Source organism: Hemiscyllium ocellatum, unplaced genomic scaffold (genome assembly GCF_020745735.1).
Source record: "Hemiscyllium ocellatum isolate sHemOce1 unplaced genomic scaffold, sHemOce1.pat.X.cur. scaffold_826_pat_ctg1, whole genome shotgun sequence".
Classification (NCBI taxonomy): Eukaryota; Metazoa; Chordata; class Chondrichthyes; order Orectolobiformes; family Hemiscylliidae; genus Hemiscyllium; species Hemiscyllium ocellatum.
The window spans coordinates 138,631-190,434 of record NW_026869256.1 but is presented as its reverse complement, the minus strand read 5'-3'; the positions used below and the strand labels follow the sequence as shown (position 1 = coordinate 190,434).

Below are 51,804 nucleotides of genomic sequence, written 5' to 3'. Positions count from 1 at the left end.
GAGAGACGGAAGGGGAGTAGAGGGGGGGCGAGAGACAGGGCAGGAAATGGGAGGGCGAGAGAGAGGAGGGTAGGGGACGGGTGCGAGAGAGAGAGGGGGAGGCAAGGGGAGGGCGAGAGAGAGGGGAGGGAAGGGGAGTGCTACAGGACGGGAGGGGAAGGGAGGTCGAGAGGAGGGGAGGGTGAGAGGAGGGGAGGGGGGTGGGAGGGCCGGGAGGTCAAGAGGAGGGAAGGGGGGGGGCGAGAGGGGGGAGGAGGGGCGAGGGCCGGGAGGGCGAGAGAGGGCTAGAGAGGGGAGGGAAGGGGATGGCCGGGAGGGCGAGAGAGGGGAGGGAAGAGGAGTGCCAGGAGGGCGAGAGAGGGGAGGACAGGAGAGGGCCTGCAGGGAGAGAGAGGGGAGGGTCGGGAGTGCGAGAGAGGGGAGGCGAGGGCGAGAGAGGGGAGGGGAGAGCAAGAGTGGGGCGGGGAGGGGAGGGCCGGGAGGCGAGAGTGGGGAGGGGAGGGGAGGGCCGGGAGTGCGAGGGAGGGGAGGGGAGGGAGGGCCGTGAGGGCGTGAAGGGGGGACCGCAAGGAGGGCGAGAGAGGGGATGGGAGGGGAGGGCGAGAGAGAGGAGGGGAGGGCTGGGAGGGCGAGACAGGGGAGGTGAGGGAGGGGAATGCCGGGAGGACGAGCGAGGTGAGGGGAGGGCGTAAGTTGGGAGGGGAGGGCGTAAGATAGGAGGGGAGGGGAGGGCGTAAAATAGGAGGGGAGGGGAGGGCCGGGAGGGTGAGAGAAGGGAGGGGAGGGCCGGGAGGGCGAGAGAGGGGAGGGGAGGGCCGTGAGGGCGAGAGAGGGGAGGGGGGGGCGGGAGGGGTGAGAGACGGGAGGGGAGGGCCGGGAGGGCGACAGAGGGGAGCGAAGGGCCGTGAGGGCGAGAGAGGGGAGGGGAGGGCCGGGAGGGTGAGAGAGGTGAGGGTAGGGCGAGAAAGGGGAGGGGAGGTGAGGGCCAGGAGGGTGAGAGAGAGTAGGGGAGGGCGAAAGAGGGGAGGGGAGGGCCGGGAGGGAGAGAGAGGGGAGGGGAGGGCCGCAAGAGTGAGAGAGGGGAGGGGAGGGGAGGGCCAGGAGGGCGAGAGAGGTGATGGGAGGGCCGGGAGGGCGAGTGAGTGGAGGGTAGGGCCGTGAGGACGATAGATGGGAGGGGAGGGGAGGGCCGTGAGGGCGGGAGAGGGGAGGTGAGGGGAGGGCTGTGAGGGCGATAGATGGGAGGGGAGGGGAGGGCGTGAGGGCGAGAGAGGGGAGGGGAGGGGAGGGGAGGGCCGTGAGGGCGAGAGGAGGGGACCACCAGGAGGGCGAGAGAGGGGAGTGGACGGGAGGGCGACAGAAGGGAGGGGAGGGTGAGAGAGGGGAAGGGAGGGCAGGGACGGGACGGCGAGAGAGCGGAGGGGAGGGCGAGAGAGTGGAGTGGAGGGGAGGGTCGGGTGGGCGAGAGAGGGGACGGCGAGAGACGGAAGGGGAGGGGAGGGGATCGAGAGAGTGGAGTGGAGGGGAGGGTCGGGTGGGCGAGAGAGGGGAGGGTGGGGGGGGCGAGAGAGAGGGGAGGGAAGGGGAGGGCGAGAGAGGGAGGGTAGGGGAGTGCTACAGGACGGGAGGGTGAGAGGAGGGGAGGGTGAGAGGAGGGGAGGGGGTGGGAGGGCCGGGAGGTCAAGAGGAGGGAAGGGGAGGGCGAGAGTCGGGAGGAGAGGGGAGAGCCGGAAGGGCAAGAGAGGGGAGGAGAGGGGAGGGCCGAAGGCGAGAGAGGGAGGGCGGGAAGGGCGAGAGAGGGGAGGGCCGGGAGGGCGAGAGAGGGCTATAGAGAGGAGGGAATGGGATGGCCGGGAGGGCGAGAGAGGGGAGTGTAGGGCGAGATAGGGGAGGTGAGGGGAGGGCCAGGAGGGAGAGAGAGGTAGGGGAGGGAAAGAGGGGAGGGGAGAGCCGTGAGGGCGAGAGCGGGGAGGGGATGGCTGGGAGGGCGAGAGTGGGGAGGGGGAGGACCGCAAGCGTGAGAGAGGGGAGGGGAGGGGAGGGGAGGGCCAGGACGGCGAGAGAGAGTAGGGGAGGTCGAAAGATGGGAGGGGAGGGCCGGGAGGGCGAGAGAGGGGATGGGAGGGCCGGGAGGGCGAGTGAGTGGAGGGTAGGGCCGTGAGGACGATAGATGGGAGGGGAGGGGAGGGCCGTGAGGGCGAGACAGGGGAGGGGAGGGGAGGGCCGGGAGGACGAGAGGAGGGGACCGCCAGGAGGGGGAGAGAGGGGAGGGGAGGAGAGGGCCATGTGGGCGAGACGGGGGAGGGGAGGGGAGGGCTGTGAAAGCGATAGATGGGAGGGGAGGGGAGGTCTGTGAGGGCGAGAGAGGGGAGGGGAGGGGAGGGGAGGGCCGTGAGTGCGAGAGGAGGGGACCGCCAGGAGGGCGAGAGAGGGTGGGGAGGGGATGGCTACAGAAGGGAGGGGAGGGTGAGAGAGGGGAGGGGAGGGCAGGGACGGGAGAGCGAGAGAGGGGAGGGCTGGGCTGGACGGCGAGGGAGCGGAGGGGAGGGAGAGAGAGGGGAGTGGAGGGGAGGGCCGGGATGGTGAGAGAGGGGAGGGAAGGGGAGTGCGAGAGAAGGGAGGGCGGGAAGGGCCGGGAGGGTGAGAGAGGGGAGGGGAGGGCGAATTTCCGCATTGAGTCTCTTAATCTCTGCAAGAAAGCTGAGGGAGTCTCTTCTTTCTCCTCTCTAACTTCAAAGGCTTTAGTCAGATTCTGCGACTTCGAAACTGCCGCTCTTATTCCTTTTAAAATCAGGTCTTTCAATTCCCTCATTTCTTCCCTATGCTCCGGGTTTTGATTTTCCCACTGGGTGTCTCTGAGGGGAAACTCCGTCTCTCCCTGTCCAGTATCCCGTTCCCCAATGGGAAGTGCCCCGTCCTATATTTTAATGGCTCCTCCTGGTATAAGTCCTCTTTCTTCCCCAATAAATAGTATATTCAAAATAGACATTAACTCAGTCCACGTATACAGACTGGGGCCCAAGAATTGATTAATTTGCTCAGACAACCCTACCGGATCCTCAACCAGGACCTTCGTCTCCTTTTTAAATGTTCTAGCCTCCCCACTAGTGAGGGGGCACTTGCAAACCCAATCTCTTTATCCCCTATTGGTACCTCCCGAAGGGGCTAAGTCTTTATATTCTTCCCCTTTTTTTGTTTTTGTTTTTCCCCCTTAGGCTTTCGTGTAGATACTCCAGAGGCCTCCTCTACATCTACTTTATCTTCCCTTCCTTTTATTGCGGATTGAGGGTCGGGAACAACAACATCTCTGTCCACCACCCCTTCGTTTTCCTCTTGTGGGTCATCCGTTCCCTTTCCCTGTCTGTCTGTCTCTCCTCCTTCCCAATTTTCACCTAATCTCATTTTATGGTATGGGGGTGGGGGTGTGCGAGCAGGCAAAAGGATCCCAGGGACTGGGTGGGGCAGAGGGGGAATCCTTTGTCTTTACTACTGTCATTCCCAAACTGCTCTTCCAACTGGACGCATAGTCCGCCTCTTGTTGACTAAAAGTTTGTTTTATATTCACATACAAATCTAAACACTGACATACCCAATCCTCATTGGAATCATACTTTGGCCAGAAGACAGCTTGATGAAGAATTGTTTTTTTGGTCCATACTAAACAACAATATTTAATCATTTTCTTTTTATCTTTTTCCCTTGTACAAGTGTTACTTGTCCATTTCCTCAACATCCTCCCCAACGGACTTTCAGGACGAATGTTAACAGGGACATTTTCTTCCTTTACTCCGTGACAGTTCGATTTACTCTGTATACTCCCCATTTCTCGGGCCCTGACCAGTCCCTCAGTGATTAAATACCACTTTTCCCAGCCACCAAATTAATACTTAAATGTCAGTTTTCTGACGTTGGTCTGTGCACAAAGTTCCATATTTTTTATCGACTTCCTTTCACTGTCTGATTCAGATGTCTCTCTTCTGGGATTCATACCAGTCGCCCAAGGGAGCGGACAAAACCGGGACAAGAAACCGTTCCTCAATTTTGAATAGGAGGCATCTTCCCAGTGTCCAGGGCCAGCCACTCCCCCCGGCGTTGGAAAAATAACCCGGACAATCCCCAATTAAGAGAAACTAAGCCCACTCACTTCAATAATTTCAGTGTGAGACAAGATCTGAAGTAATCAGTATGTTTATTATACGTCTGCAAGCGTGGTTCTGAAATAGACAGGCAGTGTTTAGCCATTACCGAGGATTCACTACTCCAAACCCAATGCCCATTATTATTGTTTCTCTATTGCCTTATCCGGCCTTGTGCATAGAAAAGTACAGGTTTTACTTGGCCTTTTTACTACATCCAGGCTGTGGTCAATTGTTCGATATATCCTCCTTCACTCCTATCTCTTTCCCCCACTTGTGACATTTCCTCCCTTCCCCAACCATATTGAACATTACGACCTTTCAATTGGGGTTTGTTTTCTGTTTTTGCAGAAATGGGAAACAAATGCGTATAACTATTGCTTGTACAAGCATATCTGGCTTAACCTACATCCTCACAGCACAATATCTGTTTGACTGTACCATCTACCATTGTTTGCAGGTTCCTTTCATTCTTGTATGCACATTTTAGCTAATATGAAAACAATCATATATTTCCTTCAAATAGGTTTCATTCTTGTTGACTCAGATCTTGGTTAAAACAATTGTACACTGATGTGAGTTCATTTACCTTGCATAAGTAATAATGATTGCAGAAGTAACACTACTTCACCTGTAACCCACAGTTGGTAGTGTAGTGAACAAAGAAGAACTCAGAATACAGAAAATGTGCAGCCCAGGAACAGGCCCTTTGGACGGCCAAGCCTGAGGCGGTCCAAATCAACTGTCTAAACATGTCGCCCAATTTCTAAGCATCCGTATCCCTCTGCTCCTCACTGACTCATGCATCTGTCCAGACGCACCTGAAATGAATCTGCCATGCCTGCCTTGACTGGCAACGCATTCCCGCACCTACCACCCTCTGTGTAAAGTAATTTCCATGTCTATCTCCCTTAAACGTTTCACCTCTCTCATTGAACGCGTGACCTCTCATTATTGAATCCCTCATCTTGGGAAAAAGCTTATCTCTATCCATCCTGACTGCACCCTTCATATTTAACATCACACAACACCAGCTTATAGTCCAGCAGATTTAATTAGAAGCACACTAGCTTTCGGAGAGATACTCCTTCATCAGGTGATAATGGAGGACTCGATTGTAACACCGAATGTATAGGAAAAATTTGCAGTGTGATGTAACTGAAATTATACATTGAAAAATTGAAAAATTGGCTTCACAGACAATCAAATTTTCAATGTATAATTTCAGTTACATCACTCTGTAAATTTTTGCTATAAATTCTGAGTTAGGATTGAGCCCTCCACTATCACCTGATGAAGGAGCATCGCTCCGAAAGCTAGTGTGCTTCCAATTAAATCTGTTGGACTATAACCTGGCATTGTGTGATTTTTAACTTAGTACACCCCTGCCCAACACCGGCACCTCCAAATCATGAACCCTTCATGATATTGTAGATTCCAATCCGGTCCTCTTAATCTCGTTTTTTTTCTAATGAAAGCAAAAGTAACCTACTCATCCTCTCTTCAGAGGGAGCATCTTCCATACCAGGCAACATCTGCGTCAACCTTCTCCGTATTCTCTCCTAAACGTCCACATAATTTTGTTAATTTGGCGACCAGAACTGGACAGAGTATTCTAAACGCGGCCGAACCAAACTCTTGTGCAATTTTAGCAGGACTTGCCTGCTCGAATACTCAATGCCCTACCCGGTGAAGGCAAGCCTTCTTGACCACTCTATCCACCTGTGCAGTCACCTTCAGGGTACAAAGGACCTGAACTCCCAGATTTCTCTTCTCATCAAGTTTACCCAAAGTTCTTCTGTTTACTGTATACTTGGCCCTGGAATTAGACTTCCCAAAATTATCATCTCACATTTGCTTGTATGGAACTCCATTTGCCACTTCTCCGCTCAACTCTTCTGTCTATCTATATTCCCCTTCATTCTTTGACAGTCCCCTATGTTTTCTGGCTCCTCACCAATCTTTGCGTCATCTGAAAATGTAGTAGCGAGACACTGGGTTAGCAACTCTTGGAGATTGAAGCATGGCAGTTGTTCATCCCATGCAGCAAGGAACCATGTTTGGATGATTGTTCCCAGTGAAGTACCACTGTTTCCTGATGTAGATCAATAATTTAAACATTTTTTTAGGAGTCATGATTTACAAGCTTACTGACGATAAATAGTCGTCAAGTTAACTATGATGAATAATGTCAGGGACTACAGGGATGTATCCATCAGGTGGAAAGGAAAAATTGCGAATGGAATTGAATCCAGACCAATGAGTGGTAGTGAATTTGGGGAGTTGTAACAATAACAGTGAGGATTCTGAGTGGTGTAAAGGAGCAAAGAGATGTTGGAGTGGACATTCACAGATCCCTGAAGATTGTTCGACAGGGAGATCAGTTGTTCGAGAGGTTTTTGGATATTTTCTATTGTTGACTACAGACTGTAGATGATATTCTATCTTTTGCAACCGCCAGTTTAGGAAATAACTAAAGGAATGAGCGCAAGTCTGGTCCATGCAATAATCTACATTTTTAAAAAAATTAAAGATGAAAGATAGAGGGCTGAAGTATAAATCTTTGCCCATCAAACTATTTCACCACTCAATGAATTTACCACTTTTCCCTCTCCAAGTTATACTGTTTTGTGCCTTGGAGGGTAATTTGCAAATTAGGAAATTTCGATGCATCTTCAAACTTGTATTTATAGTCGCTACAGTTTTTGAACTTTGAAGGTTCTGTCAACAAACCTGAATGACTTACTCCAGTGAATCTTCTGTGTGGTGCACTCTGCTGCAATTGTGCCTCAGCACTTAAGGGAATAAATATTCAGGTATTGAATAATTTTCAGTTAAGTGACTGCATTGTCGTGGAGGGTGGCCAGTTCCTTCAGTGGCATTGAAGCTGCACCCACCTAGGCAAATGGAGAGAGTTTTGTTAAACATCTAATTTGTGCGTTGCGGATGATGTAGGCTTCACAGAGACCAGAGTTGAGTTAATAATCAAACAAAGTCGACCAACGGACATGTTTTTATCGCCAACTTCTTTATATGGGCGTTCAGGTTCCATTTCTCCGAAATACTAGCTCCCAGGGCGATTACACGGAGGAATTCAGTTACATTGAAACCATTGAATGTCAGTCGAATATGATTAGATTCTCATTTGTCAGAGTTATCTCCGCTGTATTTGCTCCTTCTGTGGATCAATGCAATTGTAATTGCTTTCTGATTTCAAGTTCGAATTCCCGTCTGCGCCTGAAATTCAACCCGTTTCCTCACTGGAACTTCTCCACCTGCCTTCATTACATGCAAGGACTCTGTAAGGGACAGCGCAGACTTAAAAACATGTTGCCAACTCTGTATACAGTAGAACCTTGTGGAATGGTTGGTTAGGCTGGGATTATTCTCCTTGAAACAAAGGAAGAGGGTGGAAACTTTATAACCAGATAATAACAATTATAAACGTTCAATATTCGTGGGATCTTGACAGGGTAGATTCGGGCACGTGGCTTGCCCTATGCTCTGAGGAGAGCACCAGAGGACATAATCTCAGAATTAGATATTGCCCATTTAATTCAGAAATGAGGAGTAATTTATTTGCTCAGGGGTCAAAGAAACTATGGCATTTTCCAGTAACCGCTGTTGAGACAGTGTTGTTGGGTATTTTCAAACAGTGCCAGATAGTTAATCAGAAAGATGATGAAACTTTGTCAAGCTAAGTGAACAGAAAGGAATTCAAGATTATCAGACCAACTATGTTAAAAATCACACAACACCAGATTATAGCCCAACAGGTTCAATTGGAAGCGCACTTGCTTTCAGAGCGACGCTCATTCATCAGGTGATAGTGTCACCTAATGAACGAACGTCACTCCGAAAGCTAGTGTGCTTCCAATTAAACCTGTTGGACTATAACCTGGTGTTCTGTGTTTTTTGAATTTGTACACCCCAGTCCAACACTGGCATCTCTAAATCAGTAAAACCATGAATTCGTTGAATGGTTGAGCAGACTCCTGGGGCTGAATAGCCTACTTCCACTTGGTTTAACATTAGGTTTACCACCTTATTTTATTCATCAGTTCAGAATTGTGAGGGGATGGAATGAAGTGACAGAAAGGTTTTATTAAGCAGATCAGACAGAGCAGGAACAAGGCTCAGAAACTCAGGAAGGAGAAACGTGCTGTGACCTGGGGGCAACAAATGACACTGGGCCCAGCACAGGTGGCTGTGTACAGAAGCTGTGGTTGCTGAAGGAAGTTGCTAGATCTTATACAGTTGGTAAGTCAGTGATCACGCTGGATGATGGATCGTTGTATGAATCACACACAGCAGAAATTTGTGAAAGAATGAAATGTTTGTTTCATTGGAGAAATTTTCTGCGGTTACAATTCCGAGTGACTGTTTGAAATACTGATCAGATTGTTGTGTGAAGTGTTAGGTTAAAATACTCATGACCAACCTCACTGGATAAACTTGTGCTCCCAATCTCTTGTTATTTATTTCTCTTTCTTTCGATGTGAATTCATAGAAAGACAAGGTGGAATGTACGGCAGAAAGTAAAATGTGTTCCTTCTCATTACATTAATTTAATCTACAATTGAATAGAATGACTGCTCTCACTTTTCATTTCGACTTAAATGTGGTGTCGATTGCTCGTCAATCTCCCGTGCAGTGAAGGGCACAAACAAGATCTTTGATCCAGTGTATACCAGAGTGTGAGGTGCAAAGAAAACCTGCTTGAGCGGTGCATAAAATTAGCAACCAGAGTATGACTCGACCCCGTGAATGTGGAGCACAACGGCATAATTACCCACCACGATAATCTCTGGGGCTCCTCTGCACAGTTTGTAATGGGGTGACATGTGACCTCATCAGGTTACATGTGGTGAAAGTCATGGATGAGAAATTTCCAGAGTGGAATTGAATCCACACCATTGTGTTTCTGCTTTCACCAGAATTATAATAACACCAAATTCCAATAAATAGCCATACTGGTCAGAATGAATAGCTGTTATTGATACATTCTGAGTCAGAACTGAGTCAGAATGAAACAGGACAAGAATTTTTCACGTACATTTGACTCATAATTTCTTCAGTCACTTTCTCTCTCACGTGAAGAAGCAGCCATGGTGAGAGAAATAAAGGCGATGTTATCGCTCAATGGCTTTTCTCATATGGCTGAACCTGAATTGGATGAAAGCGCAAGAAATGCAGATTTGTTCGTTTCATTTTAATTTTGCTGAAATCTCACAATGTTCACCGTAATAATCAGAAGTGTATTAAATATACCTCATTGGAACGATTAATTTTGTATTCAAATTTGCTCTGAGTTTATTTCAGCTGAAGGAAAATATGGCTTCGAGAAAACAGAGTTAAAGTGCAAAAGAAAACCCACCAGTTTTGTTACTCGTTGCTTTGGCAGATTTCACTGAGTATTAAATGAACCAAACATCATGGTGTTTGTTCTCACATCCTTAACGCATGTGATGAAAGCAGGAAGTCGATCTCCAAGCAACTGGTCACTTCCTATTCATCATGTAATATCTTCCCTTATCAATAAATAAAAATCCATTCAGTTAATTTACAATGCTTTAGGTGGAATATTATGCCAACTCTTTCAAAATGCAGACTTTTGGAACCGAATCTTATTTAGCTGCACACATTAAAGAAATTTATTTACATTTAAAGTCAACCAACTTAGACATTATTTCCCTGCAACTTCTGACCGACTTCACACCATCTTTACACCTTTACAGCGCCACACGTTGTCTCTCTCCTTGTGAAATTTATTCCTTGAATGTCACCAAATGTGCCTTCCCAAAAATTTGGAAAACAGATTCTCGGAGTGACAGCGATTCTGTTCTCATCAATTTTTGTCCTTCAAAGGTTTTATCAAAGGTATTGAATACCTGACATCTGGATGTTTACTTACTTGAAAGAGGGAATTTTCCACCTATTTACTCTATCCAAACATTTCATAACTTGGAAAAAAACGCATTAAGTCTTCCTTGGTTCAGGGACAACTGTTCTCAGTTTTCCAAGAAGACAAGTGAATAAAATCTCAGCCTCAGTACACCCCCATCAGTATCTTCTCTAATGGCTTTACACCCCAGTAAACACTGTCATTATCAATTCGTAGAATCACAGAATCCTAAAGTGCAGAAAGAGCCTTTCAGTCAATCAAGCCAATTAGATTAGATTAGATTAGACTTACAGTGTGGAAACAGGCCCTTCGGCCCAACAAGTCCACACCGACCCGCCGAAGCGAAACCCACCCATACCCCTACATTTACCCCTTACCTAACACTACGGGCAATTTAGCATGGCCAATTCACCTGACACGCACACCTTTGGACTGTGGGAGGAAACCGGAGCACCGGAGGAAACCCACGCAGACACGGGGAGAACGTGCAAACTCCACACAGTCAGTCACCTGAGTCGGGAACTGAACCCGGGTCTCAGGTGCTGTGAGGCAGCAGTGCTAACCACTGTGCCACCGTGCCGCCCATAAATGTCGACTCTCTGAAGAGCAACTCACCCAGATCTAGCCCTCCTCCCTATTCCCTTATATTTCACCAGAAGAAGGGCCAACCCTCCCCCTTGTGATGTCAAATAAACCTGTTGGACTTTCAACTGGTGTCCTGTGACTTCTGACCTTGTCCCCGCGTTACCCGTGGCTAATTCATTAAACTTACTTAATTCACTCCCTGGACACGAGAGGGCAATTGGACTTGGCCAATCAACATAACACTCAGACCGAACAGCATTGCGAATTATTGAGCCAATGTTCCATCATAGTGAGCAAAACCTGTATCATTTTTAATGGCTTTATACCCTGGTAACTCTGCCTCATCAAAGAAAATCAACCCAAATTCAATGTTTCGAAACGCTACTCTGTGCTTTACGATCTGGATCGTGCTGCGGGAAATGTTTCTGCACTCATATTTGAATGCTTTTACGCTGTATCTTGCTCACCATCCTGCTTCCAATAAACACTTCAATCCGGAACAAGTCTGTCAAATGTTTTTCATTCCAACACAGTAACAATGTGCCGTTTGCAGAAGTCACGTGTTTGTACGTACACTGACACTCTGCCTCCCTAAGAGCTGCAGTCCTTCCCCACCTTGATTCAGGCAGCACTGTCCTTCCTGTGACATACCACATCGAGAATGGAAGGACAACTATCAATACCCGCACTTAGGAATGGAGCGACAGGTTTAATATATTTACACAGTCCCCAGTGGAGAATTGAGCCCTGTAATAGGCGGGGACACTAACTACTATACTACCGAGAACAAGAGTGTCAAAGGAGGCCCTTCAACCAGTTGTGACCACACTTGTCAAAAACACCTGTCTAATGAACTGAATCCCATTTCACAATGTTTATCCTACAGCCTTATATATCTTGGCATCACAAGTTCACATCTGAATGTTTATTCAGGCTATAACACTGTCTAGGAGAAAGTGAGGACTACAGATGCTGGAGATCAGAGCTGAAATGTGTTGCTGGAAAAGCGCAGCAGGTCAGGCACCATCCAAGGAGCAGGAGAATCGACGGTTCGTGCATGAGCGCTTCTTCCTGAAGAAGGGCTCATGCCTGAAACGTCGAATCTCCTGCTCCTTGGATGCTGCCTGACCTGCTGCGCTTTTCCAGCAACACATCTTCAGCTTTAAAATTGTCTGCCACTCTGAACAATGCAGACAGTGTATTCCAAATTCAAACCACCCACTGGCTGATAAAGCATTTTCGCACATCTTCTCAAACATTTCTGCCTTTCACCTTAAATCTCTGGTCCCTGCTGATGGATCCCCCCATCAATGAGAAACTCGTTCAGTCAACCCTGACCATACCCTAACTCAATCATGTCTCCTCTACATCTCATTTGCACAGCGACAAAACAATCCACTTTGTCTAATCTTTCTTCCTAAGTGAAACTCTTCGGCCCAAACAATATCCCGGTAAATATCTCCAGCAATGTTTTCAGTATGATTACATTCCTGCAATAATTAAGGGCTACGGGGAGAATGCGGGTAAGTGGAGTTGAAATGCCCATCAGCCATGCTTGAATGGCGAGTTATCTCGATGGGCCGAATGGCCTTACTTCCACTTCTCTGTCTTATGGTCTTATAATGTGACTTGCAAAACTGCACACAACACTCTTGCTTGAAACTAATGAGCATTTGTTTTAATATTTCTGTATTAGAATGAGGGCGATTCTCTGCTAAGCAGAATTTATTACCTATTCCTAATTGCCCAGAGGGCAGTTGAGACTCAACCATATTGCTATGAGTCTGAAGTCACATGCAGGTCAGACCAAGTAAGGAGAGCAGATTCCATCCCGAAATGAAATCAGTGAACCAGATGCTTTTTTTTAACAAATGTCAATGGATCTATAATAGTCATTATATTCTTCATTGCAGGTATTTGCTGAATCTAAATGTTACAATCTGGCATGGTGGGACTCAAGCCGTGTACCCAGACTATTACCTCGGTCTCTGGATTATCAGTTCTATGAAATTACCACAAGACCAACGCAGAAAGCCACAAAAGCTGATCTTTTCCAATAAAATCTCTTTTTCCCAAAACTGCCCTGGGTCTTTTCCAGGAGCCTGACGCTCCAATTGTCTCTGGCCTATGTCAGTAAAAACTGTTCCATGGGGATTGATTTCACAACTGCGGTATTCAAATGGATCGACTTGTTTGGAGGTCCCGATGGTGGGATTGGTGCACGTTCAACCAGCAACAGTGACCGCAGCACAGACAGAACAGTATGAATGTCAAAGAGAGTGATAGATTGTGCATTGCCTCAGAGAAATAGGAGGAGGGACGGAAAGGAGATTTAATGATCGTGGGAAGGAGAGAAATCACCGACAGCGGATATGCTTGAATCCTCATATGTGAAACGCAGAGATGTGAGAAAGCGAAATTTGAAGGTAAAACAAGTAATTTCTTACGATGTGTCACAAAAAGGATAATGAAGAGAACACTTAGAGTTATGATATGGTTTCGAACCGAAGTTGCTGTGGTCACAATGCAAAATACAGATGACCACGATCACAGCAACAACAGAACAGGATGCTTGCAAGCAGCAATAAGTATACGAGCACAGGAAATGTTTGGAAGAACAGCAAATGTACAATATCAGTACTCAGCTAACAGTGACAAGCATCTGGGAACTGAGAATGAGCTGAATCTTTCCGTTCGACGTCCTCAGAGGCTGTGGAGCTCCTTGAATGAGAATGTTGAAAACTGAGATTGATCGATTTCGACAAAACATCAAAGACTCGGGGGACAGTACAGGATATTGTTGAAATGTATGCTTCACTAGCATTTTAGCTTAATATAGGCGACTTCACCAGCTTCCTCAAGGCAGTAACCAATGCTGGGAACTAATACCAGTTCCCAGCCTCGGAGTCAGAGAAACTGCGGCACAGTCGCCCAGATCCAACCGGAAATGGGGAAGGGAATGAGTGTGCATTGTTACTTATTGTCTCCAGTGATGCAATAGGTGACAGTGCGGTCCTTCTATGATGGTATGGAGGCGCACGAAATTCCTAGGTTGAGTATGCGCCTGATCAAGGGAATAGTTGTCCCCGTTTATACTCTCATAGCGATCTCCAGTGCATCTTGCTAAGATAGCTGAGTGGCACAACGGGAGCGTGTTGAGCCCTTAACTTTGCAGTGGTGGGTTTAAATGATGATTTTGCTATTTGGATCAGTGATTCCGACACTGGCGGTGGCAGCTGTTTTTTCTTGCATCAGCTCAGAATCGGTTTCTTCCCACAGTAAAGACTTCAACATGGAGAAGGTGGTGTTGGGGTGACATTTTAAAATAGTTGTCCTTGGGGTCTTGGACAGCGAACCGATAATGTTTAAGTTCGACGAATAAAACCTAGAATGCAAGCCTGACCTCAGGAACAGAGATCATGACTTTAATTTCTTGAAATCGCACTCATTCATGTCCCGTATGCAAGGGATTCTACCATCATTACTCAGTCCTGACTACAAGAGACTCCAGGACCAGAAAAACATTAGCTGACCCTTAATTCAAGAAACCCAACCGTGTGGGGAAGCAGACCAGTCGGTCGTTCCAGTCCACACGGTCCCTCCGAAGGGCATCCGACCAGATGCCACGCTATTCCCTATCCCATTAGCCTGAATTTCCCAGTGTTGATCTCTTTAACTGGCACATCTTTGGTCAGAGGGAGGAATAAAAATGCAAACACACAGAGAATGTGCAGACTGCCCACAGACAGACCCCGAGGCTGGGATCACATCTGGGTTTGTGATGCAGCCAGACAGCAACGAATGTGGGACGAAGAATAAATGTTGTCCTCACTAGTGATACTCACACCCTGTGTGTGAATGAGAAAGAATGAAAAGACATTCACAACATAGAAAACAAGATTTGTTTCTGAGTGGACACAATTTGAAAGGATCATTCACTCTGGGTAGAGAAAATGACGCCAATATCACAGAGAAAGCATGGCAATGTGAGAACTGCCGGAAGGGATTTATTTAAGCACAGAAATGAAACTTCATTTAATCAGTAACACCGGGGAGAGGCCGTTCACCAGTCCCGTGTGTAGGAAGGGATCAATGAGCAAAACAACCTCCGGAGACTCCAGCAGGGTTACATATCACATCAGCAGTTGGATTATGCTGTCAACGCGACTGTTAATCCCAACCAACTGCCTGTTCCGTAGAGTCTGTCAGAGAGTCATACATGAAAACAGGCCCGTCAGACCAACCAATCCATGCTGAACATACTACCGAACTAATCTAGTCCCATCTGCCTCCTCCTGTACCTGCTGAGCGGTGGTAATGCCCTTGTAGTTTTATTACTGTATTGTTAATCCAAATCCCAGGTAATATTTTGAGGACAAAGGGTTCAGATCCTGGCAGGACAGATGGTGAAGTTTGAAGACTCTCGTGATGACCTGAATCAGTTGGTGTGGAAACTCCCACCTGATTCACTCATGCCAATTCAGGAAGCAAACTGCCATAGTCATCTGTTCTATCCCACATGAAATTCCAGATATGTAATATCGTGGTTGACTCCTAACTGTCTTCTGGGAAATTACTGATGTATTAGGCATGAAAGAAAAGATTTTATTTTAAAATCCCACTTTCCTATTCATTGATGGATCCAATTTTCCTTTTAATGTTGCAAATGCATCTTCATCCATCACTTCCTCAGCAAGTTAATTGCACACGTAAAACACCCTCTCTAAAAGTAGTGCTTCACATGTCTTTTTTATAATGTCTCTCTTTTTCTCTTAAACATATGCCCTCTAGCCTTGAAATCCCCCTTCTGGGAAAAGGCAGCTATCGTTAACTCTAGGTTACCTCTCAATAATTCATCAACTTCTGTCAGGTCACCGCTCAAACCCCTAACCTAGAGTGAAACCAGTCTCAACTAGGAAAAAGTGAAAACTGCAGATGAGAGATCAGAGTCGAGAGTGTGCTGTGCTGGAAAAGGTCAGGCAGAATTTGAGGAGAAGGAGAATCGACGTTTCGGGCAAGAGCCTGATGAATGAACTAACTTGAGTGAAAAGTTGATTCTCCTGCACCTCGCATGCTGCCTTACCTGTTGTGGTTATCCAGCACCCCAATCTCGCATGTGAAAATAGTCTCAGCCTATCCAGCCTTTCATTTTAACTCAAACCTTCCACAGGCAACATGCGTACATACGTTTTTCTGAACCTACTCCAGCTGAATAATATCATTCCTACAACGGGGCGACCAGAATTGGACATAAAGTTCCAGAAGAGGCCTCATCAATGTCCTGCAAAACTTCAACATAACGTCCCAACTCCTGAGCACAAAGGATTGAACAATGAAGGGAAGTGTGTCAAATGGCTTTTAACCATCCTGTCTGTGTGCGATGCAAACTACAAGGAATTGTGTATCTGTACCCCAAGCTTCCGTGTTCTCCAACACTATGCAAAGCCCTACTCATTTTGATGTACCAAAATGGAATACCTTTCATTTATCCAGATTGAACTCCATGTTACATTTTTCAGTCCATCGACTAATTGGATTAAGATCCTTTTGAATCTTAGATAATCTTCCTCATTGTCTACAATTCTGTTGTCGCCTTCAAACCTACAAAGCATACCTGCTGTGAGTTCCACTATTTTCTCATATAGATCAATGATTCATATTTACTTGTAGTGGCCATGATGTAGCAGTGTGCAGATCATACAACAGTTAGTCATGCAATTAACCATGAAGAAGAAAGCCGCAGATTCCAGGGAGACATCAAACAATTGGAAGTGAAAATAGTGAAAGCAATTCATTCCAGGAAAGTGGGTGATCTTGAAGCAGAATCAAACTTAAACCAGCCGCCCACGCTCCAGTTGTGGCACTCAGCTGTCTCAGCACGATGCGCTGTAGACTGCCGTGTCATTATAAACGGGAACAAATCGGCCACGCCCCCCCACCCCCCACTTTGACCAGGAGCACTCCCAACCTCGGAATTGCTTGTGCCTCTAAACTGTCACAGAAATACCGTGCATTCACTGGTTGTATCACCGGAGCCATCGAGTATCTCTGCGACTTTATTCCCATCCCGATTTCCAGTTGGACCTTCGCGACTGCGCCAGTCAGTTCCTCTGATTCTGGGACTGGGAATTGGGACTATGTGCAGCAGTGGTTACTGCCTTGTGTGGGGAAACCGGTGAAGTAGCCGATGTTAAACCGCATTACTATTGAAGCATACATGTCAACAACGCCTGCACTGTCCCCGGAATGTTTGATATTTTGAAGAAATCTATTTATCTCAGCTTTCAGCATATTAATGATGGAATCCCCACAGCCACTGGGGGCACTGATGTTGAACGCTCAACCCATTCTGAGTTCCCATATATCTGCCACTGTTCGCTCAGCACTGATAGTGTGCATTTGGTGCTTGCTTGCTTGTGGGATGCCGTGCTTGCTTGTGGGATGCCGTGATCGCTTGTGGGATGCCGTGATCGCTTGTGGGATACCGTGATCGTATAGTGGTTAGTACTCTGCGTTGTGGCCGCAGCAACCTCGGTTTGAATCCGAGTAACGGCAGTAATTGCTCTCTCTGCTTCAGCTTTTCTGAAACACAAAGGAATCAGTTACTTTAAGATGGTAATTGTCTCCAAGGTGATGACTTTTTCCTTCAAATTCTGCTCGCTCACATCTCTGTATTTCATATGTCAGAATTCAAATCTACCCGTTCTCAGATATTTCTCTCCCTCCTACGATCACTAACTGAACTTTCCGTCCCACACCCCTATTTCATTCATTTCGAGACGCCAGTGTTGGACAATGGTGTGCAAATCTTAAAAAATCACACAACACTAGGTTAAAGACTACCAGGTTTAATTGAAGCACTAGCTTTCGGAGCTATGCTCTTTCATCATGTGGTTGCGGAGTCATTTCCTATTTCATTAAGGCACTGCAGAATCTAACACTGACTCTCACATTGATACCATTCAGTCTGTGCTGCTGTGGTCACTGTCGCTGGGTGAACGTGCCCCAAGCCCACGATCGGGACCTGAAGATCAGTTGATCTATTTGGTTACCACTGTTGTGAGTTCAATGCTCATGTAGCAGCTTTTACTGACATGAAACAGAGATTATTTGGGGGTGGGGAGGGCAAACTCAGGAAAGTGACGCAGGACAATATCGAGGAAAAGCGACTTCATTGGGAAAGATTAGTTTCACGGGTTTTCTGCAATGGCTGAACGCTAGTACCACTGGACTGTTGATGATGTTCAAAACAAAAGTAAAATTGGTTAGTTTCCTGGCGAATTGACTGTGGGGTGGGAACGTTCTGGATTTTGCAAAGTTTCTCTGCTGTCATGATGGTGTTCGCCTCCCGTGCAGAAAATCGCAAATAGCGCGACTGTTGATTTACATTGCAGGCAACGTTTTTACCGGAACCGAATGGAGACTGTTCTTTCATCGCTGTTGTGAAACGAAGTCCTGTGGTGAGTCGATTCATCGTTATTTGGCTTTCTGGCGAATGGAAAAATCGTTACAATGCATATGTTACTGAATTTCTCCCATTTCCTTCATTTCCATCCTGGAGACATCTGAAGGGAAAGGTAATCTAATCGAGACTGTGATTGGTGAAATTCACTTTTTTTTATGGCCCATACTTATTATATTCGTTCTTTCTCTCTTTTCAGCATTGTCTGGGAAGTGGTGGTGCACGAAGGCTGCAGTATGTTTGAAAGAGTAGCTTGGAATTGCCCTGTTGTTAGTTTTGAGATTACTTTATGGCTCATGCCCTCGGACTGCCTCACATTTAGCATTCATGCTTCGCTGTGTCTGAACATGCACTAGGTATGCCAGATTTGTTGGCATTCCGTGTTAAATGCTTTCTGTTTGCGATTCGCTCAATACATTGCGAGTTAACAGGGTTTCTGAGGTAACTTGCAGCAGCAAAAATGCTCAACTGAGGATCTGGGAAAATTTCACGAAGTATGGTCAGTCGGAGCAAAAGTAAGGAAGTCGTTCGTCTCTGCAGTGTTTCACAATACTACCTTTCCCGTGAGCAGTCGAACAAACTAAATGATCATGTCGCAGCCGTTACGCTGCAGGGAAAGTTGTCCCAGCCTATACCACCTCGCCCTACGGTCCAAGCATTGACGACATCCTTGTCTATATTTTGTCACCAATTTCACGTGTCTTTTTTTTTACGTTTTCAAGATGTCAATTACACTGGACAACAACGAGCTATTGGAAACATAAAGGTGAAACGTAGAATGGCTTCAACTTTCAACGCGGATCACCACTGATACGCTGCACGTGTGACTGCGGATTGTTTGTGTAGTGGTCATCACGTTCACCTAACACGCGAACGATCCCCAGTTCGAAACTGGGAAGAAACTGCTGTGTTCTTAAACTGCAGCCTTTTACGTGGACTTTCTTGCTTGCTTTCCCATCTGCAAACCTGCCTTCGAAATTGCGCCAACAAATCTGCTCTCTTTGTGATTTGTAATGCAATTCAATTTAATTAGTGTGCAAAGCATTGTAAAGGTTTTCTCCAACCTGGGTCTGATCATATGCCATTCTGTTTGAGAGTGTAGTTACCGCGTTCTGATCCCTTCCACGAAAAGCAGTACCGCATTTACATTCCTTGCTCAGACGGCCCGGTTCAAAGACAGGGAAGAAGCTGATGCGCTGGTGTCACAGTGCACCACGGATTCCTGAACTAGTCTGTCTAACAAATGTACCCAAAAGTCGTCTCTGAAAGGCCTCATTTGGAAGCTGTCTGTCGTTATTCAACGTGCGAGAATTGGCACCATGTTTTGCAACAGTTCGCACGTTAGTGGCTCATTCAATCAGCAACAGCAACGAAAGAAATTATACTCTGAGAGGAAACTCTGAACTTGTGCGTTCATAACGTCGTTAATATTAAAGTGTGCCTCGAAATCTAAGCCGTGTTGGAACTGAAACGGAGGAGTCGACAGAGAGGCTGCAGAATAACATCGCAAACTTTTGGTTTTCTTTAAATCACTGACGAGCAGGAAAATGTAAACGGGGAGAGCGAGTGAGAAAGTGAGGCAGCTGCAGCTCTGGTGAAACTCCTTCATTGTGAGTCACTCAGCAACAAGAGGCGTGAAGGTGACTCATGCGTGAGAGCTCTTCACAACGAGAACAAAAAGCACTCAAGGGCAGTTAGCACCTCTTCCGGAGTAGGGGTGGGGTGAGGTAATTACCTTTTGACTTCTGTTATTATGTACAGAACCTGCATTTTAGATTGACGGGAACAGAAACTACATTTCTAATAAGCACCATGGAGTTTAGCAAAATTTATTGAGTCGCTTCTCGTCGATTCGCGCACAGGTTTCCAACTCAGTTGGTATCGATGTGGCTCATGTCCTGGTGTGAACATCTCTGCAGCAAATTGCACGGTTAAGGTGAAAGGCAAGGAAAGTGGCATCTCGCACTGGCCCCGAGGTCAGAGCATCCTCACAATGTGATCTGTCGTTCTCGGATTGTAATGCTACCTCCGGTTTTAGGGAGGAGAACATTCTTTGGGACTCTTATCCTGCAAAACAGACACAGTGACTGAAACTATGCTGCACGGTATGATGTGGAGCACGGCCTGCTCAGCTTTGTGCATTTTCCCTGTAGTCCGGTGTGTTTCGTGTTCCGTGTAAACGTGAAAGTTGTCCTGTTTCGAGCAATGGGTGAAATCATTCAGCAAAGCAAGAATCGAAATTGAAGTAATGTCAAGCAGCTCATGGTGATTTGACCAAATCATAACCGAACATATATTCTCACGCAGTCACAGATACATTTGTAGCTGAAAAGAGTCTGAGAAGATAGACTCAGCTTACTATTGATTTTTGTCTGGATTGATGAGCTTTCATTTTCTGCTGCGAAATTGACATTGTAGCCGTGCACAACCCAGTAGCTGTGCGAGTTGGAGAGGGACCATGGAACACTTTGCATGTGACTGACCATCTGTTGTTATGCAGGAGCACAATTAGAAATGCAAGAAAATAGGCCAACCAGGCTGGTTGGCAGTGTGGCCGAGCAGTCTAAGGCGCTGCATTTAGGTTTTAGTCGCGAAAAGGGCGTTGGTTCGAATCCCATCATTACCATTTCTGCTGATCAACTCCACCACTGCAGACTTGTAAAAGGTGCTGCTTTGATCTCGGCTGTGTTTTACAAAAGCAAAGTTGGTTAGCTTCCAAGGGAATTGACTGTGGTCTGTTGTGGAAAAGTGCTGGATTTTGCAAAGTTTCTCCTCTGTCATGATGGTGTTCACCTCCCGTGCAGAATATCGCAAACATCGCGACTGTGGCTTTACGTTCCAAGCAAGTTGAGATTTTACTGGAACCGAATGGAGAATGTTATTTCATCGCTGTTGTGAAACAGAGTCCTGCGGTGAGTCGATTCATCGTTATTTGGCTTTCTGGCGAATGGGAAAATCGTTCCAATGAATATGTTATTGAATTTCTCCCATTTCCATCGTTTCCGTCCTGGAGGCATCTGAAGGGAAAGTTAATCTTATCGAGACTGTGATTGTTGAAATTCACTTTTTTATGGCCCATACTTATGATATTCGTTCTTTCTCTCTTTTCAGCATTGTCTGGGAAGTGGTGGTGCACTAAGGCTGCAGTATGTTTGAAAGAGTAGATTGGAATTGCCCTGTTGTTAGTTGTGAGATTACTTTATGCCTCTTGACCTCGGACTCTCTCACATTTAGCATTCATGCTTCGCTGTGTCTGAATATGCATTAGGTATGCCAGCTTTGATTGTGTTCCGTGTTAAATGCTTTCTGTTTGCGATTCGCTCAATACGTTACGAGTTAACACGGGTTCTGAGGTAACTTCCAGCAGCAAAAATCCTCAACTGAGGATCTGGGGAAATTTCACGAAGTATGGTCAGTCGGAGCAAAAGTAAGGAAGTCGTTCGTATCTGCAGTGTTTCACCATACTACCTTTACCGTGAGGAGTCGAACAGACTAAATGATTGTGCCACAGACTGCGATGGAAAGCTCCGCTGAAAAGTAATCGTTTAAAACCGGTGTAAGCAACAGAAGGTTATTGGGGTACACTGCGTGGAAACAGATACTTCGGTGGATCTCATCCATGCTCACCACATAACCAAAATTAAACAAGTCCTATTCCCCAGCATTTGGCCTCAATCCCTCTAAACCCATTCTATCCAGAAACTCATCCGATTACCATTGCAATTTTCTGAGTGTAATAGCCTCCTCCACTTCCTCTGGTAACTCATTCCATACACCCATAACCTTGTGTGTGGGAAATGTGCCTCGGGGTCCTTTGTCAATTTCTGACCACTCACCTTAAACCTATGCTCTCGAGTTTCCAACTCACCCTAGCTTGGGTAAAACACGTAAATACTCAGTTTACAACACTTCCATAAAATCATGTCGCAGCCGTTATGCTGCCGGGAAAGTTGTCCCAGCCTATTCCACTTCACTCTACAGTCCAAACATTGACAACATCCTTGTCTATATTTTGTCACTAATTTCACGTCTTTTGTTTAAACTTTTTCAAGATGTCAATTACCCTGGATAACAACGAGCTATTGGAAAAAGAAAGGTGAACCGTAGAATGGCTTCAACTTCCAGTGCTGGATGCCACAGAGCCGCAGGGGGCGCGCCTGAGGCCAGTTTCTGTAGTGTAGTGGTCATCACATTTGACCAACGCGCGAAAAGTCCCCCGTTCGAAACTGGACAGAAACTGCTTTGATCTTCATTTGCAGCCTTTTACACTGACAAGAACGGAGCTTTCTTGCTTGCTATCCCATCTGCAAACCTGCCTTCGAAAATGCTCGAACAAATCTGCTCTCTTTGTGAAATGTGATGCAATTCCATTAAATTAGTTTGCAAAGCATTGTAAAGTTTTTCTCCAACCTGGGTCTGATCATATGACATTCTGCTTCAGAGTTCTGAATCTTCCACCAAAAGCAGTACCGCGTTTGCATTCCTTGTGCAGGCAGGCCGGTTCAAAGACAGGGAAGAAGCTGACGCGCTGGTGTCACAGTACACCACGGATTCCTGAACTAGTCTGTCTGTCAAATGTAGCCCAAAGACGTATCTGAAAGACCTCATTTTGAAGCCGCCTGTCGTTATTCAACGTGCGAGAATTGGCAGCAGAGGTGCTGAATCATGGTTTGGATCAGTGCGCTCGTTAGTGACTCATTCATTCAGCAACAGCAATGAAAGAAATTACACTCTCAGAGGAACATTTGAACTTGTGCTTTCATAACGTCGCTAGTATTAAAATGCGTCCTGAGATCTAAGCCGTGTTGGAACTTAAACGGAGGAATCGACAGAGAGGCTACAGAATGACATCGCATCCTTTTGGTTTTCTTTAAATCACTGACGAGCAGGAAAATGTAAACGGGGAGAGCGAGTGGGAAAGTGAGGCAGTTGCAGCTCTGCTGAAATTCCTTCTTTGTAAGTAACTCAGCAGCAAGAGACGTGAAGGTGACTCATGTGTGAGAGCTCTTCACATCGAGAACAAAAAGCACTCAAGGGCAGTTAGCACCTCTCCCGGAGTGGGGGTGGGGTGAGCAGTAACTTCTGTTACTCTGTTCAGAAACTGCCTTTTCGATTGACTTGGACAGAAACTGCATTTCTAATAAGCACCATGGAGTTTAGCAAAATGTATTGAGTCGCTCCTTGTCGATTCCCACACAGGTTTCCAACTCAGTTGATATCCATGTGGCTCATGTCCAGGTGTGGACATCTCTGCAGTGAATGGCACGGTTAAGGTAAAAGGCAAGGAAAGTGGCATCTCGAACAGACACAGTGACTGAAACGATGCTGCACGGTATGATGTGGAACACGGCCTGCTCAGCTTTGTGCATTTTCCCTGTAGTCCGGTGTGTTTCGTGTTCCGTGTAAATGTGAAAGTTGTCCTGTTTCGAGCAATGGGTGAAATCATTCAGCAAAGCAAGAATCGAAATTGAAGTAATGTCAAGCAGCTCATGGTGATTGGACCAAATCATAACCGAACATATATTCTCACGCAGTCACAGATACATTTGTCGCTGAAAGAGTCTGAGAAGATAGACTCAGCTTACTATTGATTTTTGTCCGGATTGATGGGCTTTCATTATCTGCTGCGAAATTGACATTGTAGCCGGGCACATTCCAGCAGCTGTGCGAGTCGGAGAGGGACCATGGAGGATCCTCAACTGAGGATCTGGAAAATTTCACGAGGTATGGTCAGTCGGAGCAAAAGTAAGGAAATCGTTTGTTTCTGCAGTGTTTTCAAGATGTCAATTCCCCTGGATAACAACGAGCTGTTGGAAAAAGAAAGGTGAAACGGAGAATGTCTTCACCTTTCAGTGCTGGGTGCCAGAGAACCGCAGCGCGGCCGGCAGAGGCCGGTTTCTGTAGTGTAGTGGTCATCACGTTCGCCTTACACGCGAAAGGTCCCCAGTTCGAAACTGGGCAGAAACTGCTTTGTTCTCAATTGCAGCCTTTTACAAGCCGAGCGGTCTAATGTGCTGGATCCAGGTTCCAGTCCTGAAAGGGGTGTGGGTTCGAATCCCACCACTGCTATTTCAGCTGATCAACTCCATCGCCGCAGCACTGTTAAAATGCTGCTTCGATCCCCGCTGCCTGGATTCCCCCGGGTATTTAACTGTGGTATGGAAACGTGTTGACTATTGCAACGTTTCTCTGCTGTCGTGATGGTAATCGCTTCGACTCTCGCTTTACATTGCAGGCAAGTTGAGTTTTTACTGGAACCGAATGGAGACTGTTATTTCATCGCTGTTGTGAAACAGAGTCCTGCGGTGAGTCGATTCATCGTTATTTGGCTTTCTGGCGAATGGAAAATCGTTCCAATGAATATGTTATTGAATTTCTCCCATTTCCATCGTTTCCGTCCTGGAGACATCTGAAGGGAAAAGTAATCTCATCGAGACTGTGATTGTTGAAATTCACTTTTTTTATGGCCCATACTTATGATATTCGTTCTTTCTCTCTTTTCAGCATTGTCTGGGAAGTGGTGGTGCACTAAGGCTGCAGTATGTTTGAAAGAGTAGTTTGGAATTGCCCTGTTGTTAGTTGTGAGATTACTTTATGCCTCTTGACCTCGGACTCTCTCACATTTAGCGTTCATGCTTCGCTGTGTCTGAATATGCATTAGCTATGCCAGCTTTGATTGTGTTCCGTGTTAAATGCTTTCTGTTTGCGATTCGCTCCATACGTTACGATTTAACACGGGTTCTGCGGTAACTTCCAGCAGCAAAAATCCTCAACTGAGGATCTGGGAAAATTTCACGAAGTATGGTCAGTCGGAGCAAAAGTAAGGAAGTCGTTTGTTTCTGCAGTGTTTCACAATACTACCTTTCCGTGAGCAGTCGAACAGACTAAATGATTGTGCCACAGACTGCGATGGAAAGCTCCGCTAGAAAGTAATCCTTTAAAACCGGTGTAAGCAACACAAGGTTATTGGGGTACACCGCGTGGAAACAGATACTTCGGTGTATCTCATCCATCCTCACCACATCACCAAAATGAAACAAGTCCCGTTCCACAGCATTTGGCCTCAATCCCTCAAAACCCATCGTATTCCAGAAACTCATCCGATTACCATTGCAATTTTCTGAGTGTAATAGCCTCCCCACTCCCTCTGGTAGCTCATTCCATACACCCATAACCTTGTTGGTGGGAAATGTGCCTCGGGGTCCTTTGTCAATTTCTGACCACTCACCTTAAACCTATGCTCTCGAGTTTCCAACTCACCCTAGCTTGGGTAAAACACGTAAATACTCAGTTTACAACCCTTCCATAAAATCATGTCGCAGCCGTTATGCTGCCGGGAAAGTTGTCCCAGCCTATTCCACTTCACTCTACAGTCCGAACATTGACGACATCCTTGTCTATATTTTGTCACAAATTTCACGTCTATTTTTTTTTAACTTTTTCAAGATGTCAATTACCCAGGATAACAACGAGCTATTGGAAAAAGAAAGGTGAACCGTAGAATGGCTTCAACTTCCAGTGCTGGATGCCACAGAGCCACAAGGGGCGCGCCTGAGGCCAGTTTCTGTAGTGTAGTGGTCATCACATTTGACTAACGCGCGAAAAGTCCCCCGTTCGAAACTGGACAGAAACTGCTTTGATCTTCATTTGCAGCCTTTTACACTGACAAGAACGGAGCTTTCTTGCTTGCTATCCCATCTGCAAACCTGCCTTCGAAAATGCTCGAACAAATCTGCTCTCTTTGTGAAATGTGATGCAATTCCATTAAATTAGTTTGCAAAGCATTGTAAAGTTTTTCTCCAACCTGGGTCTGATCATATGACATTCTGCTTCAGAGTGTAGTTACCGCGTTCTGAATCTTCCACCAAAAGCAGTACCGCATTTGCATTCCTTGTGCAGGCAGGCCGGTTCAAAGACAGGGAAGAAGCTGACGCGCTGGTGTCACAGTACACCACGGATTCCTGAACTAGTCTGTCTGTCAAATGTAGCCCAAAGTCGTATCTGAAAGACCTCATTTGGAAGCCGCCTGTCGTTATTCAACGTGCGAGAATTGGCAGCAGAGGTGCTGAATCATGGTTTGGATCAGTGCGCTCGTTAGTGACTCATTCATTCAGCAACAGCAATGAAAGAAATTACACTCTCAGAGGAACATTTGAACTTGTGCTTTCATAACGTCGCTAGTATTAAAATGCGTCCTGAGATCTAAGCCGTGTTGGAACTTAAACGGAGGAATCGACAGAGAGGCTACAGAATGACATCGCATCCTTTTGGTTTTCTTTAAATCACTGACGAGCAGGAAAATGTAAACGGGGAGAGCGAGTGGGAAAGTGAGGCAGTTGCAGCTCTGCTGAAATTCCTTCTTTGTAAGTAACTCAGCAGCAAGAGACGTGAAGGTGACTCATGTGTGAGAGCTCTTCACATCGAGAACAAAAAGCACTCAAGGGCAGTTAGCACCTCTCCCGGAGTGGGGGTGGGGTGAGCAGTAACTTCTGTTACTCTGTTCAGAAACTGCCTTTTCGATTGACTTGGACAGAAACTGCATTTCTAATAAGCACCATGGAGTTTAGCAAAATGTATTGAGTCGCTCCTTGTCGATTCCCACACAGGTTTCCAACTCAGTTGATATCGATGTGGCTCATGTCCAGGTGTGGACATCTCTGCAGTGAATGGCACGGTTAAGGTAAAAGGCAAGGAAAGTGGCATCTCGAACAGACACAGTGACTGAAACGATGCTGCACGGTATGATGTGGAACACGGCCTGCTCAGCTTTGTGCATTTTCCCTGTAGTCCGGTGTGTTTCGTGTTCCGTGTAAATGTGAAAGTTGTCCTGTTTCGAGCAATGGGTGAAATCATTCAGCAAAGCAAGAATCGAAATTGAAGTAATGTCAAGCAGCTCATGGTGATTTGACCAAATCATAACCGAACATATATTCTCACGCAGTCACAGATACATTTGTCGCTGAAAGAGTCTGAGAAGATAGACTCAGCTTACTATTGATTTTTGTCCGGATTGATGGGCTTTCATTATCTGCTGCGAAATTGACATTGTAGCCGGGCACATTCCAGCAGCTGTGCGAGTCGGAGAGGGACCATGGAGGATCCTCAACTGAGGATCTGGAAAATTTCACGAGGTATGGTCAGTCGGAGCAAAAGTAAGGAAATCGTTTGTTTCTGCAGTGTTTTCAAGATGTCAATTCCCCTGGATAACAACGAGCTGTTGGAAAAAGAAAGGTGAAACGGAGAATGTCTTCACCTTTCAGTGCTGGGTGCCAGAGAACCGCAGCGCGGCCGGCAGAGGCCGGTTTCTGTAGTGTAGTGGTCATCACGTTCGCCTTACACGCGAAAGGTCCCCAGTTCGAAACTGGGCAGAAACTGCTTTGTTCTCAATTGCAGCCTTTTACAAGCCGAGCGGTCTAATGTGCTGGATCCAGGTTCCAGTCCTGAAAGGGGTGTGGGTTCGAATCCCACCACTGCTATTTCAGCTGATCAACTCCATCGCCGCAGCACTGTTAAAATGCTGCTTCGATCCCCGCTGCCTGGATTCCCCCGGGTATTTAACTGTGGTATGGAAACGTGTTGACTATTGCAACGTTTCTCTGCTGTCGTGATGGTAATCGCTTCGACTCTCGCTTTACATTGCAGGCAAGTTGAGTTTTTACTGGAACCGAATGGAGACTGTTATTTCATCGCTGTTGTGAAACAGAGTCCTGCGGTGAGTCGATTCATCGTTATTTGGCTTTCTGGCGAATGGAAAATCGTTCCAATGAATATGTTATTGAATTTCTCCCATTTCCATCGTTTCCGTCCTGGAGACATCTGAAGGGAAAAGTAATCTCATCGAGACTGTGATTGTTGAAATTCACTTTTTTTATGGCCCATACTTATGATATTCGTTCTTTCTCTCTTTTCAGCATTGTCTGGGAAGTGGTGGTGCACTAAGGCTGCAGTATGTTTGAAAGAGTAGTTTGGAATTGCCCTGTTGTTAGTTGTGAGATTACTTTATGCCTCTTGACCTCGGACTCTCTCACATTTAGCGTTCATGCTTCGCTGTGTCTGAATATGCATTAGCTATGCCAGCTTTGATTGTGTTCCGTGTTAAATGCTTTCTGTTTGCGATTCGCTCAATACGTTACGATTTAACACGGGTTCTGCGGTAACTTCCAGCAGCAAAAATCCTCAACTGAGGATCTGGGAAAATTTCACGAAGTATGGTCAGTCGGAGCAAAAGTAAGGAAGTCGTTTGTTTCTGCAGTGTTTCACAATACTACCTTTCCGTGAGCAGTCGAACAGACTAAATGATTGTGCCACAGACTGCGATGGAAAGCTCTGCTAGAAAGTAATCCTTTAAAACCGGTGTAAGCAACACAAGGTTATTGGGGTACACCGCGTGGAAACAGATACTTCGGTGTATCTCATCCATGCTCACCACATCACCAAAATGAAACAAGTCCCGTTCCACAGCATTTGGCCTCAATCCCTCAAAACCCATCGTATTCCAGAAACTCATCCGATTACCATTGCAATTTTCTGAGTGTAATAGCCTCCCCCACTCCCTCTGGTAGCTCATTCCATACACCCATAACCTTGTTGGTGGGAAATGTGCCTCGGGGTCCTTTGTCAATTTCTGACCACTCACCTTAAACCTATGCTCTCGAGTTTCCAACTCACCCTAGCTTGGGTAAAACACGTAAATACTCAGTTTACAACCCTTCCATAAAATCATGTCGCAGCCGTTATGCTGCCGGGAAAGTTGTCCCAGCCTATTCCACTTCACTCTACAGTCCGAACATTGACGACATCCTTGTCTATATTTTGTCACAAATTTCACGTCTATTTTTTTTTAACTTTTTCAAGATGTCAATTACCCAGGATAACAACGAGCTATTGGAAAAAGAAAGGTGAACCGTAGAATGGCTTCAACTTCCAGTGCTGGATGCCACATAGCCACAAGGGGCGCGCCTGAGGCCAGTTTCTGTAGTGTAGTGGTCATCACATTTGACTAACGCGCGAAAAGTCCCCCGTTCGAAACTGGACAGAAACTGCTTTGATCTTCATTTGCAGCCTTTTACACTGACAAGAACGGAGCTTTCTTGCTTGCTATCCCATCTGCAAACCTGCCTTCGAAAATGCTCGAACAAATCTGCTCTCTTTGTGAAATGTGATGCAATTCCATTAAATTAGTTTGCAAAGCATTGTAAAGTTTTTCTCCAACCTGGGTCTGATCATATGACATTCTGCTTCAGAGTGTAGTTACCGCGTTCTGAATCTTCCACCAAAAGCAGTACCGCATTTGCATTCCTTGTGCAGGCAGGCCGGTTCAAAGACAGGGAAGAAGCTGACGCGCTGGTGTCACAGTACACCACGGATTCCTGAACTAGTCTGTCTGTCAAATGTAGCCCAAAGTCGTATCTGAAAGACCTCATTTGGAAGCCGCCTGTCGTTATTCAACGTGCGAGAATTGGCAGCAGAGGTGCTGAATCATGGTTTGGATCAGTGCGCTCGTTAGTGACTCATTCATTCAGCAACAGCAATGAAAGAAATTACACTCTCAGAGGAACATTTGAACTTGTGCTTTCATAACGTCGCTAGTATTAAAATGCGTCCTGAGATCTAAGCCGTGTTGGAACTTAAACGGAGGAATCGACAGAGAGGCTACAGAATGACATCGCATCCTTTTGGTTTTCTTTAAATCACTGACGAGCAGGAAAATGTAAACGGGGAGAGCGAGTGGGAAAGTGAGGCAGTTGCAGCTCTGCTGAAATTCCTTCTTTGTAAGTAACTCAGCAGCAAGAGACGTGAAGGTGACTCATGTGTGAGAGCTCTTCACATCGAGAACAAAAAGCACTCAAGGGCAGTTAGCACCTCTCCCGGAGTGGGGGTGGGGTGAGCAGTAACTTCTGTTACTCTGTTCAGAAACTGCCTTTTCGATTGACTTGGACAGAAACTGCATTTCTAATAAGCACCATGGAGTTTAGCAAAATGTATTGAGTCGCTCCTTGTCGATTCCCACACAGGTTTCCAACTCAGTTGATATCCATGTGGCTCATGTCCAGGTGTGGACATCTCTGCAGTGAATGGCACGGTTAAGGTAAAAGGCAAGGAAAGTGGCATCTCGAACAGACACAGTGACTGAAACGATGCTGCACGGTATGATGTGGAACACGGCCTGCTCAGCTTTGTGCATTTTCCCTGTAGTCCGGTGTGTTTCGTGTTCCGTGTAAATGTGAAAGTTGTCCTGTTTCGAGCAATGGGTGAAATCATTCAGCAAAGCAAGAATCGAAATTGAAGTAATGTCAAGCAGCTCATGGTGATTTGACCAAATCATAACCGAACATATATTCTCACGCAGTCACAGATACATTTGTCGCTGAAAGAGTCTGAGAAGATAGACTCAGCTTACTATTGATTTTTGTCCGGATTGATGGGCTTTCATTATCTGCTGCGAAATTGACATTGTAGCCGGGCACATTCCAGCAGCTGTGCGAGTCGGAGAGGGACCATGGAGGATCCTCAACTGAGGATCTGGAAAATTTCACGAGGTATGGTCAGTCGGAGCAAAAGTAAGGAAATCGTTTGTTTCTGCAGTGTTTTCAAGATGTCAATTCCCCTGGATAACAACGAGCTGTTGGAAAAAGAAAGGTGAAACGGAGAATGTCTTCACCTTTCAGTGCTGGGTGCCAGAGAACCGCAGCGCGGCCGGCAGAGGCCGGTTTCTGTAGTGTAGTGGTCATCACGTTCGCCTTACACGCGAAAGGTCCCAGTTCGAAACTGGGCAGAAACTGCTTTGTTCTCAATTGCAGCCTTTTACAAGCCGAGCGGTCTAATGTGCTGGATCCAGGTTCCAGTCCTGAAAGGGGTGTGGGTTCGAATCCCACCACTGCTATTTCAGCTGATCAACTCCATCGCCGCAGCACTGTTAAAATGCTGCTTCGATCCCCGCTGCCTGGATTCCCCCGGGTATTTAACTGTGGTATGGAAACGTGTTGACTATTGCAACGTTTCTCTGCTGTCGTGATGGTAATCGCTTCGACTCTCGCTTTACATTGCAGGCAAGTTGAGTTTTTACTGGAACCGAATGGAGACTGTTATTTCATCGCTGTTGTGAAACAGAGTCCTGCGGTGAGTCGATTCATCGTTATTTGGCTTTCTGGCGAATGGAAAATCGTTCCAATGAATATGTTATTGAATTTCTCCCATTTCCATCGTTTCCGTCCTGGAGACATCTGAAGGGAAAAGTAATCTCATCGAGACTGTGATTGTTGAAATTCACTTTTTTTATGGCCCATACTTATGATATTCGTTCTTTCTCTCTTTTCAGCATTGTCTGGGAAGTGGTGGTGCACTAAGGCTGCAGTATGTTTGAAAGAGTAGTTTGGAATTGCCCTGTTGTTAGTTGTGAGATTACTTTATGCCTCTTGACCTCGGACTCTCTCACATTTAGCGTTCATGCTTCGCTGTGTCTGAATATGCATTAGCTATGCCAGCTTTGATTGTGTTCCGTGTTAAATGCTTTCTGTTTGCGATTCGCTCAATACGTTACGATTTAACACGGGTTCTGCGGTAACTTCCAGCAGCAAAAATCCTCAACTGAGGATCTGGGAAAATTTCACGAAGTATGGTCAGTCGGAGCAAAAGTAAGGAAGTCGTTTGTTTCTGCAGTGTTTCACAATACTACCTTTCCAGTCGAACAGACTAAATGATTGTGCCACAGACTGCGATGGAAAGCTCCGCTAGAAAGTAATCCTTTAAAACCGGTGTAAGCAACACAAGGTTATTGGGGTACACCGCGTGGAAACAGATACTTCGGTGTATCTCATTCATGCTCACCACATCACCAAAATGAAACAAGTCCCGTTCCACAGCATTTGGCCTCAATCCCTCAAAACCCATCGTATTCCAGAAACTCATCCGATTACCATTGCAATTTTCTGAGTGTAATAGCCTCCCCCACTCCCTCTGGTAGCTCATTCCATACACCCATAACCTTGTTGGTGGGAAATGTGCCTCGGGGTCCTTTGTCAATTTCTGACCACTCACCTTAAACCTATGCTCTCGAGTTTCCAACTCACCCTAGCTTGGGTAAAACACGTAAATACTCAGTTTACAACCCTTCCATAAAATCATGTCGCAGCCGTTATGCTGCCGGGAAAGTTGTCCCAGCCTATTCCACTTCACTCTACAGTCCGAACATTGACGACATCCTTGTCTATATTTTGTCACAAATTTCACGTCTATTTTTTTTTAACTTTTTCAAGATGTCAATTACCCAGGATAACAACGAGCTATTGGAAAAAGAAAGGTGAACCGTAGAATGGCTTCAACTTCCAGTGCTGGATGCCACATAGCCACAAGGGGCGCGCCTGAGGCCAGTTTCTGTAGTGTAGTGGTCATCACATTTGACTAACGCGCGAAAAGTCCCCCGTTCGAAACTGGACAGAAACTGCTTTGATCTTCATTTGCAGCCTTTTACACTGACAAGAACGGAGCTTTCTTGCTTGCTATCCCATCTGCAAACCTGCCTTCGAAAATGCTCGAACAAATCTGCTCTCTTTGTGAAATGTGATGCAATTCCATTAAATTAGTTTGCAAAGCATTGTAAAGTTTTTCTCCAACCTGGGTCTGATCATATGACATTCTGCTTCAGAGTGTAGTTACCGCGTTCTGAATCTTCCACCAAAAGCAGTACCGCATTTGCATTCCTTGTGCAGGCAGGCCGGTTCAAAGACAGGGAAGAAGCTGACGCGCTGGTGTCACAGTACACCACGGATTCCTGAACTAGTCTGTCTGTCAAATGTAGCCCAAAGTCGTATCTGAAAGACCTCATTTGGAAGCCGCCTGTCGTTATTCAACGTGCGAGAATTGGCAGCAGAGGTGCTGAATCATGGTTTGGATCAGTGCGCTCGTTAGTGACTCATTCATTCAGCAACAGCAATGAAAGAAATTACACTCTCAGAGGAACATTTGAACTTGTGCTTTCATAACGTCGCTAGTATTAAAATGCGTCCTGAGATCTAAGCCGTGTTGGAACTTAAACGGAGGAATCGACAGAGAGGCTACAGAATGACATCGCATCCTTTTGGTTTTCTTTAAATCACTGACGAGCAGGAAAATGTAAACGGGGAGAGCGAGTGGGAAAGTGAGGCAGTTGCAGCTCTGCTGAAATTCCTTCTTTGTAAGTAACTCAGCAGCAAGAGACGTGAAGGTGACTCATGTGTGAGAGCTCTTCACATCGAGAACAAAAAGCACTCAAGGGCAGTTAGCACCTCTCCCGGAGTGGGGGTGGGGTGAGCAGTAACTTCTGTTACTCTGTTCAGAAACTGCCTTTTCGATTGACTTGGACAGAAACTGCATTTCTAATAAGCACCATGGAGTTTAGCAAAATGTATTGAGTCGCTCCTTGTCGATTCCCACACAGGTTTCCAACTCAGTTGAATCGATGTGGCTCATGTCCAGGTGTGGACATCTCTGCAGTGAATGGCACGGTTAAGGTAAAAGGCAAGGAAAGTGGCATCTCGAACAGACACAGTGACTGAAACGATGCTGCACGGTATGATGTGGAACACGGCCTGCTCAGCTTTGTGCATTTTCCCTGTAGTCCGGTGTGTTTCGTGTTCCGTGTAAATGTGAAAGTTGTCCTGTTTCGAGCAATGGGTGAAATCATTCAGCAAAGCAAGAATCGAAATTGAAGTAATGTCAAGCAGCTCATGGTGATTTGACCAAATCATAACCGAACATATATTCTCACGCAGTCACAGATACATTTGTCGCTGAAAGAGTCTGAGAAGATAGACTCAGCTTACTATTGATTTTTGTCCGGATTGATGGGCTTTCATTATCTGCTGCGAAATTGACATTGTAGCCGGGCACATTCCAGCAGCTGTGCGAGTCGGAGAGGGACCATGGAGGATCCTCAACTGAGGATCTGGAAAATTTCACGAGGTATGGTCAGTCGGAGCAAAAGTAAGGAAATCGTTTGTTTCTGCAGTGTTTTCAAGATGTCAATTCCCCTGGATAACAACGAGCTGTTGGAAAAAGAAAGGTGAAACGGAGAATGTCTTCACCTTTCAGTGCTGGGTGCCAGAGAACCGCAGCGCGGCCGGCAGAGGCCGGTTTCTGTAGTGTAGTGGTCATCACGTTCGCCTTACACGCGAAAGGTCCCCAGTTCGAAACTGGGCAGAAACTGCTTTGTTCTCAATTGCAGCCTTTTACAAGCCGAGCGGTCTAATGTGCTGGATCCAGGTTCCAGTCCTGAAAGGGGTGTGGGTTCGAATCCCACCACTGCTATTTCAGCTGATCAACTCCATCGCCGCAGCACTGTTAAAATGCTGCTTCGATCCCCGCTGCCTGGATTCCCCCGGGTATTTAACTGTGGTATGGAAACGTGTTGACTATTGCAACGTTTCTCTGCTGTCGTGATGGTAATCGCTTCGACTCTCGCTTTACATTGCAGGCAAGTTGAGTTTTTACTGGAACCGAATGGAGACTGTTATTTCATCGCTGTTGTGAAACAGAGTCCTGCGGTGAGTCGATTCATCGTTATTTGGCTTTCTGGCGAATGGAAAATCGTTCCAATGAATATGTTATTGAATTTCTCCCATTTCCATCGTTTCCGTCCTGGAGACATCTGAAGGGAAAAGTAATCTCATCGAGACTGTGATTGTTGAAATTCACTTTTTTTATGGCCCATACTTATGATATTCGTTCTTTCTCTCTTTTCAGCATTGTCTGGGAAGTGGTGGTGCACTAAGGCTGCAGTATGTTTGAAAGAGTAGTTTGGAATTGCCCTGTTGTTAGTTGTGAGATTACTTTATGCCTCTTGACCTCGGACTCTCTCACATTTAGCGTTCATGCTTCGCTGTGTCTGAATATGCATTAGCTATGCCAGCTTTGATTGTGTTCCGTGTTAAATGCTTTCTGTTTGCGATTCGCTCAATACGTTACGATTTAACACGGGTTCTGCGGTAACTTCCAGCAGCAAAAATCCTCAACTGAGGATCTGGGAAAATTTCACGAAGTATGGTCAGTCGGAGCAAAAGTAAGGAAGTCGTTTGTTTCTGCAGTGTTTCACAATACTACCTTTCCCGTGAGCAGTCGAACAGACTAAATGATTGTGCCACAGACTGCGATGGAAAGCTCCGCTAGAAAGTAATCCTTTAAAACCGGTGTAAGCAACACAAGGTTATTGGGGTACACCGCGTGGAAACAGATACTTCGGTGTATCTCATCCATGCTCACCACATCACCAAAATGAAACAAGTCCCGTTCCACAGCATTTGGCCTCAATCCCTCAAAACCCATCGTATTCCAGAAACTCATCCGATTACCATTGCAATTTTCTGAGTGTAATAGCCTCCCCCACTCCCTCTGGTAGCTCATTCCATACACCCATAACCTTGTTGGTGGGAAATGTGCCTCGGGGTCCTTTGTCAATTTCTGACCACTCACCTTAAACCTATGCTCTCGAGTTTCCAACTCACCCTAGCTTGGGTAAAACACGTAAATACTCAGTTTACAACCCTTCCATAAAATCATGTCGCAGCCGTTATGCTGCCGGGAAAGTTGTCCCAGCCTATTCCACTTCACTCTACAGTCCGAACATTGACGACATCCTTGTCTATATTTTGTCACAAATTTCACGTCTATTTTTTTTTAACTTTTTCAAGATGTCAATTACCCAGGATAACAACGAGCTATTGGAAAAAGAAAGGTGAACCGTAGAATGGCTTCAACTTCCAGTGCTGGATGCCACATAGCCACAAGGGGCGCGCCTGAGGCCAGTTTCTGTAGTGTAGTGGTCATCACATTTGACTAACGCGCGAAAAGTCCCCCGTTCGAAACTGGACAGAAACTGCTTTGATCTTCATTTGCAGCCTTTTACACTGACAAGAACGGAGCTTTCTTGCTTGCTATCCCATCTGCAAACCTGCCTTCGAAAATGCTCGAACAAATCTGCTCTCTTTGTGAAATGTGATGCAATTCCATTAAATTAGTTTGCAAAGCATTGTAAAGTTTTTCTCCAACCTGGGTCTGATCATATGACATTCTGCTTCAGAGTGTAGTTACCGCGTTCTGAATCTTCCACCAAAAGCAGTACCGCATTTGCATTCCTTGTGCAGGCAGGCCGGTTCAAAGACAGGGAAGAAGCTGACGCGCTGGTGTCACAGTACACCACGGATTCCTGAACTAGTCTGTCTGTCAAATGTAGCCCAAAGTCGTATCTGAAAGACCTCATTTGGAAGCCGCCTGTCGTTATTCAACGTGCGAGAATTGGCAGCAGAGGTGCTGAATCATGGTTTGGATCAGTGCGCTCGTTAGTGACTCATTCATTCAGCAACAGCAATGAAAGAAATTACACTCTCAGAGGAACATTTGAACTTGTGCTTTCATAACGTCGCTAGTATTAAAATGCGTCCTGAGATCTAAGCCGTGTTGGAACTTAAACGGAGGAATCGACAGAGAGGCTACAGAATGACATCGCATCCTTTTGGTTTTCTTTAAATCACTGACGAGCAGGAAAATGTAAACGGGGAGAGCGAGTGGGAAAGTGAGGCAGTTGCAGCTCTGCTGAAATTCCTTCTTTGTAAGTAACTCAGCAGCAAGAGACGTGAAGGTGACTCATGTGTGAGAGCTCTTCACATCGAGAACAAAAAGCACTCAAGGGCAGTTAGCACCTCTCCCGGAGTGGGGGTGGGGTGAGCAGTAACTTCTGTTACTCTGTTCAGAAACTGCCTTTTCGATTGACTTGGACAGAAACTGCATTTCTAATAAGCACCATGGAGTTTAGCAAAATGTATTGAGTCGCTCCTTGTCGATTCCCACACAGGTTTCCAACTCAGTTGATATCGATGTGGCTCATGTCCAGGTGTGGACATCTCTGCAGTGAATGGCACGGTTAAGGTAAAAGGCAAGGAAAGTGGCATCTCGAACAGACACAGTGACTGAAACGATGCTGCACGGTATGATGTGGAACACGGCCTGCTCAGCTTTGTGCATTTTCCCTGTAGTCCGGTGTGTTTCGTGTTCCGTGTAAATGTGAAAGTTGTCCTGTTTCGAGCAATGGGTGAAATCATTCAGCAAAGCAAGAATCGAAATTGAAGTAATGTCAAGCAGCTCATGGTGATTTGACCAAATCATAACCGAACATATATTCTCACGCAGTCACAGATACATTTGTCGCTGAAAGAGTCTGAGAAGATAGACTCAGCTTACTATTGATTTTTGTCCGGATTGATGGGCTTTCATTATCTGCTGCGAAATTGACATTGTAGCCGGGCACATTCCAGCAGCTGTGCGAGTCGGAGAGGGACCATGGAGGATCCTCAACTGAGGATCTGGAAAATTTCACGAGGTATGGTCAGTCGGAGCAAAAGTAAGGAAATCGTTTGTTTCTGCAGTGTTTTCAAGATGTCAATTCCCCTGGATAACAACGAGCTGTTGGAAAAAGAAAGGTGAAACGGAGAATGTCTTCACCTTTCAGTGCTGGGTGCCAGAGAACCGCAGCGCGGCCGGCAGAGGCCGGTTTCTGTAGTGTAGTGGTCATCACGTTCGCCTTACACGCGAAAGGTCCCCAGTTCGAAACTGGGCAGAAACTGCTTTGTTCTCAATTGCAGCCTTTTACAAGCCGAGCGGTCTAATGTGCTGGATCCAGGTTCCAGTCCTGAAAGGGGTGTGGGTTCGAATCCCACCACTGCTATTTCAGCTGATCAACTCCATCGCCGCAGCACTGTTAAAATGCTGCTTCGATCCCCGCTGCCTGGATTCCCCCGGGTATTTAACTGTGGTATGGAAACGTGTTGACTATTGCAACGTTTCTCTGCTGTCGTGATGGTAATCGCTTCGACTCTCGCTTTACATTGCAGGCAAGTTGAGTTTTTACTGGAACCGAATGGAGACTGTTATTTCATCGCTGTTGTGAAACAGAGTCCTGCGGTGAGTCGATTCATCGTTATTTGGCTTTCTGGCGAATGGAAAATCGTTCCAATGAATATGTTATTGAATTTCTCCCATTTCCATCGTTTCCGTCCTGGAGACATCTGAAGGGAAAAGTAATCTCATCGAGACTGTGATTGTTGAAATTCACTTTTTTTATGGCCCATACTTATGATATTCGTTCTTTCTCTCTTTTCAGCATTGTCTGGGAAGTGGTGGTGCACTAAGGCTGCAGTATGTTTGAAAGAGTAGTTTGGAATTGCCCTGTTGTTAGTTGTGAGATTACTTTATGCCTCTTGACCTCGGACTCTCTCACATTTAGCGTTCATGCTTCGCTGTGTCTGAATATGCATTAGCTATGCCAGCTTTGATTGTGTTCCGTGTTAAATGCTTTCTGTTTGCGATTCGCTCAATACGTTACGATTTAACACGGGTTCTGCGGTAACTTCCAGCAGCAAAAATCCTCAACTGAGGATCTGGGAAAATTTCACGAAGTATGGTCAGTCGGAGCAAAAGTAAGGAAGTCGTTTGTTTCTGCAGTGTTTCACAATACTACCTTTCCGTGAGCAGTCGAACAGACTAAATGATTGTGCCACAGACTGCGATGGAAAGCTCCGCTAGAAAGTAATCCTTTAAAACCGGTGTAAGCAACACAAGGTTATTGGGGTACACCGCGTGGAAACAGATACTTCGGTGTATCTCATCCATCCTCACCACATCACCAAAATGAAACAAGTCCCGTTCCACAGCATTTGGCCTCAATCCCTCAAAACCCATCGTATTCCAGAAACTCATCCGATTACCATTGCAATTTTCTGAGTGTAATAGCCTCCCCCACTCCCTCTGGTAGCTCATTCCATACACCCATAACCTTGTTGGTGGGAAATGTGCCTCGGGGTCCTTTGTCAATTTCTGACCACTCACCTTAAACCTATGCTCTCGAGTTTCCAACTCACCCTAGCTTGGGTAAAACACGTAAATACTCAGTTTACAACCCTTCCATAAAATCATGTCGCAGCCGTTATGCTGCCGGGAAAGTTGTCCCAGCCTATTCCACTTCACTCTACAGTCCGAACATTGACGACATCCTTGTCTATATTTTGTCACAAATTTCACGTCTATTTTTTTTTAACTTTTTCAAGATGTCAATTACCCAGGATAACAACGAGCTATTGGAAAAAGAAAGGTGAACCGTAGAATGGCTTCAACTTCCAGTGCTGGATGCCACAGAGCCACAAGGGGCGCGCCTGAGGCCAGTTTCTGTAGTGTAGTGGTCATCACATTTGACTAACGCGCGAAAAGTCCCCCGTTCGAAACTGGACAGAAACTGCTTTGATCTTCATTTGCAGCCTTTTACACTGACAAGAACGGAGCTTTCTTGCTTGCTATCCCATCTGCAAACCTGCCTTCGAAAATGCTCGAACAAATCTGCTCTCTTTGTGAAATGTGATGCAATTCCATTAAATTAGTTTGCAAAGCATTGTAAAGTTTTTCTCCAACCTGGGTCTGATCATATGACATTCTGCTTCAGAGTGTAGTTACCGCGTTCTGAATCTTCCACCAAAAGCAGTACCGCATTTGCATTCCTTGTGCAGGCAGGCCGGTTCAAAGACAGGGAAGAAGCTGACGCGCTGGTGTCACAGTACACCACGGATTCCTGAACTAGTCTGTCTGTCAAATGTAGCCCAAAGTCGTATCTGAAAGACCTCATTTGGAAGCCGCCTGTCGTTATTCAACGTGCGAGAATTGGCAGCAGAGGTGCTGAATCATGGTTTGGATCAGTGCGCTCGTTAGTGACTCATTCATTCAGCAACAGCAATGAAAGAAATTACACTCTCAGAGGAACATTTGAACTTGTGCTTTCATAACGTCGCTAGTATTAAAATGCGTCCTGAGATCTAAGCCGTGTTGGAACTTAAACGGAGGAATCGACAGAGAGGCTACAGAATGACATCGCATCCTTTTGGTTTTCTTTAAATCACTGACGAGCAGGAAAATGTAAACGGGGAGAGCGAGTGGGAAAGTGAGGCAGTTGCAGCTCTGCTGAAATTCCTTCTTTGTAAGTAACTCAGCAGCAAGAGACGTGAAGGTGACTCATGTGTGAGAGCTCTTCACATCGAGAACAAAAAGCACTCAAGGGCAGTTAGCACCTCTCCCGGAGTGGGGGTGGGGTGAGCAGTAACTTCTGTTACTCTGTTCAGAAACTGCCTTTTCGATTGACTTGGACAGAAACTGCATTTCTAATAAGCACCATGGAGTTTAGCAAAATGTATTGAGTCGCTCCTTGTCGATTCCCACACAGGTTTCCAACTCAGTTGATATCCATGTGGCTCATGTCCAGGTGTGGACATCTCTGCAGTGAATGGCACGGTTAAGGTAAAAGGCAAGGAAAGTGGCATCTCGAACAGACACAGTGACTGAAACGATGCTGCACGGTATGATGTGGAACACGGCCTGCTCAGCTTTGTGCATTTTCCCTGTAGTCCGGTGTGTTTCGTGTTCCGTGTAAATGTGAAAGTTGTCCTGTTTCGAGCAATGGGTGAAATCATTCAGCAAAGCAAGAATCGAAATTGAAGTAATGTCAAGCAGCTCATGGTGATTTGACCAAATCATAACCGAACATATATTCTCACGCAGTCACAGATACATTTGTCGCTGAAAGAGTCTGAGAAGATAGACTCAGCTTACTATTGATTTTTGTCCGGATTGATGGGCTTTCATTATCTGCTGCGAAATTGACATTGTAGCCGGGCACATTCCAGCAGCTGTGCGAGTCGGAGAGGGACCATGGAGGATCCTCAACTGAGGATCTGGAAAATTTCACGAGGTATGGTCAGTCGGAGCAAAAGTAAGGAAATCGTTTGTTTCTGCAGTGTTTTCAAGATGTCAATTCCCCTGGATAACAACGAGCTGTTGGAAAAAGAAAGGTGAAACGGAGAATGTCTTCACCTTTCAGTGCTGGGTGCCAGAGAACCGCAGCGCGGCCGGCAGAGGCCGGTTTCTGTAGTGTAGTGGTCATCACGTTCGCCTTACACGCGAAAGGTCCCCAGTTCGAAACTGGGCAGAAACTGCTTTGTTCTCAATTGCAGCCTTTTACAAGCCGAGCGGTCTAATGTGCTGGATCCAGGTTCCAGTCCTGAAAGGGGTGTGGGTTCGAATCCCACCACTGCTATTTCAGCTGATCAACTCCATCGCCGCAGCACTGTTAAAATGCTGCTTCGATCCCCGCTGCCTGGATTCCCCCGGGTATTTAACTGTGGTATGGAAACGTGTTGACTATTGCAACGTTTCTCTGCTGTCGTGATGGTAATCGCTTCGACTCTCGCTTTACATTGCAGGCAAGTTGAGTTTTTACTGGAACCGAATGGAGACTGTTATTTCATCGCTGTTGTGAAACAGAGTCCTGCGGTGAGTCGATTCATCGTTATTTGGCTTTCTGGCGAATGGAAAATCGTTCCAATGAATATGTTATTGAATTTCTCCCATTTCCATCGTTTCCGTCCTGGAGACATCTGAAGGGAAAAGTAATCTCATCGAGACTGTGATTGTTGAAATTCACTTTTTTTATGGCCCATACTTATGATATTCGTTCTTTCTCTCTTTTCAGCATTGTCTGGGAAGTGGTGGTGCACTAAGGCTGCAGTATGTTTGAAAGAGTAGTTTGGAATTGCCCTGTTGTTAGTTGTGAGATTACTTTATGCCTCTTGACCTCGGACTCTCTCACATTTAGCGTTCATGCTTCGCTGTGTCTGAATATGCATTAGCTATGCCAGCTTTGATTGTGTTCCGTGTTAAATGCTTTCTGTTTGCGATTCGCTCAATACGTTACGATTTAACACGGGTTCTGCGGTAACTTCCAGCAGCAAAAATCCTCAACTGAGGATCTGGGAAAATTTCACGAAGTATGGTCAGTCGGAGCAAAAGTAAGGAAGTCGTTTGTTTCTGCAGTGTTTCACAATACTACCTTTCCAGTCGAACAGACTAAATGATTGTGCCACAGACTGCGATGGAAAGCTCCGCTAGAAAGTAATCCTTTAAAACCGGTGTAAGCAACACAAGGTTATTGGGGTACACCGCGTGGAAACAGATACTTCGGTGTATCTCATCCATCCTCACCACATCACCAAAATGAAACAAGTCCCGTTCCACAGCATTTGGCCTCAATCCCTCAAAACCCATCGTATTCCAGAAACTCATCCGATTACCATTGCAATTTTCTGAGTGTAATAGCCTCCCCCACTCCCTCTGGTAGCTCATTCCATACACCCATAACCTTGTTGGTGGGAAATGTGCCTCGGGGTCCTTTGTCAATTTCTGACCACTCACCTTAAACCTATGCTCTCGAGTTTCCAACTCACCCTAGCTTGGGTAAAACACGTAAATACTCAGTTTACAACCCTTCCATAAAATCATGTCGCAGCCGTTATGCTGCCGGGAAAGTTGTCCCAGCCTATTCCACTTCACTCTACAGTCCGAACATTGACGACATCCTTGTCTATATTTTGTCACAAATTTCACGTCTATTTTTTTTTAACTTTTTCAAGATGTCAATTACCCAGGATAACAACGAGCTATTGGAAAAAGAAAGGTGAACCGTAGAATGGCTTCAACTTCCAGTGCTGGATGCCACAGAGCCACAAGGGGCGCGCCTGAGGCCAGTTTCTGTAGTGTAGTGGTCATCACATTTGACTAACGCGCGAAAAGTCCCCCGTTCGAAACTGGACAGAAACTGCTTTGATCTTCATTTGCAGCCTTTTACACTGACAAGAACGGAGCTTTCTTGCTTGCTATCCCATCTGCAAACCTGCCTTCGAAAATGCTCGAACAAATCTGCTCTCTTTGTGAAATGTGATGCAATTCCATTAAATTAGTTTGCAAAGCATTGTAAAGTTTTTCTCCAACCTGGGTCTGATCATATGACATTCTGCTTCAGAGTGTAGTTACCGCGTTCTGAATCTTCCACCAAAAGCAGTACCGCATTTGCATTCCTTGTGCAGGCAGGCCGGTTCAAAGACAGGGAAGAAGCTGACGCGCTGGTGTCACAGTACACCACGGATTCCTGAACTAGTCTGTCTGTCAAATGTAGCCCAAAGTCGTATCTGAAAGACCTCATTTGGAAGCCGCCTGTCGTTATTCAACGTGCGAGAATTGGCAGCAGAGGTGCTGAATCATGGTTTGGATCAGTGCGCTCGTTAGTGACTCATTCATTCAGCAACAGCAATGAAAGAAATTACACTCTCAGAGGAACATTTGAACTTGTGCTTTCATAACGTCGCTAGTATTAAAATGCGTCCTGAGATCTAAGCCGTGTTGGAACTTAAACGGAGGAATCGACAGAGAGGCTACAGAATGACATCGCATCCTTTTGGTTTTCTTTAAATCACTGACGAGCAGGAAAATGTAAACGGGGAGAGCGAGTGGGAAAGTGAGGCAGTTGCAGCTCTGCTGAAATTCCTTCTTTGTAAGTAACTCAGCAGCAAGAGACGTGAAGGTGACTCATGTGTGAGAGCTCTTCACATCGAGAACAAAAAGCACTCAAGGGCAGTTAGCACCTCTCCCGGAGTGGGGGTGGGGTGAGCAGTAACTTCTGTTACTCTGTTCAGAAACTGCCTTTTCGATTGACTTGGACAGAAACTGCATTTCTAATAAGCACCATGGAGTTTAGCAAAATGTATTGAGTCGCTCCTTGTCGATTCCCACACAGGTTTCCAACTCAGTCGATATCCATGTGGCTCATGTCCAGGTGTGGACATCTCTGCAGTGAATGGCACGGTTAAGGTAAAAGGCAAGGAAAGTGGCATCTCGAACAGACACAGTGACTGAAACGATGCTGCACGGTATGATGTGGAACACGGCCTGCTCAGCTTTGTGCATTTTCCCTGTAGTCCGGTGTGTTTCGTGTTCCGTGTAAATGTGAAAGTTGTCCTGTTTCGAGCAATGGGTGAAATCATTCAGCAAAGCAAGAATCGAAATTGAAGTAATGTCAAGCAGCTCATGGTGATTTGACCAAATCATAACCGAACATATATTCTCACGCAGTCACAGATACATTTGTCGCTGAAAGAGTCTGAGAAGATAGACTCAGCTTACTATTGATTTTTGTCCGGATTGATGGGCTTTCATTATCTGCTGCGAAATTGACATTGTAGCCGGGCACATTCCAGCAGCTGTGCGAGTCGGAGAGGGACCATGGAGGATCCTCAACTGAGGATCTGGAAAATTTCACGAGGTATGGTCAGTCGGAGCAAAAGTAAGGAAATCGTTTGTTTCTGCAGTGTTTTCAAGATGTCAATTCCCCTGGATAACAACGAGCTGTTGGAAAAAGAAAGGTGAAACGGAGAATGTCTTCACCTTTCAGTGCTGGGTGCCAGAGAACCGCAGCGCGGCCGGCAGAGGCCGGTTTCTGTAGTGTAGTGGTCATCACGTTCGCCTTACACGCGAAAGGTCCCCAGTTCGAAACTGGGCAGAAACTGCTTTGTTCTCAATTGCAGCCTTTTACAAGCCGAGCGGTCTAATGTGCTGGATCCAGGTTCCAGTCCTGAAAGGGGTGTGGGTTCGAATCCCACCACTGCTATTTCAGCTGATCAACTCCATCGCCGCAGCACTGTTAAAATGCTGCTTCGATCCCCGCTGCCTGGATTCCCCCGGGTATTTAACTGTGGTATGGAAACGTGTTGACTATTGCAACGTTTCTCTGCTGTCGTGATGGTAATCGCTTCGACTCTCGCTTTACATTGCAGGCAAGTTGAGTTTTTACTGGAACCGAATGGAGACTGTTATTTCATCGCTGTTGTGAAACAGAGTCCTGCGGTGAGTCGATTCATCGTTATTTGGCTTTCTGGCGAATGGAAAATCGTTCCAATGAATATGTTATTGAATTTCTCCCATTTCCATCGTTTCCGTCCTGGAGACATCTGAAGGGAAAAGTAATCTCATCGAGACTGTGATTGTTGAAATTCACTTTTTTTATGGCCCATACTTATGATATTCGTTCTTTCTCTCTTTTCAGCATTGTCTGGGAAGTGGTGGTGCACTAAGGCTGCAGTATGTTTGAAAGAGTAGTTTGGAATTGCCCTGTTGTTAGTTGTGAGATTACTTTATGCCTCTTGACCTCGGACTCTCTCACATTTAGCGTTCATGCTTCGCTGTGTCTGAATATGCATTAGCTATGCCAGCTTTGATTGTGTTCCGTGTTAAATGCTTTCTGTTTGCGATTCGCTCAATACGTTACGATTTAACACGGGTTCTGCGGTAACTTCCAGCAGCAAAAATCCTCAACTGAGGATCTGGGAAAATTTCACGAAGTATGGTCAGTCGGAGCAAAAGTAAGGAAGTCGTTTGTTTCTGCAGTGTTTCACAATACTACCTTTCCAGTCGAACAGACTAAATGATTGTGCCACAGACTGCGATGGAAAGCTCCGCTAGAAAGTAATCCTTTAAAACCGGTGTAAGCAACACAAGGTTATTGGGGTACACCGCGTGGAAACAGATACTTCGGTGTATCTCATTCATCCTCACCACATCACCAAAATGAAACAAGTCCCGTTCCACAGCATTTGGCCTCAATCCCTCAAAACCCATCGTATTCCAGAAACTCATCCGATTACCATTGCAATTTTCTGAGTGTAATAGCCTCCCCCACTCCCTCTGGTAGCTCATTCCATACACCCATAACCTTGTTGGTGGGAAATGTGCCTCGGGGTCCTTTGTCAATTTCTGACCACTCACCTTAAACCTATGCTCTCGAGTTTCCAACTCACCCTAGCTTGGGTAAAACACGTAAATACTCAGTTTACAACCCTTCCATAAAATCATGTCGCAGCCGTTATGCTGCCGGGAAAGTTGTCCCAGCCTATTCCACTTCACTCTACAGTCCGAACATTGACGACATCCTTGTCTATATTTTGTCACAAATTTCACGTCTATTTTTTTTTAACTTTTTCAAGATGTCAATTACCCAGGATAACAACGAGCTATTGGAAAAAGAAAGGTGAACCGTAGAATGGCTTCAACTTCCAGTGCTGGATGCCACATAGCCACAAGGGGCGCGCCTGAGGCCAGTTTCTGTAGTGTAGTGGTCATCACATTTGACTAACGCGCGAAAAGTCCCCCGTTCGAAACTGGACAGAAACTGCTTTGATCTTCATTTGCAGCCTTTTACACTGACAAGAACGGAGCTTTCTTGCTTGCTATCCCATCTGCAAACCTGCCTTCGAAAATGCTCGAACAAATCTGCTCTCTTTGTGAAATGTGATGCAATTCCATTAAATTAGTTTGCAAAGCATTGTAAAGTTTTTCTCCAACCTGGGTCTGATCATATGACATTCTGCTTCAGAGTGTAGTTACCGCGTTCTGAATCTTCCACCAAAAGCAGTACCGCATTTGCATTGCTTGTGCAGGCGGGCCGGTTCAAAGACAGGGAAGAAGCTGACGCGCTGGTGTCACAGTACACCACGGATTCCTGAACTAGTCTGTCTGTCAAATGTAGCCCAAAGTCGTATCTGAAAGACCTCATTTGGAAGCCGCCTGTCGTTATTCAACGTGCGAGAATTGGCAGCAGAGGTGCTGAATCATGGTTTGGATCAGTGCGCTCGTTAGTGACTCATTCATTCAGCAACAGCAATGAAAGAAATTACACTCTCAGAGGAACATTTGAACTTGTGCTTTCATAACGTCGCTAGTATTAAAATGCGTCCTGAGATCTAAGCCGTGTTGGAACCTAAACGGAGGAATCGACAGAGAGGCTACAGAATGACATCGCATCCTTTTGGTTTTCTTTAAATCACTGACGAGCAGGAAAATGTAAACGGGGAGAGCGAGTGGGAAAGTGAGGCAGTTGCAGCTCTGCTGAAATTCCTTCTTTGTAAGTAACTCAGCAGCAAGAGACGTGAAGGTGACTCATGTGTGAGAGCTCTTCACATCGAGAACAAAAAGCACTCAAGGGCAGTTAGCACCTCTCCCGGAGTGGGGGTGGGGTGAGCAGTAACTTCTGTTACTCTGTTCAGAAACTGCCTTTTCGATTGACTTGGACAGAAACTGCATTTCTAATAAGCACCATGGAGTTTAGCAAAATGTATTGAGTCGCTCCTTGTCGATTCCCACACAGGTTTCCAACTCAGTTGATATCCATGTGGCTCATGTCCAGGTGTGGACATCTCTGCAGTGAATGGCACGGTTAAGGTAAAAGGCAAGGAAAGTGGCATCTCGAACAGACACAGTGACTGAAACGATGCTGCACGGTATGATGTGGAACACGGCCTGCTCAGCTTTGTGCATTTTCCCTGTAGTCCGGTGTGCTTCGTGTTCCGTGTAAATGTGAAAGTTGTCCTGTTTCGAGCAATGGGTGAAATCATTCAGCAAAGCAAGAATCGAAATTGAAGTAATGTCAAGCAGCTCATGGTGATTTGACCAAATCATAACCGAACATATATTCTCACGCAGTCACAGATACATTTGTCGCTGAAAGAGTCTGAGAAGATAGACTCAGCTTACTATTGATTTTTGTCCGGATTGATGGGCTTTCATTATCTGCTGCGAAATTGACATTGTAGCCGGGCACATTCCAGCAGCTGTGCGAGTCGGAGAGGGACCATGGAGGATCCTCAACTGAGGATCTGGAAAATTTCACGAGGTATGGTCAGTCGGAGCAAAAGTAAGGAAATCGTTTGTTTCTGCAGTGTTTTCAAGATGTCAATTCCCCTGGATAACAACGAGCTGTTGGAAAAAGAAAGGTGAAACGGAGAATGTCTTCACCTTTCAGTGCTGGGTGCCAGAGAACCGCAGCGCGGCCGGCAGAGGCCGGTTTCTGTAGTGTAGTGGTCATCACGTTCGCCTTACACGCGAAAGGTCCCCAGTTCGAAACTGGGCAGAAACTGCTTTGTTCTCAATTGCAGCCTTTTACAAGCCGAGCGGTCTAATGTGCTGGATCCAGGTTCCAGTCCTGAAAGGGGTGTGGGTTCGAATCCCACCACTGCTATTTCAGCTGATCAACTCCATCGCCGCAGCACTGTTAAAATGCTGCTTCGATCCCCGCTGCCTGGATTCCCCCGGGTATTTAACTGTGGTATGGAAACGTGTTGACTATTGCAACGTTTCTCTGCTGTCGTGATGGTAATCGCTTCGACTCTCGCTTTACATTGCAGGCAAGTTGAGTTTTTACTGGAACCGAATGGAGACTGTTATTTCATCGCTGTTGTGAAACAGAATCCTACGGTGAGTCGATTCATCGTTATTTGGCTTTCTGGCGAATGGAAAATCGTTCCAATGAATATGTTATTGAATTTCTCCCATTTCCATCGTTTCCGTCCTGGAGACATCTGAAGGGAAAAGTAATCTCATCGAGACTGTGATTGTTGAAATTCACTTTTATTATGGCCCATACTTATGATATTCGTTCTTTCTCTCTTTTCAGCATTGTCTGGGAAGTGGTGGTGCACTAAGGCTGCAGTATGTTTGAAAGAGTAGTTTGGAATTGCCCTGTTGTTAGTTGTGAGATTACTTTATGCCTCTTGACCTCGGACTCTTTCACATTTAGCGTTCATGCTTCGCTGTGTCAGAATATGCATTAGCTATGCCAGCTTTGATTGTGTTCCGTGTTAAATGCTTTCTGTTTGCGATTCGCTCAATACGTTACGATTTAACACGGGTTCTGCGGTAACTTCCAGCAGCAAAAGTCCTCAACTAAGGATCTGGGAAAATTTCACGAAGTATGGTCAGTCGGAGCAAAAGTAAGGAAGTCGTTCGTTTCTGCAGTGTTTCACAATACTACCTTTCCCGTGAGCAGTCGAACAGACTAAATGATTGTGCCACAGACTGCGATGGAAAGCTCCGCTAGAAAGTAATCCTTTAAAACCGGTGTAAGCAACACAAGGTTATTGGGGTACACCGCGTGGAAACAGATACTTCGGTGTATCTCATCCATGCTCACCACATCACCAAAATGAAACAAGTCCCGTTCCACAGCATTTGGCCTCAATCCCTCAAAACCCATCGTATTCCAGAAACTCATCCGATTACCATTGCAATTTTCTGAGTGTAATAGCCTCCCCCACTCCCTCTGGTAGCTCATTCCATACACCCATAACCTTGTTGGTGGGAAATGTGCCTCGGGGTCCTTTGTCAATTTCTGACCACTCACCTTAAACCTATGCTCTCGAGTTTCCAACTCACCCTAGCTTGGGTAAAACACGTAAATACTCAGTTTACAACCCTTCCATAAAATCATGTCGCAGCCGTTATGCTGCCGGGAAAGTTGTCCCAGCCTATTCCACTTCACTCTACAGTCCGAACATTGACGACATCCTTGTCTATATTTTGTCACAAATTTCACGTCTATTTTTTTTTAACTTTTTCAAGATGTCAATTACCCAGGATAACAACGAGCTATTGGAAAAAGAAAGGTGAACCGTAGAATGGCTTCAACTTCCAGTGCTGGATGCCACAGAGCCACAAGAGGCTGGCCTGAGGCCAGTTTCTGTAGTGTAGTGGTCATCACATTTTACTAACGCGCGAAAAGTCCCCCGTTCGAAACTGGACAGACACTGCTTTGATCTTCATTTGCAGCCTTTTACACTGACAAGAACGGAGCTTTCTTGCTTGCTATCCCATCTGCAAACCTACCTTCGAAAATGCTCGAACAAATCTGCTCTCTTTGTGAAATGTGATGCAATTCCATTAAATTAGTTTGCAAAGCATTGTAAAGTTTTTCTCCAACCTGGGTCTGATCATATGACATTCTGCTTCAGAGTGTAGTTACCGCGTTCTGAATCTTCCACCAAAAGCAGTACCGCATTTGCATTCCTTGTGCAGGCAGGCCGGTTCAAAGACAGGGAAGAAGCTGACGCGCTGGTGTCACAGTACACCACGGATTCCTGAACTAGTCTGTCTGTCAAATGTAGCCCAAAGTCGTATCTGAAAGACCTCATTTGGAAGCCGCCTGTCGTTATTCAACGTGCGAGAATTGGCAGCAGAGGTGCTGAATCATGGTTTGGATCAGTGCGCTCGTTAGTGACTCATTCATTCAGCAACAGCAATGAAAGAAATTACACTCTCAGAGGAACATTTGAACTTGTGCTTTCATAACGTCGCTAGTATTAAAATGCGTCCTGAGATCTAAGCCGTGTTGGAACTTAAACGGAGGAATCGACAGAGAGGCTACAGAATGACATCGCATCCTTTTGGTTTTCTTTAAATCACTGACGAGCAGGAAAATGTAAACGGGGAGAGCGAGTGGGAAAGTGAGGCAGTTGCAGCTCTGCTGAAATTCCTTCTTTGTAAGTAACTCAGCAGCAAGAGACGTGAAGGTGACTCATGTGTGAGAGCTCTTCACATCGAGAACAAAAAGCACTCAAGGGCAGTTAGCACCTCTCCCGGAGTGGGGGTGGGGTGAGCAGTAACTTCTGTTACTCTGTTCAGAAACTGCCTTTTCGATTGACTTGGACAGAAACTGCATTTCTAATAAGCACCATGGAGTTTAGCAAAATGTATTGAGTCGCTCCCTGTCGATTCCCACACAGGTTTCCAACTCAGTTGATATCCATGTGGCTCATGTCCAGGTGTGGACATCTCTGCAGTGAATGGCACGGTTAAGGTAAAAGGCAAGGAAAGTGGCATCTCGAACAGACACAGTGACTGAAACGATGCTGCACGGTATGATGTGGAACACGGCCTGCTCAGCTTTGTGCATTTTCCCTGTAGTCCGGTGTGTTTCGTGTTCCGTGTAAATGTGAAAGTTGTCCTGTTTCGAGCAATGGGTGAAATCATTCAGCAAAGCAAGAATCGAAATTGAAGTAATGTCAAGCAGCTCATGGTGATTGGACCAAATCATAACCGAACATATATTCTCACGCAGTCACAGATACATTTGTCGCTGAAAGAGTCTGAGAAGATAGACTCAGCTTACTATTGATTTTTGTCCGGATTGATGGGCTTTCATTATCTGCTGCGAAATTGACATTGTGCTCGTCGGAGAGGGACCATGGAGGATCCTCAACTGAGGATCTGGAAAATTTCACGAGGTATGGTCAGTCGGAGCAAAAGTAAGGAAATCGTTTGTTTCTGCAGTGTTTTCAAGATGTCAATTCCCCTGGATAACAACGAACTGTTGGAAAAAGAAAGGTGAAACGGAGAATGTCTTCACCTTTCAGTGCTGGGTGCCAGAGAACCGCAGCGCAGCCGGCCGAGGCCGGTTTCTGTAGTGTAGTGGTCATCACGTTCGCCTTACACGCGAAAGGTCCCCAGTTCGAAACTGGGCAGAAACTGCTTTGTTCTCAATTGCAGCCTTTTACAAGCCGAGCGGTCTAATGTGCTGGATCCAGGTTCCAGTCCTGAAAGGGGTGTGGGTTCGAATCCCACCACTGCTATTTCAGCTGATCAACTCCATCGCCGCAGCACTGTTAAAATGCTGCTTCGATCCCCGCTGCCTGGATTCCCCCGGGTATTTAACTGTGGTATGGAAACGTGTTGACTATTGCAACGTTTCTCTGCTGTCGTGATGGTAATCGCTTCGACTCTCGCTTTACATTGCAGGCAAGTTGGGTTTTTACTGGAACCGAATGGAGACTGTTATTTCATCGCTGTTGTGAAACAGAGTCCTGCGGTGAGTCGATTCATCGTTATTTGGCTTTCTGGCGAATGGAAAATCGTTCCAATGAATATGTTATTGAATTTCTCCCATTTCCATCGTTTCCGTCCTGGAGACATCTGAAGGGAAAAGTAATCTCATCGAGACTGTGATTGTTGAAATTCACTTTTTTTATGGCCCATACTTATGATATTCGTTCTTTCTC

General features: G+C 46.0%; 9 non-coding genes across 9 annotated transcripts; all 9 read left to right on the top strand.

Moving 5' to 3' along the window:
• Nucleotides 1-23,982: 23,982 nt before the first annotated feature.
• Nucleotides 23,983-24,055, top strand: trnav-uac (transfer RNA valine (anticodon UAC)). The gene has a single exon. It is a non-coding gene; the product is annotated as a tRNA-Val (tRNA).
• Nucleotides 24,056-27,389: 3,334 nt separating this feature from the next.
• trnav-uac (transfer RNA valine (anticodon UAC)) lies at nt 27,390-27,462 on the top strand. Its single transcript has one exon. It is a non-coding gene; the product is annotated as a tRNA-Val (tRNA).
• A 3,335-nt stretch (nt 27,463-30,797) lies between these two features.
• On the top strand, nt 30,798-30,869 carry trnav-uac (transfer RNA valine (anticodon UAC)). The gene has a single exon. It is a non-coding gene; the product is annotated as a tRNA-Val (tRNA).
• A 3,328-nt stretch (nt 30,870-34,197) lies between these two features.
• Nucleotides 34,198-34,270, top strand: trnav-uac (transfer RNA valine (anticodon UAC)). Its single transcript has one exon. It is a non-coding gene; the product is annotated as a tRNA-Val (tRNA).
• Nucleotides 34,271-37,606: 3,336 nt separating this feature from the next.
• On the top strand, nt 37,607-37,679 carry trnav-uac (transfer RNA valine (anticodon UAC)). The gene has a single exon. It is a non-coding gene; the product is annotated as a tRNA-Val (tRNA).
• A 3,335-nt stretch (nt 37,680-41,014) lies between these two features.
• On the top strand, nt 41,015-41,087 carry trnav-uac (transfer RNA valine (anticodon UAC)). The gene has a single exon. It is a non-coding gene; the product is annotated as a tRNA-Val (tRNA).
• Nucleotides 41,088-44,416: 3,329 nt separating this feature from the next.
• trnav-uac (transfer RNA valine (anticodon UAC)) lies at nt 44,417-44,489 on the top strand. Its single transcript has one exon. It is a non-coding gene; the product is annotated as a tRNA-Val (tRNA).
• A 3,329-nt stretch (nt 44,490-47,818) lies between these two features.
• trnav-uac (transfer RNA valine (anticodon UAC)) lies at nt 47,819-47,891 on the top strand. The gene has a single exon. It is a non-coding gene; the product is annotated as a tRNA-Val (tRNA).
• A 3,312-nt stretch (nt 47,892-51,203) lies between these two features.
• On the top strand, nt 51,204-51,276 carry trnav-uac (transfer RNA valine (anticodon UAC)). The gene has a single exon. It is a non-coding gene; the product is annotated as a tRNA-Val (tRNA).
• Nucleotides 51,277-51,804: the final 528 nt, after the last annotated feature.